Genomic DNA, 66,010 nt, shown 5'->3' on the forward strand with positions numbered 1-66,010 from the left:
AATGGGGTAGGAGACCTGGTCAGACAGGGTCTATGAGTAATAGACCGCGCACAGGAAACGAAAAAGTGACGTCGATATTGTATAAAAATAGTAAAGAGTTATATATGTAGTGGTAACTTTTAATGACGCCCAGTATACATATAAAGGTTTATCCTATAGATGACAAAAGACGAACCAATCAAACTTGAACTCAAATTATTAAAAATGTAAGACAAATGCACAACGTAAACGTCCTAAATGTAGATGAAATCCTTACATGCAATTATCGAATGTGTATGTTCTGTCTTTACTGAGCGAAAGGCTTTGTTTACCTGCTAGTTATACAATGTACATGATTTTTTCCCGATGTAAATTACGAAAATGCTTAGGTGGCAGGGGAGCGGTTTCGTAGTTTGGCCCCGGTCGATTTTCTGTATAAACAGGACTGGGTAGATATAAAGGCATATCTATCTTACTGGTTATTTATCATTATTAATTCTTTAATATATCTGGGGAATGAGGAACGGTTAATGATTCTACATGGCGGGTGTTTTAAAATTCCTAGCTCCGTACTTCCGGTTGAGGCTAAAACATAAACATCAGAACAAAAAGTCGGCCAGACGCTCGGCTGTCATCCATCCACTTTTTTACAAGTGAAAATTAGGGAAATAAAGTGGTGGTTGGGAGACACATTCCACACCACCTGGGTATGCATCTATGTTCGCACTATACATATATGCTACGAAATTGGATTTAAAAATACAAAATGGATGAATGGCAGAGTTCAAAGTGAGGCCCGGTTAGGCTAATTTTGGTCTATAAAATTTGGGTGATTTGGCCAATTTTCACTACATCTGGCATGGAAAGCGACAGGTGCATAGGACCGGAGAGTCGTCTTTATGTAGTCTATAGTATATGCAATAGTCCATAGTAGTTTCAAAGAAAAATAAGCAAAAACGAGATTTCTATGGATATTTCAACACTGGTACCCACACGTCAATGTGGAATTCGCGAATCTGCACTCCCCTGCCACCTTAAGGAAGATAGGCAAATTTTCAAACCACTCAAATATTGACTTTTTGCATGTATTTAAACCCATTACGGAATGAACTGTAACCTATAGTGGTTTTTATTCATTTCTGAGTACTAAATTCGGCCTAGCGAGTCCCAAAATGGCAGTAGGTGGCCATATAATAATGAAGCTAAGGACCCCCAGCCAGTACGATTCGTATCATAAAACGGCCAAAAGAAGAAATTAGTGCCTAGATAATGACTATTCATGCCATTTTGTTTAAAAGCAACACATGTGTCTATATCTAGCAATGCCATTAAGCTATATAATGGCTGGGGTTGCCCCAAATGATGGATGGGTGGCCTTTAAGGGGTGTCCCGATAGGATAAGTACGGTAATCTGCATTTGTATACCAAAATTATGTTAAAAGTACATGGTTTTAACATTTGAAAGGCTTTAAAATGTAAATATCGTGTGAAATTAACTTTAAAGGCAGTAAATAGTTTTTCGGGGTTACTTTGATTCAGAATGCAAATTTTGGCTGATTTTTGCGTGGAGGGGTGGGCACTTTTGTTGGCTTATTCACCGGCTATCTTGCAAGGTACGGCAATACTTTTTGTTCAGTTGATATCACTATAGGTGTCTTAGGATTCAGGACAGGCTACATTTTATTTTATTTAAACATCTTAAAAACTTAAGGTGGCAGGGGAGCGGTTTCGTAGTTTGGCCCCGGTCGATTTTCTGTATAAACAGGACAGGGTAGATATAAAGGCATATCTATCTTACTGGTTATTTATCATTATTAATTCTTTAATATATCTGGGGAATGAGGAACGGTTAATGATTCTACATGGCGGGTGTTTTAAAATTCCTAGCTCCGTACTTCCGGTTGAGGCTAAAACATAAACATCGGAACAAAAAGTCGGCCAGACGCTCGGCTGTCATCCATCCACTTTTTTTCAAGTGAAAATTAGGGAAATAAAGTGGTGGTTGGGAGACACATTCCTGACCACCTGGGTATGCATCTATGTTCGCACTATACATATATGCTACGAAATTGGATTTAAAAATACAAAATGGATGAATGGCAGAGTTCAAAGTGAGGCCCGGTTAGGCTAATTTTGGTCTATAAAATTTGGGTGATTTGGCCAATTTTCACTACAACTGGCATGGAAAGCGACAGGTGCATAGGACCGGAGAGTCGTCTTTATGTAGTCTATAGTATATGCAATAGTCCATAGTAGTTTCAAAGAAAAATAAGCAAAAACGAGATTTCTATGGATATTTCAACACTGGTACCCACACGTCAATGTGGAATTCGCGAATCTGCACTCCCCTGCCACCTTAAGGTGTGCAATGAAATATATAGCAACGAATATTCTGGCATGACGAGAGCACATCTTGCGTTGTTTGTTACATTTGGGAAAAATCTAAATGATAGAGTAGAAGAATGTTCTTACCCAAAATCATCAAAACTGGTCTTTCTCAAACTTACGATTGGACAAAGTGATTCATCACTAATCTTTTAAGTATTTAGCTATGAAAATATACGCGATTAGACATGATGGTCCCAGCAACAGCTTAAGAAAAAAAAATTCTTTGTGTCATATGATGGCATATTTCTGCCACAAGATAGCTGGGTAGCTATGGATTTTAAGAAAGAATCTTGATAAGAAAAGTCTTCTGAAAAGGTTATCTCAATAGTCGAAAGTCTCATGGTTTTGCTATAATTTACATTACCATCTCGATTTTTTAAGTAGTGCACACAGATACAATTTATTAGCTAGATAGCTATCACGATATTATCAAAAGTTTCACATAAATTATATTTCAAGTTTTTGTGAAAATGTAATATTAATTGTCGTTAATGTACTACTTTGAAAAGTTTCATTACATCTGCATTGCAGAAAATTGTCTTGTCACTAAAGTGGCATCAAACTTTTTTCTCATATAGATTCCCTGTTTCTTTTATAGGCCAAGGATAGCAAGCAATCGTGCATTCGTCCTATATTTTAAAGGCAAAGTTGTTCAAGTACTTCCTGTTCTTGAAGTTTGAAAAGAAAGATCAGGTTTCTGTCAAATTTAACATCGAATATTTATTCTTTACGTCTCATTCTTATGCTCTTTGTGATTTTACTTCTGAGTTTCATTATCGTCTTACTTCTCATTCTACATATCAAAGCTAAGCAGACATGAGCTTTGATTAATGCTATTTATAGAACGTTTTTCTGACTGGGCCAAATTCTTTACATAGTACATAGTTTGTTACAACAAGTACTTGCTCTAACAAATAATTGGTTCCCTTTAACTACTGGTCATAACATAATGTGTGATACTGGAATCTAGCTAATAACATAATGAACCCAAATCAGCTACAAATGACCAGGCTTCTATTGTCTACTACAAATCAACTATAGTTAGAGCAATTTTAGAATGAAAATAGAGTCAAGCACTATCTGTGCTTGTTTTTTACGTCAGATATACAAATTATCCTGACACATTTGTAGTTTTGTAATGAAAACAGGTATATATGAGTAACATTGACTTTCATATTTTTTTCCGACTCGCCTAATAAATTATATCTATAATTCAGAACCTAATGTTTCTATACCTTGATACACAGCTTACAGTCAGGTTAAATCTTTGCTGGTCCGCAGAGACATTCTAAGGTGTTAAGTTACCTTCATTGAAAAATTATACATTTACCTTTGTAGGAGAGTTATTCTCCTAGAAACGTATGAACATTTTTCTGTGATGACATTTAAACTTTATCAGTTAATATAATATTTATTATTTGACTATTGATTATTATTAATCTGACATATATAGACCAGCATAACAAGATATACTTTTGTTAATAATTCTGCCTGTTGTTGTAGAAGTATATTTCGTCCGAATAACACTAGTAAAAGTCTGGCTTTCGATACTTTGAAAACTGAGCCCTTCCTTTCACAGTCAACTGGTAAACTCCTAAAATTTTTCCCAAATTCAAACAAGGTGTTTTGGGCAATATCTGATCCAATATATTAGAAAAGCTCTGTCTGTGAAAATTTGACGAATGAAAACTTTCTCAAAGCTATTTGTTATCACTATCAAAGTTCTTTGATAGGGTTTCAAAGAAAGTGACGGAAACTGGGTATCATTTGAAATTCTTAAAAATATGTTAACAAGTCACATCTCACACACAGAATATGTTTTTGATACATTTTCTATATATGAGTATTCTGAGAAGAAAAACTGGGCAAACAGAACGAAACTGGATTCATTTTTTGCTTTTGGTATTCCTTTGATTTGATGTACCTGATTACGTCTTTGTTCTCTGCAGTTCAGTAAACTCATCACCCATTTCATTTGTCCGCCAACTTTTGTTTTGCTTATCTTTTCCTCGCATTTTTACAATTCGATTTTGATTCAAAGTTTAAAAAACGAGCTCTATTCAATGTTTTTCAATGTTTATGATCAAAGGTTTTCTTTGACCGTAGTCACTATCAAAAATTGTTCAAAACCTTTTTCAAAGTTTTCTTGGAAAAAGAAAAGAAATCTTTGATAGTGACTACAGGTGTAAAGGCCAGTATGGTCGGACATGCTATGGTTTGTGTTTTTGATTATCACTTACAATAGAAAAGCACTTCCTTCCGAAGTTATTTTCCCTCTTCACTATGAGTGTACAAACGTTGTGTCGCTAATTTTATTTTATTGATAATAGTATTAAATAGTTACTATCCCATTTGAATATACTAGAGATATAACTCCATTGTAAGTAAATTCCATATTTTCATTGCATATGACCAAACACAGAATTACTCTTATCATTTGTCTCATTTAACTTAAGTCCACCCACCTAGCTAAACATGGAGATCGCAGATGTACGGATTGCAGGATCGTGAGTTTGATCCCCAGGAGAGGCGTATGTTTTTTGTGACGACTGATAAAACACATTTTGTTTGAACTCATTCTTTACCAACTTCTGATTCTTGTGGGGAAGTTTGCTGTCACTTGCGGAGAACAGGTATGCACTGGCAGAAAATCTAGAAGCACTGGTTAGGTTAACTGCCCTCTGTTACATAACTTTAATACTGTTGAAAAACGACGTTAAATCCAAGGCAAAGCAAGTATGTAACGTAAATTTGAACAATGATGATGAAATAGTACTTGAATCCAGTTATTATTAAGTGATAGATACAACATTAAACAATTAAAGTAATCTAAATAAATCAAACTGATTTATGTAATTGTTTATGTACTAGTACTTACTAGCAAAATAATACTAATTTCCACAAGTTTCACGCGTTTACTTGAAATTCACAAGAAGGCGTTTTCAGTCTACATTACCTGCGATAATGATATATGAACTTGAGATATGTTATCATATACATGTTATCTAATGTACATTATGTAAATTTCAAATTTCAAATGTAAAGAAAAATTTCAGATAATGTATTTAGAATACATGTACCTATAAAGATGTGCATATTATCTCGTACGATATCATTATCGTTGTATAAACAAAACATTAACGATTATATAGTTTTGTAACCCGGACAGCTTCTAGTAGGCTCAGAATTACTTCCCTTGTTTTATATCACGCCATTTGTAGTTTGAATAAACAAGCAGAAGCAGTGATCTCTCTTTCGATAAGGTTTGTATACTTTATAAACTACCTTTCTCTACCAAAATAATAAAGTTTTGTAGCATAAATTCGTGCATTAAAATGTATAGAGCTGTTGTAAGAAACAAGTAGTGCAAATCGCCGTACATTAATAGAACGCTCATTAAAATATTTAGCAGTTATCAAACACTTATTGATGAGAATAGTGTTGGTACAGCTAACCAATAAGAAAATAGAATGAGGATTGTCACGTGATGTCAATCAATTAATACGGCAGAACTGCTTGAGAAATCAGACGGTTCCATGGCACTGGAGACGAAAAGTCGAAGCAAAAAATAAATTATAGAAATTAATTTGGACTTTGCAGTAGAAAAGTCTATCTAAACTTATTATCCGTGTTCTCCTTGAAAGCTCTGCTACCTTGGAGAGGATAAATAAGTTAACATAGGATAGTAAAATATCGGGTCGTAGCTGAGATCTATAGGTAATTAAAACATAGAATGTTGTATTGGCTCACGTTAGTTGGAGGTATAAAAACACATAGGACATACAACCAATACAATTTATTTATACTAATAGTTCGTGTTAGTTGAACATATTAACAAATTATTAACAGTGATTTAACTATAATTGTTTATTTCATCTGTAATCAATCTAAATCATTTACGAATCATTTGTCTAAAATCATAGGCCAGGAAGCCCATAGGAAAATCTAATATAAGAATAAACGTATGTCTAGCTCGTGTAAGTTCGACTATAGACAAAACATTAAGTTAATGAGTGTTTCAAGTCGTGTGAATTATATACGTTACAGTTTATATTGTATGAAATTTAATCATGATTTGAATGCATGCTTTTCAAGCTGTAAAACGGAATATTCAGAAGAAAAATACAAACCTAGAATTTTTTTGAAAGTCGCATAAATAGATTTGTTAAGAATACTTACGATTCAAACCTAAAACATGTAATTTTTATAGAGTCAATTAATTTTCTATATAAAAATGTATAATGCATTCATTTAGTATCAAGTATCAAAACGCACATCTAAATTTCAGCATACTGTAGTTAAAGGATATAAAACTGAATTGACGTTTTTGTTTGTTTAGTCAATATACTATCATATCTCTGCACAGTTGCTAGCTTCTTACCACGCCCACAATCAGAGAAGTACAATTTTTACACAAATCTAACATAAGTCGCCTGTTAAACCGGTTTAGAGTTCGAAATTTTTTAACCTCTCAACAAATGTAAATTTTTTTATTAAATGTGTGTTTTGCCTTCCGCTACGCATGCGCATATTCATAATATTTAGTCAAAGGTTTCACCGTGGCGGAGTGGTTAAGGTAGCTGACTTCAAATCCTTTGCCCTCATCGATGTAGGTTTAAGTCAAACTCGGGGCGTTGAATTCTTTATGTGAGGAAGCCATCCAGCTGGCTTACGGAAGGTCGGTGGTTCTACCCGGGTGATGAGATAATGCATGAAGGTCCACCTAGGATCTTCCTCCACCACCAAAGCTGGAAAGTCCCCATATGACCTATAATTGTGTAGGTTCGACATTTAGCCCAACAGAATAAAAGCAAAAACTTCACAAGAGTAACTTAAGCAAATGGGAGGGATATTAGAGAATCTTTCTGTACTAAAGTATCTCACAAATATACCTTTGAATCAAATGATTAGATGTAAATATTGTTTCAACATTCTCTACTAAAATAAAGGATGAGCATGAGCAGGAGCAGCGCAATGGGACACGCAGAAGAAAGAAATATTCTCGAGGCGCGCGCGACAGCACGAAATAAGATGTTTTGTTCTGTGGCGTTGAATAGTTTGTTCAGAAGCTTGACAGTTTCGTTTTGCTGTGTTAGCGGGCATTCCAAGTCAGTACAACGAAGCTTTCCCAATGTCATTATTGTGCGTTGGCACTGGGGCAGGGACGATATAACAAATTGTGCTACATAAGCCCTTGCGCACGCCAACGCGACATAACAAATTTTCACTGGATTTACAGAATGCTTTTTGTAGTTTGTGAATACGCGTATTTATTCACTTAAAATAAATTTAAACATCTATTTTGAATGACAAATTAGGGTCCTGAAACTGAGAATTGCACTTTCACTTCATTGTTTGAGAGTAGGCAAGTTCAGTAAGGATTCAAGATGACTTAATATATAAGGAAATAAAAGTATATTTTCCTAGTTTGTATATATGCTGTTACACCGTGCTAAAAAGTTTGTATTGTCTTCACAGTTCAATGTTTGTGACTTCAAATTTAATCAGTTGTACACCTAATGATAAAATATTTCAGAGAAAGATGAGCCCACTATATCTCTGAACATAATATCCGCGTGTACATTATTTTCAAGGTGTATTTCAAAGACTAAGACCATGATGGCCAAGTAAATGTTGATCACGCTACCTAAACATTACCAATTAGAAGTACAAAACTGAATTACTCGGGTGAGAAGAAATAATTAACATGATTCGATCTAAAAACCTGTATATTTATAACTGAAAGAAATTGCAACCAAAGCTTATTTTAAACTTAAAAACAAGGATTGCAAGACATATAAAAATGTCACCATTTCTTAACGAATTGACTCAAGTGTTACCTTTGTTTCAATCTATTTTACTATCTTTTTACTGTATTCCCCATACCACGACAGTCTGCTATAGTTACAGTCTAATAAGCAAGCTCTTTGCTAGATAACAAAATATTATTTGTATATTGATCTTTGAGTCTAGATAGTTTTTAAACTGATACGACTGAAACAAAATGCCGGGAAAATTTATCTAGACGTTTTTCTATTACAAACAGATTCTCTACAATGCAGGAATTATCAGGGGAAAAGTGCACTACGTGTTGAGATACTGTCTTATGTTTTCATAATCTGGAGATATTACTGTTTGTAGGAGGAATAGTAGCACTGATTGTGAGTAAAAACGTCTGGTTGTAAAATATTTTCACCGGGTAAACGGCAACTGTAAATTCCGGTATTCACGAGTGCGAGATATTTATTTACCTGTATCATGTAAAACAAAACAACATTTTCAATTTTTAACCTATAGTTCTATCATTTTTGCAGCGCAATTCATAACGTCATGTTCATCGTATTGGCTTCACAAAAACTTTATTGGAAAGTTCTTTATGTAATTTAATTTCTTCTTTCTTTAAAATTCATAGGATAGTTAAAGTAGACGGTCAGAAGTTGAATAGAAAATTTGTCACAAATTTTAGATATATCACGTATTTTAGATGTAGGACACAATAAGTTTTCTGTTTCATTCAGTTAACTTAGTAAAAATGCCGCATATGTCTAACTGGTCAGTTTCATTCAAATTTACTTTTAGATTTATCATTTTGAATTACAGCTTACAGTACAGTAAAGATAAGACAAATCTTGTGAACTTGAAAAATATCTCTAAGAGTAAAACGTGAGGAAAAATTTGTATGTTAAACCACCATTTAGAGAGTGGAGTGGAAAGAAAACGTTTTTTTTACGCTTGGTGATGAATCATTCTACGAACCACTGGGACAAACATGTCTTGTACATTGACTTAGGCTGCTTACTCACTTAGTTTTCACTGCTTCGTTTCATCAAAATCAATCTCAAGTTCATCGTAAGTATTTTGTAAGATGAACAGATTTGCTCTTGTCGTGTCATTCTATATTCTTTGAATTTCATTTATTAATTGACAAACGGAAAAATATAAACTAGGTTCAATGGAGCAAACAAATGCAAATCTTTGTCTATACATGCACATATTAGTAGTTTGGCCACAGTTTCGCTTTAAAACTACCGATTTTCTTTTGCATAGATTTAATTATTTTCGTCTTAAAATTGTTAAAAAAATAAGTTTGACATGAGTTTTTTTTTTTTAAAATATCGATTGTCTTGTACACAGTTCTGTACATCTTATTTGATAATGTTGTACACCATGTATTTAGTTGTTGTTTAAAAACATAAAAAGATCATCTGTTGATGTAATTTTCTTTCAGGACTTTGTCACCGTTATCTTTACTGGCTTCTGGTCGTGTGCATAATTGCATTGTTCATGTTTTTCACTGGCAAACCATTACATCAGTGTTGACCGTATCTAGTTACAAACTGATAGTGATACGTTTTAGGCCACCACAAAAAAAATATTGAGAAAATAAAGCAGTATGCACGTATGTATGCAGTTGGGTTTAAACTTCATTTCTACAATAAGATAGTTCTGTGTTTGGTTTGATACAAAACATGAGTAAGTTTGCAGGTGGAATTGTGAAAAACATATTAATTCACGGATGGCGTAAGTTTTCCACCTGTCTTCTTAGAGTATAGCCGTATTATAAAGCAGTATTATTAGAATGATTTTCACGAACTTCATGAGGGAGGAAAATGTTAGTCACTAGGTTGTGGTGGGTATAATGCAGCTATATCATAACATGACAGCCCTGCTTGACTAAATCACAATTCATATGCAAACTTATTCGATCAATCAGTTTACAGTACTGTTTTTTTTTGTTTTGTTTTGTTTTTAAATAAATAATATATACAAACATTGGCCTGTATTCGAATAAGATCAACTTAATACTTCAAATTCTGTGTATGTTACTTCATTCAATAAATGTTTAGCCCGCCCGCTTACCTCAGTAGGTAAGAGCGTTGGTCTACGGATCTCGGGGTCGCGAGTTCGATCCTCGGGCGGGGCGTATGTTCTCCGTGACTATTTGATAAACGACATTGTGTCTGAAATCATTAGTCCTCCACCTCTGATTCATGTGGGGAAGTTGGCAGTTACTTGCGGAGAACAGGTTTGTACTGGTACAGAATCCAGGAATACTGGTTAGGTTAACTGCCCGCCGTTACATGACTGAAATACTGTTGAAAAACGGCGTTAAACCCAAAAACAAAACAATAAATGTTTAGACATTAAACACATTGCCTTGGCTTAATATACTAATAAGCTTTGATAATGTGGCAGTTGAGTCCAGTAAGTCAAGGGGTGTTCAAAGATAATCCGTCACAGATCTATTGTTAAGCAATTATTGGATTTACCTGTATTGGAAAATAAACAGTGTCGATTGTATTGAGGTCAACTGCCACATTATCAAAGTTTATTAGTATGTCTTGCAAGTAAATACTTGTATTTCTCACCGGATGGACTATAATACAGCGCTCAATATTGATTTTTCTTCATAACTAGAAGGAGCGTGAAGAGACCGGTTCTAAACTCAATTCTTTGCAAGGTATGGTTTCAGATGTTAATTTTGTTTGTTATAGTTTGATAAAGTAAAACTAATATTTTCTTTTGTCGGACTAACTCAAATTTACAATACATTTATTTTTGAACATAATTATGTTTAAAAATATGTGCATTTTATTCGTTGAATCTTGTGTCGCACCCGCACTGTTAATTAGTCACTGGTGATATTTATACCTGAACATATATACATCTCAAGTTAATCCATACATATATATTATATATATACATACTCACGAAAGCAGGCGGTATGGGTTTTTAGAAAATACACTTTGAAATTATTGCTTGCTTAGAGATATTGGTTGCTATTATCTGTGGCAGTCTTTCTAAACCAAAGTGGTATGTCAAAGTTTGAGATTAGTCTTCTTCAAAATGATTGTTATTTTGGCTCGTTTACAATATTGTTATTATATTTCCATCCCCTCTCCTCATCCACCCCCCCCCCCCCCCCCCCCCCCCCACCACTCCCCGCTCCCCCGGAAACTGAGGGAGATTTTATTTTACCTGTCCGTCCGTTCATGGCATATCATTTCCAATCAATATCTGGAGAACCATTTGCCCTACAACCTTTAAACTTTATGTGTTGATAGGGTTTACGAAGTAAATGACTCGTATTTGTTGTTTGTTTGTTCATTCAATCAAAGGTCAAGGTCGAATGGGTTTGAACATGGAAATCCGTTCCGATCATTAACATAAAAACCGCTTCACTCAGAGTTTCGAAACTTCATAGAATGATTGGACATGTAGAGTAGACGTCTCCTGTAGATTTTGCGGTCACTCAATCAAAGATCAAAGTCACAATGGTCAGAACATGGAAAACCGTTTCTGAGGGGAAAGAACATTTAGAACGGTTTCCAACACATTACTTGAAACGTCATGAGATGATTGGACGTGCCGAGTAAATGATCCCTATTGCTTTTCAGTTACTAAGCCAACCATCAGTGTTTCTTTTACTTTCGCTTCTGTCCCATACTGACTTCTATGCTTTGGGGGAGATGTGTGCTTTTCTATAAAAGCATCTTCCGTCATTATTATTTTCACACGTGATCATTTTTAAACTCGATGTCTTACCGTATAGCCCGAATTGTAAAATGAACACATTTTAAAGTAAAATAAAATAACAGCATTCATACTTTTCAATTCTGAAAAGTATCAAAGTTTCAACTTCCATTTTCAGTATTAGTCTAAAGTTTCATTATGAAATAAAATAAGTTCAATCTGTAATAGAATTCAATATGTTCGGCATCATAAATTTTGGCATATATTTTTTAGGAAAACGGGAGCTATTTAATTGGAAGATGAACCTTTATATCCAAACATCGCGAGAATATATCTAAAACTGAGTCTTCTTCTGTCATAGCTGTCCAACAGCGATTAAATGTCGTATCCGGGTTGCTGGATTGTGAGGTACCTTGACCTTTAAAATCAACATGGGGATTTTGTCTGCCACGGTTCGTTTATATAATATATAAAATATTGTTAAAACGTTATAGTTCCAACTTTGTTCATTGTAAACACTTAAGAAAGTAAACAATATTTCTAATTCTAGAAGACATCAGGATCTTTAAGACATGGCTCAAATGATAAAATTTGACGACGAGACTGAACGTTCGATAAGGTGGTCCCTGGAATACTACGAGAAGTGGCACGAACTACCGAATCAGCAGCAACAGTCAGCACTAGAAACGTTTTGGGAACACAAGGATGTAAAAACCTTAAATGGTTTAATAAGCAAGGAAGAAGGCTACAAAAAGTTGGTAGAGACAGCAGGGAAGCAGGCAGCAAGTATAGCAATGTTAGATGGATTGAATCGTCTTGTGGCACAAGAAATAGTAAAAGTGTCCTATGGGGGAGTCACAAGCGCAGCGGGGAGAAGGGGAGCTGTATTCATAGAAGAAGAATCGGCAAGGCTTGCAGCAGCTATAGGAGCAAATGTGGCACAGACTGGGATGAAAGCTATCGCATCGCTTCCAGTTTGCATAACAGCATGTATAGGAGAAATGGTAGGAGATGCGATAGCTATGCAAATGGTAATAACAAATCACCAAGCTAATAAAGCTTTTGGTTCGGCTGGTGATGTGGCAGCTGGGGCTGTTGCGGGAGGGCCAATCGGTGTACTTGCTGGAGTTGCTGTTGATGCAGTTTCTTGGACAGTTGGTCAGGGAATAAAAGACTTTATAAATGTTACAAAAGGTCCAAGTGATAATTGGTGTTTTATCAAATTTGGTGACATCGGGAATGATGAATTATGCGTCGGAACATACGCAGGCAGCGATACGATATATATCAAAACATACTGGAAAGAATATAAGAAGAGCAACAATGAATGGGAAATGAGCGCTGGCCAGTCTCAGACGGAAGCTTTTCAGTTATGTATATGGCATAATAATCGTGTAATTCAGCACTTCAATGAAGTATTTTACCGAGATATGTTCGTCGTCGTGAAAAATGGACCCAAGTTTCGAGTGGTTCATTGTAGAGGCCAACACCACAAATCGGACTCCGGCAAAGTACTTGTATTTGAAAATTAATGTAAGGCTCCCCATACAATTTTACTTGCAAAACATCGTGTTCATTTTTATGGTGACCAACGTTTGAACGTTTTTTCTATATATATGTATATTTCATGTATTTTGAACAAATTTTGTTTATCTTTTCGATATATCAAAAAAGTTTACCTAATTTTGTTCGCTCACTCAATGCTTTACTCCGTTTTCCCTTGTAAACACGAATAATTGTATATTAGATTTCTTAATTTATACAATACTTATTTGGGAGACATGTTTGGTTATATCCAAGAGGTGCTTATCACTTAACGGTATGAAAATAAAAACATGCTCTATTTAAAAACTTTCATAATTATACGCGCAAAATAAGGTGATCATTGAGAAAGTGTATTGCATTGCCTTGCAATTTAACCGTTCATATGCGATTAATCGAAAAGTTGGCAGCTGACCTCGAATAAAGCATTGCTGTAAACTCCTAATCAGGTATTCATCATATAATTTGGACAATGTACTTAAATGTTTTGACTGAATCAACGAGACGTCCCACAAACGACAACTCTTGCATTTTTTCAAGACGGATGCATGCCATTCTAGGAGTTCCCCACGGAACTGATTACAACGATATTTTCTAAAATGTATCAAAGATCGCCAGCAAGTTTGATTGACTGATCCATTCGCATGCATATGGAAGAAAATTGTTGTGTTACATAAGAAAATGTGACAATAAGCGTACGAAGCTGAAGGAAATTCAGCGTGTATCCCTTTGCTGCATTGTCCATGGATCAGGCTTTTGTCTCGTTAAGAGGCAAAACAGAGTTTCGAATTATCAACAAAGAAACTAAAGAGAACTGAAGCGAACAACTAATTTCATATAGAAAAGATATTTAACATTAAAAAATGGCAAAGATTGTCTCCTCAAGGTTTGGCACAACACGCTCTGTTTCACCGACACAAAGGATGTGGCAAAACAGTTAGGAAATTCGATTTCATGATTTCATAGGATTTTGTTTAAAAGTCCTGAAATCAGCTTTCTTTAATAGTATAGGTTTATAGAGTTTTAAAGCGTACTATAGACACCGTAAAAGGACTACAAATTGAGTTCAGAGGCAAGTCGAAGAAACATAAAAAAAATAACTTTGGCGCCTTGTTCTAATACTATGATTTCTGCGTCTAGGATCTTCAGCAGAACATTTGTTACCATAAAATTTACTTAACTAAAAATTTATTTATGTTTAAAATATAACTTGGACACCTCTCGTATTCGTGTGTTAAGATATATCAGTTTTCTGTAATGCCTAAAACATTATTTGATAGCGATATTTTGCATGTATTCCGAATATATATTGGAGAACTATATCTGATTTTGTTTATTCTATCAAAAAAGAGTATCCTTCATTCTTTTCGCCATCGTTTGTGGTTATTAGTAAATTTCGAAGGTGACAGTTATTATCTATTGAATATTGTCAAATTATTATTATGACACCCTGGTGAAAATTAAAAGCCACCAGAATGATACTTTTATAGACTTGTCAACACAACATTGTGACAAAAATATGTCGAGTTTTTAACCTTCATTTGTCTTTATATCTGTGAAATCTGTCGAGTGTTTGCCCGTCCAACACAACAAACACGGCAAATACAAAATTCGTCGTTACAAAATCACGACACATTTAGGGGCAAGAATAACATTTTCGTACCAGCAAGCAAGAAAACTCGACCAACGAATATGCCGAGTGGGTTGAAATTAGATTCGGGGAATAAAGGATTACACTTTTCCGCCCGCCCGTCCGTCCGACATTCCGTCCGTTCGTCCATCCGTCCGCAGTATCGTATCCGGTCCGTAGCTCAGGCCATTCATCAAGGGATTTTAATATTACTTGCCACAAATTTCCCCCATTATGAGATAACGTGTCTTGCGCAAATCCCTATCTCAAGGTCGAGGTAACACTTGGAGTTTGAATGTCAACAGGGCTTTTTTCTGTCTGGCCTATAGCTCTACAATCCATGAAGGGATTTATTATTACTGGGCACAAATATACCCCATAATAAGACAATGTGTCAGATACAACTTTCACACCCCTAACTTAAAGGTCAAAGTCACACTTGGCGATCAAAAATTAGCATAGCATGAATAGGCTGTGTTTCGAGTATGGTCCAGAACTTTGTAATTCATCAAGGATCGGTATAAATGTTTTCCATACTCAGACGACGTATCAAGCACAACTTTAAGAACCCTAGCTCAAAGGTCAAGGCCACATATAGAGATCGAATGTCCTTTTCGGTCAATAACATTGTTATTCATTAAGGAATTTCAATATGAATTAGTACAAATATTCTTCTGGATAAGTTGATATGTCATGTGCCAAACCCAGACCCATAGCTCAAATTGTCGTTTCGGCATGGCAAAGCCACAACAGCACAATTATACAACAACTCAGCGAAAAGCTTATTTGTCGATATGAGTTGTTGCGCTGTCGTTTCTTCTCCCCGCCAACACTACAATTCAACACGACAAAAATAAGCTACCGTATGTAATAGTATGGATATTCCTGTATCGTAAGTAACTTGCAATTTATCTTTATCAAAAGGTGTTCAAACATGCCTAACTGGGAATGTGAGGAGAACTTTAACATATGCTTGGGTTTCAAAGTTAAGTGATTTTTAAGAACTAGAGTATTAAATATTCTATTATCCCGAGATTTGCATAAATTTAAGTCAGGCTCTGTTCTGGTTGTATTTTTAAGTTCCTTTTCTGTTTTCTATTTCTAAAAAGTCAAGCCCTCTAATTTAAACATTCTTCCAGGTATGAGTTAAACTAGTGTAAACAATGGTGGCTGATTTGTCCCATTTCGTTATGGCACCGTCGAACGTCGCCCCACCAAATGTCGCCCACTGAATGTCGTTACGGTGCCCTGACAGACGTTATCCTGCCGAACGTTGCCCCAACAAACGTCGCCCCCGAATGTCGCCCCGTCGAATGTTGCATCGCAAACGTCGCCTTGTCATACGTTGTCCTGCAGAAATCGCCCAACCCGACTTTAAGATCGAGGTTTTGCATGGCACTAGCCGTGTATATGAGGAAATATTTTCATGCCCCTACATTTTGCCCTTTATTCCGCATGGAAGTAGGATGCAAATGATTTCTTTACAAGCGTTTACGTAATTGCTCGGATAAGAACTGACATTACCCTTACCCGGTCCATTCAGCCAAGTGTGACATTGACCTTTCAAATAGGGATTTGGTGTTTGCTAGCGACAATACATTTTTTCAATGTACGACAAAGTTAAACTGTAGACAAAAATTAGACAGACGGACGGTCAGGCGGACACACGCTGTTAAGGTACGCATGCACGCACGCATTTACACATATTGCCGTCTATGAGTCCTTATTTCATGCAAATATTCTCGTAATTTTGAGGTACATTGTCTCTTTGATTAACTCACTGACGGATAAAAGGTCAGGAGATAGGGTGAGGCGATGGGATGGGGTGGTGGGTACAGTGAGCAATTTCCTCTGGTTACTCGTCATTAGGTAGAAACAAATATATCATAACTATTAAAATTTCACTGCCTATTATCTCCATTTTAATTGCTAGTATTACGATTATGTCATTTCGAAATGCGTCGTTCGGCATGGCGATATTCGGCGGAGCGACATTTGGCGGGGCGATATTTGATGGGGCGACGATCGGCGGGGTGCCATAACGACGTTTGTCGTTGTGTCGCTACGGCAGAAGGAAATAACAAAATGGTATGAATCAGTCATCATAGTATAGTCAGTTCCTCCCAGTTGAACAGGGTATCTAATTACGGTGAAAACCTGCGTTCATCAAGGTGCGACAGGTGTTTGTTGAATATTTTAAATATGCTTATAGATCTGTAAGCACCATGCAGACATATTCCGAGAATGATACCTGACTATCTACATGCTTCCTTGTTTTAAATATTCCAGATTGGTTTCGGGGTTATGAAATGTTCGTTATAGATATGTATGATTAAAAAGAAATAAATTTAGGAAAGAACACTATCACGCGCAAACCTTTGTCGGGAACTGAATGTCACTGGCTACTCACTTGTATATCTGTTTGTCAGCAATAACTTGAATAAGGACAAGACATTTATAAGGCATGAAAACCACGTGCACATAAGGCAAACATTGAGATGATTCGTCTATTTTTGAGATCAGTGTGTCTTTTCAATTGTTGAAACAGATCACTTGACAACACCCTAAGAGGTCGCAGAGTTACTTATTGGAACATAATTTTTTTCCACATTTCTGAAGAAAAAAACATGATGTGTAGCATACCAAAATGCAGGTGGTACTATTTTAATAACATTTCATGCATCGTGATACTTTTAAGATAACAAAATATGTAAAAGTCTATCGTTATCTTCAAACAGTTTCAACTCTCTCATCAGTGTAGGGATAATATATGTTTTTTGTGTATTAACGTCTGCAGAAACCCGCGGGACACAAACATATCCCAAGAGCTTCTGCAGACGTTAATACACAAAACAAATGTGTATTGTCGCTATTATTACGTAAAAAACATTACACGACGACTTTATGTATTGTTGTCATATGTGATGACTTGACGATTCCGGTACATTTTTTATTTACCATTCCTGTTGTTCTTGGAAACGGTAAACCTGTTTTAAATATCCGTATCCGGGGCCAGAAATAAACAACACTATCAAAAGCACATCCTGAAGGTTTTTAAGCGATTTTTTTATCTCTCGTTATTACAAACATAAAATTACCAATAATTGTTCATATTATTTCACAATTTGGTGGACTCGATCACAATTTCAAGAATAATAACTTTACATTCGAGTTATATTGAGTACGGACACAGTTGGAGTACGGATGAGTACGAACGTAGTGTCAAGCTTCCAAGTTGTTTATATAAATTCTTCGAGAAATTAGATAAAAACATACCGACTGATACTTACCAAAATCAATAATATGATTCCTAAAAACAAAGAATCGCACAGGTAAACACGCGATTCTTTAACATTCACGGTTGTCTACAAAATCTGAATTGAAGCCGAGTTCTAATAGGGGAGTAAACAAGGTAAGAAACGTGTACGGGCAGCACATTTGGCGTTAGTTACTGACAGAGTAAAACATTCTATGGTTTAGATTGCATCTTTAATGCTTCAAGAAGAGGTTTTTATGAAAGAAACAAGACGCAGATACCATATGTCAATCTGCGCAGAAATACATATACGTCCCTAGAAAGCATTTCAAAAATAAAAATCGGGTATTAACAGCACGTGAATTGCCTTGTTTGCACACGATTTTTCTCCCGTTAATACATGGGCGGATCCAGTGAAAAAAGGTAGTTTTTATGCAAGAATACTTTAAATTTGCCAAAATTTTGTTTGCAGTATGGGAGGCCCATAAATAATACACATGATATATACATTTATAACAATATAATTTTGACATTAAACTTATATATAAGAATATATTTATAAGGTTTACAATTTTGGGTGAACGGATTAACATTTCAATAGCATACAAGTACTATACATAGATGATATCTGTTTGTTTTGCGTGGATATGAAATATATATCAAACTATAAAAATTCATCACTTCGATATGTAATATTTCAAATCTACACAAAAGAAACAATTTTTCTTTTTATTTTATGCCAAATTTCGTTGAAATATGCATTTTGCAACAAATTTTAATCTAAGCGCGGGAAATAGACGCGCATAAACGAACATGACGTCAGACATGTTGTGACGTTAGAAAGACGCGCACAACATAAAAGATAACAGGTAAGGGTAGATTTCTCGGAAGCTTATAGCACCAAAAACACAACCCCAGAGCCACGCATTTGCATAGTAGGCCCACAACAAAAAGAAGCTGTAATGGAAAAATATTTAAGACGGGTTGCTTCAAATATCCAACAAGTACATATTAATTTATGCTAAATATTGATGGTGGCCGGGGAAGAAAATGGTAAGGGGCGAAATGGGGTCGGGAGCGTGTGGGGGGAATAACCCGAAGGGAAAAGTTGAACAAGGACGAATATTCAATGAATGCCATGTTCTTTAAAAACAGTCGCACTACAACGTAAACCACAATAGCGCAGACACTCATGTACCAAAGATAAACACACAACTACAATCAACTGAATAACATAGAAAAACGAACAAGCAACACATAAGAAAACAGTAGGGCACCGTTATAGACTCACAAGCATACAAACGCACCCACACAAGTAGGAAAAAGCAATCAAGTACCGTCTTTCCAAGTTATTAACATAATGCCTTACTGCTGTTAAAGCCCACGTGAAAAGATATTGTGACAAAGTATACGAAAACACTGGTAAAAACTTATTTGGGTCGGTAAAAAAGTCTGGCGAAATCCTGGATAAATTTAGAATAAAAAATTACAGGGTGTCTTCAGTCAGTACTTACGATTTTTCCACTCTTTATACGATTTTACCTCATAACTTAATAAAGGAAAAACTTACTGCCCTTATTGAAAAAACTTTTGCTAGGGAAAATGCTACTTTCCTCGCTTGCAATTTCGATAAAGCATTTTTAACTGGTTGGATTGTAAAGAATTTTACTATGTGGACCTGTGACGAAGTTTGTAAAGCCCTATCCTTTTTATTGAACAATATTTACGTCAGGTTTGGGAATGCAATTTTCAGACAAGTAATTGGTATTCCCATGAGAAGAAATTGTGCACCCCTTGTTGCAGATCTGTTTTTATATTGTTATGAAAGAGATTTTATGTTGAGCCTTTCTCAAGATACACAGGCAGACATTATAACTGCATTTAATAATACATCACGCTATCTGGATGATATACTTAATATGGATAATCCGTTATTTGATCAGTTAGCGGAAAATATATATCCCAGGGAGATACAGTTAAAAAAACTAACAACTCGGATAATACTACTTCATTTCTAGATTTACATCTCTCTATCTATGAAAATTTCATACATACCAAAATTTATGACAAGAGGGATGATTTTAATTTCAGTATTGTAAATTTCCCACATTTGGATGGAGATGTACCCCAGGCTACATCTTATGGGGTATATATTTCTCAGTTAATTCGGTTTGCAAGAGCGTGTAGTCATGTTGAAGATTTCAATGAACGTAACTTATTTATATCAAATAAGCTTCTTCAGCAGGGCTACCGTTATTATAAATTACGTAAATACTTTTCTAAATTTTACTATCGTAATTCAGATTTGGTTTTAAAATACAATAGCAATTTAAAATCACTTCTGCGGGAAAGTATATCAAAACCCACTTTTTATGGGGATGTGGTTTACAAACTTCGTAAGATTTTGGTCCATGGTAATTTTCCATTTGTATTTAGTAAAGTAATTAAACGTTTTATGAAAAGAGGTTATGACCCAACAGTTTTGAGACACACCGCATGTTTGGTGTTCAACCCTTTTACAGTTGGACGCTACGCTTTCCTCTTTCATTGTGTCTGACGCATCAGGTGGAGGACTCTATGATAAGTAGTTCTTAATCCCACCAGGACTGGGCTATTTTGATTTCCGTCTTCTGGCCTGTTTCGTCGGGCCCTTAAGGGTGTTTTCCTTGTTGCTCTGTCTTCTGCAAAGGCATTGAGTACATGCGTTTTAGGTCCTTAAGGATTGCATTTTTATATTATATTTACAAGAGCATCTTTGTGTTTTACATAACATACCTTCTGTTGCCTTTACGTATGTTAGGGTTTCACCTGGCGGGGATTACTTTTATTTACACTGTCTTGTGACTTTGGAACATGGTGGGGGTAAGAGTGAGGTTAGGTGCATCATAAACCGGTTTAAACTCCCCAGTGGTGGTTTTGCCACTGACCGTTTTAAGGCGGTGCCCCACTGTGTTCCTATATTTGTTTGTTTTGTCCTTTTGTGTTTCATTTTTTTGTGTTGTGTGCGAGGGTTGTTCGTGTGTGTCTTTGGGGAGGCTGCGTGTTTTGAACGTGGCTTTCCCTGTTGGATATTCTTCCTTGTTTTTTAGGATTCGGCTGCCAAAACAAAGGGGAGCCACGAAAAATTACTAAAAGTAAAGGGGGAGGGGATGCAAAAAGTAGCGTAAATTCAAGGGAAAGGAGAGGGCAATAGGGGGAGTGAGGCGGAGGAAAAACGCTTTCAACAAACAGGAAAACATACGCAACAGACAATACAAGACAGACAAAACAACCAGTTGAAAACAGGGGCACCGCCTTGGAACGGTCAGTAACCTATATAAAGTTCCATTTCATTTTATTTCTCGCTGCATAACGTTATAAAATTCTCATTAAGAAAAATGGGTTGAATCGAGAAATTTAAAATAAAGAACAAAGTGCGACTACAATTTTCGTCCTGTTTCAAGCAAATATTTAAAAATTTATAGATCTACATACTGTACAAGTAGATCGGCAAAGAGCGATATGCAGTGAGTGATATGGATTATGTCTCACTGATAAAACACAGTATTTCATCAGTTAGCATAAAGATTATTATAATATTCAACTTATACTTGGTATTGTTGCACCTATGTGCCACAAACCAAGTACGCACCTTGAAAAGTGCTGGAAGAACTCTTCACGACAAAAAAGGTGTATGTCTACGCTTACCAGCAAAACGTAGATGAGTAAGAGATAAGTCGTGTGGCACATAGGTTTAGCAAAACCATTCTCAGTATGAAAAGCATGTAGGAAAAATGTCCATCTTAAGCAACGTTTTAATTACATGTGACTTACATTTAAAGTACATATTGCACGTAATTTATTGGCGTCTTCACGACTGACTCGTGTGTATTTAACTAAAATACACACACTTTTGTAATTCAGCGCTATGTAAAATGGACACTTTATAACTACATGTACAATATTGAAATTCAGTAGAAATTATATCAATGCTTTGATAACAGAAATAAACGACTACTGATAAAAGAACACAAAAGTAGTTCGGGACTGTTAAACATCAGTTTGTAAGACATAGTTTCACATATACCGGTATAACATTTTATTGGACCATTCATGAGCTGGTATCGGCATCGCAATTCCAAAGCTTAATAAATAAATTTGCATTAAATTTTAATTTCATTTTTTCTGTATCGCTATTCCATAGTTTAATAAATAAATTTGCATAACATTTCAATTTCATTTTTTCTACTACTATTTAATAATTGTGTACATTTAGACATACTGGGTCTATTTCTATAATAACTTTTAAAATACAACCGTCGTAACCTGTCGTATGCTGATACTTAAAACAAAATGGAATTCATCTTCAATGTCGTTTGTAGTACAAATTTCACCAAACTTTTGATTACAATTGTAATATATCACCAAGCACCTGTGGTTTTATGTATCATATATGCTTATATATTGTCGTATTCTTTGATAACGTTGGAGTCTTAGCTTAAATGTAGACGCATAATAAATGTATATTAAACCTTCGATGGTGTTGTTCCTTAAATGGTGTTAGTTTTATAGAATGGGACATTATAACTGGCTACTAGGATAAATAAAAAGGATATATTAACGGTATGTTAACAAACATAATTTTGATTAAATTCTGATATTATTTTTGGAATACATTCTGTTGTACGAAACGGCAAAAGCCTTGAACTGTAAAGGTTAACCTTCAACGTTAGCATTGAGATGGATGATTTGAATTGTTTTGTGTAGGAAAAGGACATACATGTTCAAAGAGAGCTTTACTCGTGCATTGTGCTGGTTTGGAAGTCCTGGGCACGTTTTTCACGATGGAAGATACTGGTGAAGAAAAAGATTATGATACTGTTAAAACGACATTTTCAGATTACTTTGGATCTCAAGAAAATGTTCCATTTGAGAGATGTGAATTTTGACATCTGTATCATAAAGATGACGAATCAGTAGACCAGTTTGTGATTATACAACGACACAGAGAACTTTGGTGACTCTCGAAATGAAAAAAATAGGGACCAAGAAAAAGAGAAATGTTAAACAACAGGTTTGAGAAATAAATTATTAGAAAACAAAGCAAAAGATCTCACTATGGAAACTTTGCTAGAAAACGCAAGAGCATACGAAAAGGTAGATGTTCAAGCCGGATCTACAGTAACCACATCAAATCCACAGACAGGAGCTATAAAGAAAATGTCATCCAATAAAGCAAAAGCCAAATGAGTCAAAAGCAAAAGCACAAAAAAAATATATTGTATGTTTCAAGTATGGATACAAAGGACACATAGCAAAAGATCAAAATTGCCCTGCTGAAATAGTTAACATGTACGAAAATCTTCGTGTTCGGAGTATAAAAAGTACTCCTCACGCATTTTGAAGCAATCTTGAAACAATAGACATTTGTATTTGATAAACTGGTAAATATCACACTGATGATAAACAGACCCTACCATGATTCTGACATCGGAAATTAATTACTGTGTTGTTATATTTTGTAACTGTTACCTTTATTGTTTTCCGTAATTTTTATCATAATATTGCTGATAACATTAGAGGGAAATTAGATTGTGGGAATGTGGAATATTGCGAAGTCGACAGTTTTCTGGAATTTAGGCCAAATTATTTCTAATGTTTGGTTTTCGGGACAATAAAAGTTTAAAAGTTTTGTTTTGTATCTAAGGTTATTGAAAGTTGTTTTAGGGTTAATTAACATTCTAAAATGGAAGGGATTGTAGCGTACCACCAAGTACTTGTGGTTTTATGTATCATATTTCTTGTATATTGCGGTATTCTTTGATAACGTGGAAGTCAAAGCTTTGATGCTGTACAATGTAGACGCATAATAAATTTAATTTAAACCTTCTGTGAAGTTATTCCTCAAATGGTGTTAGTCTTATAGACTGAGACTTTATAACGGTCTAATCTCTCACGTGAAATTCTACCTGCTTGTATTCTAAGACTTTGTGCTGAGATTTGTATTTTTGTTAATGTTTTTTTCTAAGATTTCTGGAGACTATATTTTCTAAATAAGATTTCAGTCCAAAAATAACTTTAATGGATGTATACAATTATTCAAATTTATACTGGCTCCCCATTCTTGTATATAATCGTCTAATAATTTATGTTTAAAAATGTTCAAAAACTAAATTTGGTTTATATTTGTAGGACATCACCACATATCTATATTTTCCAGGTAAGTTTTGTATTTGTTTAAACCTGTCATTGCATCCCAAACGGGCATCTGTCAAACCAGAATAGACTATAGACTGGATGATAATATTATTTGCGATTACCCACTGTATTAAAAATGAAGAATGGACTCATTTATTAAAAAACTGTGATACTCTTGTATAGAGCATCGTTCAAAGGAATAGGTTTCCATCATACATAAAGGAATCGAACCACATCAAACACTTCACCAAGTTGTGAATTTCTGTTCTTAGAAAACGAAGAAACTTTATAATGAGAACTAAATCCTTAGGCCCCACCGTCACCAAGCCATGAACTTCCCTTGTTTTTCTGCAATCGAATCGGACTACTTCATTCTTCCATTCAATGCATTAAAAGTTCCGCAGTTTGAACATTATCAATAATTATTCACAAACAATTAACCCTCTCCACCAAGACAGCCAGTCCAAGTCAGTTATATTTACCGGATAAAATCACCCATATAATTTTACTTACATCAAAGTAATATAACTCCCTTTAACGCTCCCTTAAGAGCCTTGGATGACCTCATTATAATAAATGCTAAGCTGCCATACGACTAAATTTATAGCCTGACTGTTCTTTTCATAAAGATGTTATTGTAAAGACATATGAAATATTTATTGCTTATCCTAGAAATTTTTCACAAAGGTTTTTTATCTGGACTTTTAATCCGACAGAGGAAAGCATGATGAATTTCAAAACATGTCAAGCAAAAGTTGATTGACCCCTAGAGTATCCTTAATAGGTTCAGTTTCGTCAGGATTGCATTATATTACATTTTTTATATCTTTGAAGAAACTGTTAATTTCGTTATGTTCGTAATTTGCTACTAAAACATGAATTACTATATACAGTAAAATCCGCCTATGGCGAACACCTACGGACAAGCCAAATGTATCTCAATATATTTCATACTTTTCTATTCTTTCTTTTTCTATTTCGCCAATACAAAGTCTGTTTATTCTTAAAGTATGTTACGTTTGTTTACTCTTAAGGCAAAAGCACGTGCTATGAGTAAATTTTCAGGTACAGTTATTCAAAATAGAGCAGTAACAGCGATAAAGCAGTATTACTGCTACTTCTGCTGGAAGGTATAGCAGCAATCAATAACAGCAGTTTTACTGCTTTTATTGTTGTAAAGTTAAAGCAGTAAGAACAGTATTACTGCTGTTACTGTTGGCGTTGGCAACAGCAGTTTTACTGCTGCTACAGTTGAAAATTAAAGCAGGTAACAACAGTAGTTGGACGTTGTGGAGGTAGATCATAATGAAAGCAACTAGCAATAAATGCATTATTTGCCGTCGAAAAAAGATTTCAAATCTGTTTCAAGTAGTTTTCTATTTTTTACGTCTGAGAAAACGGGTTTAAACCGCTGTTACTGCTATAACTCCACACTTTAACCAGGGCTTGATAATGGATAGCACGAAAACGATTTTTATTCGTATGTTTGGTCAAAAGAGACTACATATAGATTACCGAGGGATTTTCAGAATACCGATCGCATAGTGTGTTAAATGTAATTTCACGTGTCCGAAAATGGGCTCGAATCCGTGTTACCGCTGTAATTCACAGCGTCCAGGAGGACTTGGGAATGAATTAATTCTTTTGGATATACTGCTGGTATGTATGTCAAAATAATAGTATTTTTTACATTGCCAACAGATTTTCAGGATGCCGATGGCATACATACAAAGAAAACCTCCTCCCGAAATTGGGACATGTTTTGCTTCTTAGATACTATTGCATTCTGCGCCAAAACGCTGGACGTACTCCAAGATTTGGTCACCTTAGGTAATTGTTTGATTCTTTATGATATACAAAATGAAATAAGGTTAGCATTTTATGCTTTATATGCCTACGAAAAACGGTTTAATATGCTTAAACATTTCCAGGCGTCTGAAAATTGGAACATGTTTTGGTGCTCAGTTACTGCTGTATTCTGCGCCAAAATAATTCATACGAGCCAATATTTGATATCTTTAGATCATCGTTTGGGTCTTTATAAGATACGAAATGAAATTAGGTTCAGCATATTTTGCATTGACCAGTTCACTGTCCGGTTGCCGTAATTTTGTATGACCTTTCTTTACTTTCCAAACAAAAATCACTAAACACAATGCATGCCTGCAGTTAAATTTAGAATGAGGGTAACGTTAGGTTTAGCATGATAAGTTATTTATAACTGAAACGTTAATATGGCGCTATAACAGTTCGGTTTTTCAAGCTGGAATTTTAGATACTTTTTGAATCTTAAAAGTCTGACAATGAAAATGTTGTTATATCAAGGTTGCATTTCTCGTGACACTGATCAAAACCAGTTAAGACACTGAACAATATTTCTATCCTATTATTCTTTTATAATGTTAGTCGCTGACTTCAAATCGCTTGCCCCTCATCGATGTGGGTTCAATCCTCTCTCGGGGCGTTGAATTCTTCATGTGAGGAAGCCATCCAGTTGGCTTACAGAAGATTAGTGGTTCTACCCAGGTGCCCGCTCGTGACGAAATAACACACGGGGAGGCACCTGAAGTCTTCCCCACCACCAAAGCTACAAAGTCACCATACTCTGTCGATGTAACGTTAAACCCGACAAAAAGAAAAATTTATAATGTTGATATAGAGCATCATAGAATATCATCTGACATTATATGCCTTCCTTTATTCATTTTTTTTTTTGGTTGATTTTTTTCTTAAATAGGTATTGCAAAAATGCTGTATAACACATGCAGCACTTAATCCGTGCGTACAGTACTAAATTCCGTATGTCATTATGCGGTTGTGCGTCAAAGAAAACATTAGAACAGAATTTACAGTATTTTTAAAACTGAATGTAATATTTTTGAAGACATTAATAAGACCAACTTGACGTATGTGTAATAGTATGGTAATTTTGCCAAAATACCTGATGCAAAACAAAATCTGGAAAGTAGATCCCTCGGAAGCACAGAGAACAAGGCAAATAGTGAAAATTGCAGACTCGGTTTGATTGAGTCTGTCCATGGGCAGTATTGGAAAAAGCAACACTGCCAACGCCCCATAGCACCGGCTTAAGCAGTATTCAATCTAACAAATTAAAAAAAAATATTATAAAATTTCTCTTGCGGTATATATTGCAGAACTTGACAGAAATAGATCCGATTAGGTAATGTGAGTTAGGTACAGAGATGAATAATAAAAATAATTCTACCACAAAGTGTGTAAAATAACAAGAAATAAGTATTTCTAAAGACTTTGTCCAGCAGTATAGACACACATACTGAACAAACACGATAATTCACCTTGACCTAACTCCAACCTTTCCGCACGTAGATTTACTGGAATGAAAAGCCTTAAGAAGAAGTGGCACCCGCCAAAACCAAGAGCAAGTGCCTACATATTTTTCTATTTTAAAACGTTTTTCACAGAAACAGCAAATATAGGCACGTAGCTCGTAAGTATTTATAATAAATATTACTGGATTAAAGTAGGCTATTTGAAACAGATTTTAGGTTGTCTGAATAGGAAAAAGTACAGACATGTTTGACAGTCTTTATCAATACCGTCTTCAAACAATTCGACCAGATTCCAGTGTGAATGTATCTATACGTTTGGTCCGTGAATTTGGGCGAAGCGTTTGAGAAAGGTATTAAGAATGTCTGGCAGACACTTTGTGGCGAGGAAAACACTCATTTTCTTGTAATAAGGATATTATAAGCAAAAACATGGTATACTTGAAACGAGCATGGTACCGAAAAGTCACGTTGGTTGGCAAAAGTTACCTGGTCATGTGCCGGTCGATTATGGGTTTGAAACGTCCCAGTCTTGATAAAATTATTTCATTTGCAAGATTGCTTAAAGACGCTCGCTACAGTTTCGTATTTTTTTTCTCAATAATAGATTTTGATGAAATTTTTTGTATTAAAAGATCTTGTTAAGATGTATTGAAAAATGAAATAAAAATACAAGGTCACCAGCTTTGTTTCAATTTAATTTGCCCCTAGATATGGTGCTATTTTAAACATTTTTCAAAATTTCTGTAATCCTAAAATATCTTTCAGTAAAGTACAAAAATCATCATAAATTTGATTATCTAAGCATTTTTATAACGGAAAACAATATATCTATTTGAAACATGCTCAGAGAAATCAAAAGAACATGATTTTGTAAGGAAAGGAATACTTGTTCAGCAGACCAAAGGGCTATTTTTGCATATTTTTGTTTAGTTTTAAAATTGGTTCTTCTGCTATTTTATCGGTTTCACATAATAGAATTTAATCGAACTCTGCACATACCTTTGGTTATGTCTACCTAATCTAAAACAAAAAGAAAATTGATAGTTCACCATATTAGATTTCGCTTAAATCAAATTACAACGAGGTGGGGTGTGGCGGGCATTTATACAACGCAGGTTGGTACAAAATACTCTTTCAATGTTTGAGCAAATGACTTAGAAATATATACATATAAAATTATCAAACGGCAGATTTCTTAATAAGCGGGTTTTAAGGTGTTTCTGAAGCATTTTGATGGCATAGAACGATGAAAGTTTCCGCCCATTTTTTAACAAAACCTGTAGTTTACGAATGTACGGTAAGGGTACGGTACGGAATTAGAAACAGCTGTGACTCAATGCAGAGTTTGAACGCTAGTAATAAATAACAGACTCCAGTATATGTCGGATTGAAGCAATTTGAACTAAAAGTACTTTAAATGTATATATTTTGTAACCATGGTGATACTTATCCTAACCTTTAGTCAGTAGATTAAACATATTGTACATTAAATGCATGCGAACATACAATAATTTGCCGTACGCGACATTAGATAATCACTTCCGGGCATGCGCAGAAGACCGCACCAAGTCTGCAGTGAGCTACATCGAAACCAAATTGGCACGGTGTTGGGGTAAATATCGACCCGTCTGGAAAAGCTGTAGCGAGTGCCTTTAATTTCATAAGAATTTTGTGAAATGAATATAGGGTACTTAATGCTAAAATGTCAAGTAGCTACCGCCTATTATCAAATGAAAAATTCTAAACGTCAATTTTTATTTAATTAAAGATTTATATCTGCCTAATGAATTTGATTTTTTAATTATTTGAACAGATATATTTTTCTACCAGTCTGATTTGAAATAATAATTTGTTCTACCGGCCTTGGCCACGTTTTACCCTAAAATATTCAGAAAAAAAGTTTATAATGGAGACAAAGTTATGTAGCAAAGATCAATGACCGTTTTAGCGATGCGTTTGTCCAAGGACTTAACAACATGAATTATTCATTTACTAATGATTTACATTTAACCGTTTGAATCAATATTCGACATTAAACACCTGGCAAATAGCATTCTGCAGTACGTATTGACATTTGGCATTTGGCAATTAGCATGGCGCATCAGATTTTCATAGGGGCATTCTGTTAATATGTGTTTTCTCGTCAATAGAAACCGAAGAAATTCATATATAGTTTTGACTTTTATACCTGTGAGGTTGCATGACCATGAAATGTAGGATTTCTGTTATAGACAAAAGAGTATTGTTAAGGGAAATTCTAACATTGGCGTGACTTTGTTAGGGTCTTTATTTTTTTTATTTATATTTAGGAAGAATTAGTCCTATCGGCATTTGAATCTGATGCAATAAAATGAAGGCGAATTATTAAGAATGCGGTTTAACTTAGTATGTCCGCAGTGTAAATAAAAAGAAGTTACATTTTACGCTCGAGTTTAAGAAGGAGACCTTCGTATCGTTCTTTTTTAAAAGAACCAATTAAGTCGCCCTCCGGGCAATGCAAATTTTCTTCTTTCCTCACGGATACCGTAACCAGACATTTTTCCACGAGAAAATCTTTAGGACTTCCACATACATTGGCTAATTCATTTCTGAAATCAAAATAAAGAGTATCCATGTACGTTTTGGGATTTAAACATTTTTAAAGTGAATAAAAATGCAGAAAAAAACATACCCTTTTCTAAATCAGCTTCATTTTACAATGTATCTAATACCTTGCGTTCATTAACTCATTTTCTCTGAAATATTATGTGTGCAGTTCAATGTCATTCAATGCGTTTTTGTCCAAGCATGCATTTGATTTTGTCCTCAAGACTATCAAATAATGCTCTGTTCGGCCAGTATATCAGTCTGCATAATAGACGTTTTACATGTTATACTACTTAACCTTTTCTGGAACTGCCATAGTCATTTTTGCATCATATTCTTCACCTGTCCTTTTGACAGAAGTATCGTTTTTTCTATGTAAATATTACATTGAGTAGGAGATGGTCAGAGCAGACAAGTCTATTGTCAGAATTATGATTCGGTCTGTCTGTAAGTCTTTAATAAAGGAAGGACAACTATTCAACAATAGCCATGTTTCAAGAACGCAACGTAACGAAAATAGTAGTGTCTTTATAGTATTGTTATAACGCTATATAGGACGAGCCCATACGCATTACTAAGTATTTAATTTTGCTAGAATATCAGATACTTTAATTCCATTTTGCCTTATATTTTATGTTTCAACTATTTCATATATAAATTGTTATCCAAATGGTGCATTTTCATAATTACACTCTCAAAAAGTATTAAATGTCTGAGCTAATAAAGTGGATAAATTGACAAATAATCTACTTAACTAATGTTCTCTTTATTTGCAAGAAGCTTGGATACAAAATACAGATAACTTTGTATGAAGTTATACAGACATTTCTATACCAGGTCTGGAAATTTTAAATCAAATATAGCAGTATAGTCGTTTTAAAGAAGACTGACGCTGCTTTTATCATGGCTCGTTACTGATGTCTTATCAAAAGGTGCGGTCGTAACATACATGTTTTCAGATAATAATCCACTCAATTCTGTTGTTATTTTAATTCTTATTCAACAAAGTCTGAAAAATTAGAATTGGCATACACAGAAAAGACCCAAACAATTTGTTTCAAACAAAATATTAAACGTAAAAAAAAAAGAAAGTAACACTATTTCTAGACTTTCAACAGACATTGCAACACCAGATTTATGTGCAGATATTTGAAATGTCAACGCAATTGCATGGACTTCACCAAATTATTCCAAATACAAAACCAGATGTACATATTTAAAAAAAATGAACACTTGGTTTTGCACGGTGCCGTTATTTCGAATATGATTTTAATTGATTCATTCATGCCTCACACTCATTATCTTCCCGAACGCTTACTTGTGTCTCACACTGGCAGCAGCATCTTGTGAATATTTTAAAAAACATAAATTGGATCAGTATGATAAAAAGCCCACACGTGCAGTCCTGGTTTCTACAGCAACTGATCGTGCATGGCCTACAATTGAACGGAACCTTACAATGTCTACCAGTGGTGGACTCTGTACTGAAGTCCATACACATGAAGTATGACAGCGTGGTTGGAATCGAGCCCTTGAGTGTTTCCTTTTGTTGTTCATACGAGTTCTGTAATGCACAATATAAAGATTATTTCATTTTACTGTATAGACATGGAAGCTTACATCACCATATTGCTAAAGACGAAGTTAAACATGGATGACTTATCAGATTAGAATAATTCATTAGAAGTTCGATGCTGTAAAACAAAAATATCAAACGTAATAATTTACATGGTAATGTTATTTTATCAAACATTTTAATATTCTGGTGAAGACTTTTATTGTTATAAAAAAGTCACCTGTGTCCTGAAGGACAATCTCAATTTGATTACTTCTAAATAAAATCTGCTTTTTACACTACACAGAAAAAATACTATTAAGGTCATCTTCTGTACTAAATTATTTTTTGAAACTGAATCATTAGTTTGTTAAAACATCAAAATACCTAATGATGAAATAACAGATTTTTTACTAAAGGCCGTCTGCCATAGTTACAAAGTACGGGAATATTTTAGTAGCGAACACACAAGGACCACAATAATATAATAATAACAATTTTGACAGTAAGTTCAGCTTCTTTCATTAAAAACAATGCTCACTGTTTGAGGTCGACAGCTTGCTGTGCCCTGTGCAGCCAAAGTGTGCCATTTTCGGACAAAAGTGAAATATGAGCGTATTACCGACAGTTCATGATGTAAAAATCTTTACTAATTGGTACAAAAACTATACGAGTGATATAGATATATTGTAAAATTACCTTCACGACTTCGTATGCACTGTTGAACAAGGCAATCAATAGATTAAAGGCTAAAACTGTGAAAATTGTAACATAACTATAGATGATGATCCTAGAAAATAACCACACTCTGTTAATGTCTCCAACGTAAGCTTTTTGTAAGACTGCAAACGATGCAAATATTTCGTCACCATTTATCATAGCAAACAAACTTTCTGTAGTGGTTGAGAGACTTTGGAACTGTAAGTATAAGTTTTTTTCAACGTACATAGACACACAAAACTTTACTATTGTTACCATGTGCTATTCAATATCACACAGATAAGATCAAAGTCTAAATTACGTATTACAATTAAAAGAAATATAAATATGTTTTTTCGAAACCACACAGAAGTTACATTAAAAAGCATTTTAATGGTTGCATCGTAACTTATACATCACATTTTAGCTCGACTATAAGATGTATATATGGAAAGTTATACTGCCCGACCCGACGTCGGCATCAACACCTTGGTTAAACGTTCTTGTTCTCTTTATCTCTCTGTTATAACTTGATGGATTTGCCAAAAACTTAAAATAGTTATTCCTCATCATCACCCACATCATATGGAATAAAGGTCTCTCGCAACAATATTGCATGAATTATCCCATCCTTTTACTTAGAATTTTTAGTAATTTTTCATGCATTTTCACTATATTTCTGCTATTACAGAAGAGATTTGATTCAAACTAAAAATAATTGTCCAACATCATCACCAACATCATCAACCACAACGGCGATAACTTTTGCGCCATATTAATTATCCAAGTTTTACTTTAAATTTCAGGATAAAGATTCGATATTCTTGCACTCTGTACCTGTTATTACCAAACGGATTTGATACAAGCTTGAATTATTTGTGCCACATTATCATCCACATTACATGAGGCAAGGGACATAACTCATGTACCAATATTTCATAAATTTTGCCCCTTTATTACTTAGAATTTCATGTATATTTAGATGCACTTTCACTGTAACATTGCTATTGCTTAATGAATTTCATTCACATAATGTCAATAACTCTAATGCAAATGTTTCATAAATTATTTCCCCTAACTTATAGAATTTCAGTTTCATTTTGATGATTTTTCACCATATCTCTGTTTTTGATAAATGGATATGATTAAACTGAAAATCGTTGTTCCACATTATCACCAGCATCACGTCTAAGACACAACATCCATAACGTTGACGCCGCTATGTAATGAGTAATTTTCTATTTTATATTAGAATTTTATATTCAAACTACTACTAAACAATATTGATTCAAACTTTAAATAGTAGTTCCACATTATTAGCCACCTGATCTGACACATTGTGAGGTACCACTACAGAAACTTTCCACGAATTATGTCCCTTTTATACTTATTTAATGTTTTGATACAATTTATCTCTGCTAGTACTAAATACATTTGGCTTAGACTTGAACTATTGTCCAATATTTTCATCCACAGTTGGGTCATTAAATACTCCAGTTTCCTTAGGTGTGCCCAATTTCATTATCCAGAATCGAAATAGTCGAACCCGCTGTCTCCTCTTGGAAAGATATTAGTCAAATGCATTTTTCGGTAAGCATATTGTGCATTGTAATGTACGAAGCTTTAACTTGATCGTTTCAAGTTTTAAATGGATTGAGAGAATTTTTTATCTGAAAAAGTGAATGAACGTTGTTTGATGCTATTTCACAAAATCATTTAAAAATGTAAATAAACCTTTCAGAAGGTACAGTACCTTAACATGGTACGGTCCAAGAACTATATATGCACATAACATGAAGCCCACAAGGATAATGGTAACACAGATAAGGAAGCAAAAAACATCGCAGGCTGATCTTTTAACGGTTTTAAACAACAACTGAAAAATATATGGAGTAAAACATTAAAATATAAGACAAAAATCTATGCAAATAAAAATCGATAAGTTAGGAAAAAATCTCACGTCAAACTAATAACTTAATTGTTTTATAAGACGAAAAATCTATGCAAGGGAAAATCGGTAATTTAAAAGCAAAAGAGATGCAAAACTCATAATTTAACCTTATATTTATTGCAAAGCAAAACCATAAGTTTGCGATTATGTATAAACATAGATTTGCGTTTGTTTGTTCCATGGAATCTACGTTCGCATTTTTTGTTTGGATAAAATTCAAAGAATATAAAATGACAAGAGCAAACCTCTTCATCTTACAAAACACTTACTGTGAACTTAAGATGGAATTTGATGAAACGAAGCAGTGAAAACCAAGTGAGTAAGCAGCCGGATACACAAAATCTTTGTCCCACTGGTTCAAAGGTTGATTCTCCAGGTCGTTATCATCACCAGGCTTAAAGAAAAGATTAACATACATAAAGTTTTCCCTGCATCATGTTCTAAGACGTTTTTCAAGTTAACTAGATGAGAACATTCATGTTCATCTTTTCTGTATATTATACTTCAAATGACTTAAAAAGGCATATACATCTTAAAGGTAAAAATCAGACCAATTAGATATTTCTACTATATTTAGGAAACAGGAAGGTAATTGTGTCTATCAAAACCATCATTTAAAATACGTGATATATCCAAAATTTGAGAAAAAAATTTCTATTCAACTTCTGACCGTCTATTAAAACTGTTTTATGAATTAAGTCTGTGATAAAAATGAGATAAATACAAAAGGAAATTGATATATTCAATTTTATTGTATACCTATACAAATTCTGTCAAAATAACAGATTGCATTTCACAAGGAAATACGAACAGGCTGAAAAAAGTCCCGTATTGGACCTTCCGTATTGAATGTTGCCCGACTACTTTCATTAATATGCATTAGCTGACACGGTTATATAAATAACACACACAAAAACTTCACTTATTTCATTTTAACATCATCAAACATTTAAGAATTCGTTCGATTACAAATAAACAAACAAATGAGGGAGGTACATAATAGAGATGGTACCTACCCAAGAAAATCTAAGGGGAATAACTCTGAATTGACCAATAAACTGAAACCAACATAAAACATTGGTCAAAAATGAAAGACAAATCAATTAGGTCCTTTTCCCAACCACTGATTTGGCGGACAATATATGACCTACAATTGTTTAATTCTCTCTGTATTCAATATAAAACATGCATACTTTCACTGACAGTTGTTTTACAAGATGTAGTGAGGCCCTAATAGTAAGTTTAGTAGTGCATGAAAATAAAGTAAAATGATGCATAAATTCTTTTAAATAAATTAAACGTTATTAAGTTTCAATTTTTTAGCCAAAGTTATTTATTGTTCTCAATGATGATTCATTGATTTACACAAAATTTATATACTAAAATGTAAAATGTACATATTCAACAATGAGAAATTACAAAAAAATGTTATACTGGTATCACGTCTGTGTAACAACGTAGCTATACTGCTTATATTCATCACTTCAGTTAATCATTTTGAAAATGTTTCTTATGTTTAGTCATTTTGAAGCATTTCTCTTACTGTTCGGGTGTACTTTGTTGCAAATAATGTAACACAAAAAGTAATTATCATGAAATGAAATTACAATGTTCTAACGTAGTACATGTAGTTATAATTACAACATTTTAAGGAAGCTGATAGGTAATGACTCTCTTCTCTGTATTTTAAGCAATTCAACATGCTTTGGATGGAACTAAAACGATCATTGCTTCAATGAAAAACGAATAAATGCTGAAAAAACATATGGAGATTACTTTATTTGATGATTTTCGTCACAACTCAACTACTTAAACAAATTAAAGTTGTTTTATTTATTGTTGTAAACAAAGTAAGCGGGGTAACTTCAGATATCAACATAACTTTACAATTGTAACTGTTCATACAACTCATAAAAGATTTTTGTTAGGGCCTCTCATTTACAATTATATCAACAATTATCACCTAAATTGAGTGCATTCATGAGTGAACAATTTTGATGGTAACATAGTGTAGGGGTTTATTTACATTATAAAATCTTTAATTACTTCTTTCTGGTAAATATTTGCTATTGTTTTGGTAAGCTTATAATAAAGAGCATGTCATTCTCTTTCACTCACATTTTTTCATGCGTTTTATACTAGTCTTGGTTTTGACTTTATTAAAAGACAACAGGAAGTTCAATATTGGCTCTTTCAAAATGCTGAAAGTAGACTCAACTTATATTATACTCTACTGAATTTATTTAGCTGTGGAGACTTTTGATACAGACTAAAATTGGGGAAATCCTAAAATCATTGAAAAACGATCAATGAAAAAATTATCTTTTTTACTTCAGATATTTTGAGAAAGTCATTTTTAAATATAAAATATTTCTATTTTACAGAGAGGAAGAAAACCATAAATATATTTAATTAATTGGTGCACTTAGCTATTATTTTACTCTGAAAAATATCTATAAAGACGAATTCGATTTTTCGGTACCATTTCTATATAAAATAAAAGGGTCATACAAACAGTAGCTAGATCTGGGATTTCGTATTTGGCTGGAGTGATTTTGCAAGGACGGATCACACTCGGCGCATGCGCGCCTCGTGAGATCCAATCTGGCAAAATCCACTCGAGCCGAATACAGCATCCTAGATCGAGCTACTTTTATAATAACCGTACAATATTCAATATTGCAACTCTGGCTGTATCAATCATGATATAATTCACACATAAGTAATGTATTATATGTTATATATATAATTCATCCGTTAAAGAAAACTCCATACTTCCGGTGTATTGAAAACCTTACTATTACCTTTTCTAGGATCCGAAAGACTCCATATAATGTGAAACCATCACTTATGATAGATGGAATATGCCACCACTGCACATTACCAGTATATTCATCCCAAGGCAGATTTTTCATTCCTTCAGTCTCACCGTAGATTCTTTGGTAATGTTCTTTCATATAGAAGAATGTGATCTGTTTAAGCATAAAATATACAAAAAGGATCATGGTATCTAAACATTCGTAGTGACTCTTTTCTAAGCATATTGAAAATTAAATGATATTCCTATTTCTTACAATATACAAAATAAACTATGAAATCAAAGCAGATTCGTGCTGTGAAAGTTAAAAAAAAATGTTTGTATCACATATGTGTTTATTCCATGAGATAAAGAAAAGAATATTTTAATAGACACCTTTTCAACGCAAAAAATAAACCCCTTTGCCTTTGTAAATGAATAATAGCAAATGATTTGACAATTGAGACAGGTAAATTATCTACATTCATGAGCAATGAATAATGGTCACACATTTTCTTTTTTTGTTATTTTAAGAGACCATGGTTCTGCGATAATAAAAACTGTTTTAACAAAGACGTACATGTAATTATTTGTGTATTTGTGATCAAACTGAAACTGATATTTTCATGATTTACTGTTTCTAACAAAATAGTAATTGAAATAGCACAGACATACTCTTAAATGCTAAAGATCATGAAAACTTTTATCGACATAAACTTTACTTATATCTACCATCAAATACGCAAACATACAAGAACAGCCGACGTATTTTAGAAAGAGAAGTAATTAATCTAACACCCCAACAAAAATGATGTGAAATCAAAGCGATGGGCGTGTCATTGTGCATTGCGCTACACAATTGATAGGATTATGTTAAAATATTGAAAATGTCGTTTGTTGTACACGTCACCGGAAAATTGATAGGTTGCACTTGTGAATACCGGCATGTACTGTTTCACTTGAGGCTCCAGGTCTCGAAATACATTTTTATTCACTCAGTGAAAGATATTTTACAATCGAATCTATATATTATTCCTTATAAACCAACGGCTTTTACTTACAATCAGTACGATTATTCCTCCTACAAACATAACACAATCACCACAAATGGTAACGTAAGCCAGTATCTTGACACATAGTGCATCTTTCCCGTGATAATCCCTGCATTGTGGAGAATCTGCATGTAATGGGAAAAAGACGTCTAGATTAACTTTCTCGGCACTTCTTTTTTCAGTCGTATCAGCTTGTTTCTTTAAAGGCACTGGCCTCCAGATTTGGCTACAAATATGTTTTCTTTCAAATAGAAGTTTGGTCATGTTATGAACATTAGAATACGAGTTTTTGTTTCGGAAATATTTCAAAAATTACAAACCAAGAAATAAAAGATGACCGCGTCGGGAATCGAACCCCAGACCGCCGCGCCAAAAAAAATATTTTCTTGTCGTCGTAACGAATAACAATATAGCAGAAATAATGAATTACCACTTCAAAATATAGATATTTATAATCGAGACAGTTTACCTGGAGTAAAATATTATGAACGCTTTTCAATTTTCATCGTAAAAGTAGTAAAAACAGCAGCAATTTCTATTGTTGTCGAACGATCTGGAGGTCAGTCCCTTTAAAACTATAAAAACAAATATAAACATTTTTTGTTGCCAAGCATACAGTTTATTTAACTGTAACTCTGGCAGGCTGACATGGTTCTGTAAATGCTGTAAAATGGTGCTAAACAGATTCAAACAAATCGAGGGAAAACTTCAGTTAATTTGTTAAAACATAGTGATACTTTTGTTTGTTTGTTTGTTGTTGTTGTTTTTTTTTTTTCATAAAAATAGGAATATACGTCATGCAATCATTGCTTTTAAATATAAAATACGCTTTCCTTGAGTTTCCTTTCAGTTCTGCATATTGGTGGTTTTAGATTAAACAATGTGAAGTACTTTCCTACCTGTAAGAGAGTAATTCATTTCTGTACATCTAACTGGTAAAATGCCGGTAGTGAGATAAACCTTTACTTGGCCATTGTGATCTTCGTCGTTGAAAGACACCTGGAAAAAATGTACACATAGATGTTATGTTTAAAGATTATAGTTGGCCCATCACTAAATTATTTTGTCATTAGATGTTATCATTAAAAGTAGAAAATCCTCATCAAAACTATCCATGTATGTTTTCGCAGTTGCTACATGAAGTAATAGTGACGTGTAAAAATAAATTGTCTGTTTGTGTTGGTACATGTATTAGACATTTACTTTTTCATGTATGCTAGTTTGAACCTAACACTTAATAGTGCTTATACGCATAAAAATGTTCATTTTGTGTTTACTTAGATACAGAGCAGTAATTATTCATTTTCTGATGTCAAACATAAACTTTTGTTTGGAAAACTTGAACATTCTTGAGATCTTTTGGTGAGAGATTTCATTTAGTGACGAAATAGTGTTCTAAATTTTCTTTACAAACTCACAGCGGTTGTATTTCCTACTTTTCGCACTGACAATACTTGTATTAGAGGCGTTATATTGATTACGTTTAATTTCATAAACACTGAACATTGAACTGTGAAGAAAAATAAATATTTTGCACAGTGCCACAACATATGTATAAATTAGAAATATACCTACATTTCCATATATGTGAAGGCACCTTGAATCGTTACCAAACCTGCTTACTCTCAAAGAATGAAGTGAAAATGCAATCCGCAGTTCCAGTACCCTAAAGTGTCATTCAGAATTGTTGTTTAAATTAATTAAGAGTGTGGTAAATTTATCAAAATAATTTCCCAATTTACTGAATATTTCTATCCTTTAAAAGCGTTACTATATCTTATCTCATAAATAATGGCGTGGTGCAATAATATGAATTCTTCGGCGTGATATTTGAAGAAACTTGTATGATACTATTGCTGAAATACGTCCTATTTGCATCCAAAGAAATTGTTTTAAACAAACCTGTCTAGAACAGACGACATATTTTTGTCATTGAGATCCACTGTAACATTATAGCTATATATTGTACTGCCGTCTTCTTTCCGATGTTTTGACAATCCATGGTCTGGTTTAAAACTCCGCTGAACTAATGAGATAATTGTGGACAAAGGGTGAAATTGTATTCTGATGTTTCCTCTCAGAAATACATATAGAGATTTAACGGAAGGACTGACTTGATATTTTAAAGACTAGGACCGACAATGACAAGATGTAATATCTTTCTGTAATTTATTCAACCTTCTGAATTTCAGTTTTGATAGTTTAGTTTATTCAAATCTATTTTAGGTCGATTGTGATGAAAGTTTCTGGCTTTTTTTAACACTTTCGGTTCCGCTTCCTGGAAACCCTTGTACTGGTGATATGTGAGATAGGGTGGTCGTGACCCCAGTAGGGCTCGAATCCATGACCGCTGGGTTGAGCGGCCGACATTTTAACCACTGGACCACCGCTCCCCTTTATTATGATTTTGATAATTGATTCGCAACGCAGTCACCTGTACAATGTTTATCTTTATCATCATGCAAAATCCTCATTAAGCAAACTCTGAAATTATCTAAGGGCTACGTGTGACCTTGTGGTATACATTACCATGAAAGTATATTTCTGCTATAGTCTCGAAATGGTGTTTTTTTTTTCAGCGGACGATTCTTTTTTTTTAAATTCATCACTACATTTTCAAATGGCTATAACTTAACGAATATGTGTCTGTAAGCATAGGAAATTATCTTACTATTGGTGTGAATGTTTTTAAGTGTTTGGTTTTCTGGATCATCTATCAAATCAAAGTAAACAACATGTATAGTTATGTTGTCGCCAGGCAGTAAACAACATGTATAGTTATGTCGTCGCCAGGCAGTAAACAACATGTATAGTTATGTCGTCGCCAGGCAGTAAACAACATGTATAGTTATGTCGTCGCCAGGCAGTTTTCTGAGGTATCCCGTGGCCTCAGATTCTGCATTGTAGACCTGAAAACATATTGATAACCAAAACATAAAAGGTTGGGGATACAAATATATAAAGGTTAACAATACAAGGAATTCACTTTTTTTAAAGAAAACTATTTTTAACATATCCATAACTTTTATTCAATTCTATATCTAGGGTATTTTCAAAATTATAGCTCATAATTGAATGACCTGAAGAAGGCAAGTCATTCACAGGACTTAATTTTGTTTTCTTGCAATGGTATTTTGAGAACTGTATACTTTTTGTCCCAAAAGTTTGTGACATTTCTTAACAGCTTCCGTGCTATTAAGTTCTAAATAATTTACAAATACTTCCCTTTGCAACAGCGTAGTTTATTCTTTTTCGAAGATCGTCCTTGTTATACACAGCAAACTTTCCTATGGAAGGGGGATAAGGCAATGTCTCATAACCTGCAAGTAAATTAAAACATCATTACTTTTACTTTACATATGTTTATAGTTTACTGTTATATACCTTATTCAATTAAAATTGTATTTGTCAAAGTGTATCTCATACACTGTCGCAGTATAAAGCATATTTTCATTTAGGTATGGATGAGGTAGAATCAATAAGCGCATTTGTAACACTTATCAGTCGTCATATTCATATCTCTTTCAGCTTTTTTTTTTTTTTTTTTTTTTTTTTTTTTTTAATCAAAAGAGGCTGAGATATTCAAAATGTCTGCAGCGGCTCTTAAGGTATTGGACCCCTAAAAGTAATGTTTAAAAAATGGCATTTGCTTGGTATATTCTTAAAGTTGACCATATTTGGCACCTAGTTGCAAATTTTAAACAACTTTTACCGTTTTGCTATTTTGACTTATTTCATCCATGTATGTGCTCTTTTTTGTAAGGAAAATACAATTTTACGTAAGATTATGTAATATCCGAGGGACTGTTTGCTATTTCATCCTTTGGAATGGGTAAATAATCAAGAAAATAACATTTATCTACAGTATTGTGATTCTTTTGGGCAAAGTTTGGGTCACTACGCGTGCAGAATTTTCATCGTACCTCGGTCGTTCTTCCACTAATTAAGACGATATTTTCCAGGACAAGTCTTTGTTTACATACAGGTCGAACTACGAAACCCGATTTTTGATATAGTGTTTCAAACTAAAAACATTATAAAGAAAAATAAACCACTGACCGTAAATTTATTGATATTCCCTTCGCAAATCGTTCACCGGAAGTGCCGCAATTCAATTGAAGCGGAGCACCAGTGGTGCTGGAATTGCGCGATTAGCAGCCGTGATAACGGTCTCTGTCTATGGACAAAATAAATAATTTTGTAAAGTATTTTTGCTGAATTATGGCGCTTTTAACTTGTAAATTGGTTCAGTTTTCGTACAAGCCCACGTTTTATCTAGTATTTGACATGTGGCTTCGAAAATTGTCATGATATCTATCAGTAGTCAAGGGTATTAACTATAACAAGGATATTGGGCTGAACTTTGGCCCTTTTTGGACTTGGAAATCAGTTAATTTTTAGTTTTTTGTATCAGTCAATATTTTGTCTCAACTATTTGACATATGGCTTTGCAATATTAACCAGTTGTTTACCATCATAGTCTCCATATGTAGGAAAAGAACGACTACAACTACAACAAGGCTTGTGGCTTTGTAATTGCCCTTTTTGACATAGCAATTAGTTCAGTTCATATTTTGTTTAGATGTTTGATATAAGGTTTTGAAACTTTAAATACTTGCTTTCCGTCATGGTTTCGGTAGGCAAGAGTAACAAATTTTCTACTCACAACTATTAGCATTCGTAACATAACTAGGAGCCCATACATCATTATTTCGAATAGTCGGGCTTCCTGTCAACATACAGCTCTTGATTTTGGTTAACGTCTCAAAGTTGGTGCATCACTCGTTAGCGTGGTAGCGCATTATATTTTGAAGATAAGAATTTTTATTAACATAAAATTAGCTTACTGGCGTCCCAATTTTTCAACAAAGTGTGATGTAGGGCAATGTAGCCATCCTCGGTAATACTGCTCGCGCGTTCACGACAATGTCCTATTTGAAACGTCTGCAATGGAAAAAAAGAAATGTCAGAAAAACTGACATTAAAAATGGGGTTTACATTTCTTGAAAACACAATAAAAGCTAAATAAATTATCTTAGAAGTAGTGTCCCATTTGATTTTACTTTCATAGATTCCAACAACAGCTATGGGAATCTATGAATTTAATATTTAACGATTTTACAATGAAGGCATTTGTAGCGTGGTTGTAATACTGAAACTGGTTAATTTGATTAAAAGCCTCTTTCTATACAATGTAGAGATGGTACCTAAGGCCACATATTCAACGACAACAACAACAACAACAACAAATGAAGTGCAAAACTGAAGCGCATATCGTTTATCCCTCGCTAGCAATACTTTAACATAGCACCCTTCAGTAATTACGGGAACTTTTGACAGCGAAACCGGCTTCGTAATTTTGATGGATAGCTAAAGAAAGGTGAATGTCATTTCTTTTTAACTAACACAGCCATTTTATTTATACTAATGACCGTCTACATTATATTAACAGAAGTTTCTGTAACGGCAAATTCGGCGAGGTAAATGCGATTTCGCAAACTTCGGTCAATATGCAAATAAGGTACATTTGTAAACACAATGTACGTGTCATAAAAAGTGAAATAACTTCTTTCGGCACAGTTTTTGGTACGGTTTTGGTGTGACCATCAGATAGAATATACGAATTTTGTAAAATGCTGAGGGATTCGATGTCGTAAATTCTTATAGTCTATTTATTTTTTTCTCACGAATAATGTTTTCCTTCCTATGATAATACCATACCTGTATATTTTCGACGGTAATGAATAATAAAAAAAATGGCTTTGAATTATTTCTTTCGAAAATGAAAGATAATGCTCAACTTTTTTCGTTTGAATGATTAATCATAGATCTTGAAGTAAACTATATAATCCGAATCTATGCGTACTTTGGTCACGTAACAAATTGTTCTAGAAGAGTTATCTGTCACTGCCTACACCATTATATAATTGAGGTTCTCCGATGTTAAGTGTTCAACAGTAAATAATATCAGATGCAATTTGAATTTTTAGGTACCATCTCTATACAATGACATAATTCTATAGCGTTGTATATGTAAAAACTCACATAACATTAAAAAGTAACATCTGGTGTTGTCACATATAAAACAATTATCTAAAATGTTAAAACAATGCCATGAATTCTCTAATATACAGTGTCTATATATTTTTAATGTAGACCTATCAAGGTTTTCACTTTTTCGTAAGTGTAACGGCACTTGGACAAATTGTACAGAAACTTCTGTCATTAAATGTTTTGCACTTGTTTTATGGAACAACGTAACGAAATTCAAAATTTTCTGACGATCTCATACATTGTCTTCTAGGAGTAAGTAATAAACTCTGTAAGCAATTCGGTTAGATACATAGATATTCTGCCAATGTGACAGCTATATATGAAAGAAAGTATCTTAAACTCAATTGCTTTCACTGGCAACCAACGTAAGTCATGCAATGCCTCTCTGAAACTTTTTTATTTCCTATTGTTGAGGACAAGGTTTGCACACATTTTTGAATATGTTGCATCTTACCCATCTCACTGTTAACTACACCATACTGTAAGGCATTGCAGTAATCCAGATGTCAAATAACTAGAAACAAAACTAAAATTTCAATCGTTGCTTCGGTTAAATTTTTTGGAAATTCTTAATTTCGATTTACATGGTCTTTAAAGTTCAAGGTTTCATCAAGACATGCACAAAAATATCTAATTGTCATTTCACGTTTGATCATTTCACGTTTGATACCATCACCAGCAATATCATTAATCGAATTTGTAAAACATTTGTTTAAATGAGGTCTGCTACCAAACATAATAAATTATGTCTTTGAAGTGTTCATTTTCAGTTCGTTTCTATTATTCCAGTCACTGATTGTTACTTCCATTGTTTGAGGTCTCTGATTGCGTGTGATTCTACGGAAGCAGACGTGGGACGAAAGCGGAATTATATTTCTAAGGCGGAATTATATTTTTAAGGAAGCTGAATGGACTCTGTAATCTCAGTGGGTCAGAATTCATAACACTAAGTAGACGAAGAGGGCGTATTCTAACGGTTGCCACTGAAGACTGTTTGTGTGAGTTTTTGTTAAACCTTAGAGTGCTATTATGCATTTGTTCTTATGAAAAATACTAGAGCATTGTACCTCTTACACGTTAATTATTCACAGGTGGTTATGTGCATTGAATGTAGCTTTTGTCTTTTTAACAACGAAACAGCAAGGTGTTAGACAACAAAATGGGTACTTACAAGACGCGTTAGGTAGATTAATTTGACGATGTACACAGCGGCCCAAAGTAAATGAAATACGCTTATCCATAAAGCTCCGCCCTTCCATTTTATTGGTGAAAATAAGAAGAGTCGCAAAGCAAAGGCCAACCAAAGAGTACCTATAGTATAAATATTCATTCTAATTATTATTCTAGCATAAAACTGCTGTTCTTGCCACTTTTCGGGGGTGTTTCAACAAGAGAGTAAAACGTGTGTTTACATGTTTGCAGAGAGATTCTCGCGCTCACGTGTTCTTTTTATATATGCAAGTTCCATGGCAAAGCGTTAACGCATTACGGCCCCAAAACGAATAAATCAAAAAGAAATTACGACAACGCAGAAATTCCCGCGCGCATCATGGAAATATAATTGAGTTAAGTGATAATCTGTTCGTTTATTTTTGTTTTCCGCGTGCTTATTCCGTAGTATATCATCTACAGGGCTCATGCACCAACCAATATCTCCGGATTCTTCAAACACGTAAAAAGATGCATTTTCCCTAAATGTTAACGAAAAAGTAAAATATTTTATACAATTTTATATTTCTTGCATTAAGAGTTAACTCCGAAACAAAAACAAAACATTGTTCAAAATCACGACATATTATTCATTCTCCTTTTTGAATAAGATACCTTTGTTTTTGTTTTGCATAACTTCTAGTATCATTGTTACCTCTCCTGTTAGATTGCTTATCTGTGTTTTCATGCATACGAACAATGGCTTCTACATTTTGTTCCGTTTTGTCATCGTCTTCATTACGCGGCATTTCCTCTGCAAAATTGACCCAAACATAATCTTGGACAACGCAGTTTGCTGTAATCTTATTACGAGGTTTATAGAATGGAATTGCATTCATCAATATTGTTATGATATATATTTATGGTAAACTCATAGTACATAGTTATATTCATTTAATAATAACGGAAAGATTGACACCATGTGTTGATGAATTTTTAAGATACTAATCATTGTTGATCAGTCTAATTTTATCATTTGCATGACAAAAGTCTTTTTATCATATAATCTTGAACAAATGCTTTACATTTTGGTAAACGTAACACAACTATAAAGATCACAGAGCTATGTTGTGTTAATGTATTTTTCTTTAAAGGAATATAACTGTTAATGGATCAAAACGTACGTTGCACATTTCGTTGTATCGTCGTTGTGCCCGCGCCAACGCACAATAAAGAAATTTTGGCAGTTTTGCTATGTTGACTTGAAATACGCCTTTAGAACAAAATGAAGTTCCCAAGCTCCGTAACGAACTATTGAACGCAACAACTAAACTTTTTTGTTTCGTGCTGACGCTCGAGCCACAAGAATTATTGGTTCTTTTGCGTGTCTCACTGCGCAGCGCATGTGCATATTTGTATTATAAAAACAATAGCTTTTACCAATAATTTGACCAAATAATTTGCTTCAGTATACATTATTAATTACATGCGAGATTTTTCGTACAGAAAGATCCGCGAATATGCCGCCAGAGAACAGAAGGTGGCACACAAAATAACAAAATTTTAGCTTGCCGTTCTACCACGCGAACCAACGCGAGACACAAAACATTTTATTTCGTATTACCACGTACGCAAACACAAACGCGCAAACAAAAACTGCTTGTTGATAGCGCACATATTGCGTTGTGTTTAATGTTGAGAAGTATCCTAAATAGCCACTATAATTAATGGCTTCTTATGCCAATCCGGTTAATTTAAGTTATGTTTTTCTCTTTATTTTTATATTTGTTACTTTAATTTGAATATTAATTGTGTACTTTCTTTTTGTATGACATTTTCAGAATGCACTGGAACCTGAAATATAAAAGCAAATACGTTTACTCTAATTTGTACAATATCAAGGACAAAAACCAACAGGAAAAGTTCCATTCAAGGAAGGCAGCCGCCCATAAGTCTTTCGGATACGGTACGACAGTAATTTGGTATTTTCTTTCTGTTTGATGTATTTACTTGTAAATCAAAATGATGTCTCGTCATTAAAAATCTTATGTTTTAGTTTTAATGAAATCTGTTTGAACGACTTGTTCAAACATCGACATGGATGATATTTGTTTGTTTCAATGCAAGATCAAAATATATAGCACATAGTCTACTGTACATGTTCTATTTTTACAGGTAGCGTAGCAACGAGCGACAATGTAAAGTCTTTTGTTTACGAGAGCTTATAAATATCTAAAATAAACAAGAATAGCTTTTATTTAATCTTTTTACGATTGTTCTAACTGAATTGTGCCCATTTTGTATTTCAGGGCCAGTGAAAATATATTTATATCTTTCATCTTAGTTATGAATAAAAGATATCTATCTTTATATTACATCTAAAAACATATTCATTTATTCCAGTCTTATTTTTTTAACAAAATTATACATATTTGTAATTCCCTGTCAGTGAAAAATAAAGGTAGTTATTTTCAATGCTATGGGGATGAATATACCATCACAACGTTATAATGTTGACGTCACGTTGACGTGATACTTATCGCTATGTATACATCCAATTACTTTTTAGTTTTATGCCAAATAAAAGGGAAGGAAGGAGTAGGGGGTAGGGAAAAGGGAGTTTGAAGAGAAAAGTGGAACAAGGATGAATATTCAAAAGGGAATGCTACGTTCCTTAAACACAGTTACCCTACAACGTAAACCACGGCAGCCACTCGCGTACAAAAGACAAACACACTCACACATAACTAACTTACAAAAATAAAAAAAACAGGCAAGTATGATATAACAACACTGTATTGCACCGCCCAAGACACACGGAGGCACAAGCACATACATGAAAAAAACAACAAATGGGCACTGCCTAAGAGATTTGGCAGCCAAAGGTGAGCACGATTACTTACTCATTGTAAAAGAAGAGGGGAAGCAAAAGCAAGGAAGTGCAAATGCAAGGGGGAAGGATGGGAGGGGGCGATAGGGGCAGTTAGAAAGAGGAAATAAACGCTCACAACAAACAAGACAACATACGCAACACAAATACAAGACGAACAGAAAACAAGTTAAAAATAGGGGCACCGCACTGGAACGGTCAGTATCTTATATATAGGTAGGAAACCGGGTGGGGGGGGTGGGGGTGTAAACGGGTTTAGAGCATGCCGACTTCGCACTTAAAATCGTGTGTTAACACTATTTATATAGGTCGGTCGTACAGTTCAAATAAAATATATATTATTACAATCCTGAAAATACTTTATCTGTTTTTAATTTTCCTATTACAGTAACTTTTGACATTTCCGGCCTCCCATACTTGTAACTTTGTCTACTTAAAGGAAAATAGTTTTCTTTCAGTTTAATATGTATCTGCACTTGATCCATGACATCCAGTCACAGCACTGGTCGAATTTTTAAAAATGACTTTGTTTACTTAGGGTTTTCTTCATATTTGCCCTTAGCGTTGATTATATGTTATACAATGTATTTGTTATTTAGTCATTATTATATCTTCTCATAGTTTTATTTTTAGAATGACGCAATTATGCTGTCATTATGAAGTCAATTTGATGATGCATTTGATGATATATCATGATTATGACGACATTATTAAAGTCTGCAAATAGATTTTTGAAATCGTCCTTAAAGAAACCCATACCCTATAAAATCAGCAGAAAATAATAACTAGTCGGAATCAAGCCATAAGGGAAAATAGAATAACTCAAATTCGAAAATAAGAGGGCGTCCCACTGGCACCAGAACAGAAAGAAAATGCCCCTGTACCTGTTATACCCTACTCCAAGGTATTCTAACCATGGTCATGAACGGGAAAATATACTAACCCATTTCAATCGCGCATTTCATACCTAAAAAACACAGTTTAGTAAATGTGTACTATGGATATTAAACAGGCGATAATTTGTCTTCCATTGTGTACCGGTCACATTTCTTCAATACTTCTTATCTTAGAAAAACAACGTGTAGTTTATAGTTTTTAAACGTTACACAAAAAAAACTTGCTTGAACTTCCCTGGTGAAGTTCCGGTCTAGATTACAAAACATTCTGATTGGCTGATGTGAAAATGTATGTCAGTCGTCATTCTACTACACGTGTACGCTAAAATGTGTATATGCAGCGCAAATGTGAAAAATGAATTAAATAAAAAGAACAGATGTTTACCAATGTATGATTTTAAATTCAAAATCATATAAAAGAGGAATTTCATTCATCATTTCGAGATTTATTGCATAACTGTGAATATTTTGCATTCTGTTTTTGTTTGTTTACATTTCGCCTAACATGTGCACACTGCTGTGACCTCTAGACCGGATGTTCATTAGGGGAGTTCACGCAAGTTTTTTCTGTAACGTTGACGAAAGCATAAAATATGTGGAGCATCTCTGCAATATGGAATATTGAGACAATGTGACTGGTGCACGATGGAAGATAAATTATCGCTTGTTCATTACACTAGGTACGCATTCACCGGTCTTCGCGTTTTAAGTGAGAAATATACGACTGAAATGGGTTAGTATATTTTCCCGTTCATGACCATGGTTCTTATAGAATACCCAGGGGTAGGGTATAACATGTACAGAGGCTTTTTTCTGGTCTAGTGCCAGTGGGGCGTCCAAGGGCAGTATTTTTGGAAACATAAGATCAGGAGAATAGGTCTTGTCAGAATTTTATATGTCACGACAGAGACGGAGTGAGACCATGTCAGAATGGGCATTAAGATCGGAAGAAAATTTACAAATAGTGATAGCAAAGGGTCATCTGGGCGGTGATACGTCGTTCGAAATAATTTTTTCGTGCTTTTTACACCCGACGTATAACCGCCCTTCGTGCATAAATTGTGTTAAAGGCACTGGCCTCCACATTTGGCTAAAAATAACTTTTCGTCAAACTGAAGTTCGGTCATATCATCAACACTAGAATATGAGTATTTTTTTCTAAAATACCAAATCAAGAAAAAAAAGATGACCGCGTTGGAAATCGAACCCCGGACCGCCGCGGCAAACCGTCGCCCTAACCAATAGCACTCGAGACAGTTTACCTGGAGTAAACGCGTTACAAACGCTTTTCAGTTTTCATTGTAAAAAGTAGTAAAAACCGCAAATTCTTATGTGTTTCCGTAACACACAGTGTGTCAGTAATTAAGTTTTAAAGCCTTCTTAAGAAACATAGCATTTACTATAGTATGTATGTTGGTAGTCGCATTTGAACAGAAAACGCATACCATAACCACAGCACCACCACTACTCTATAGCGCCATTACTTAAAAAAAAACGCTAGCATATTTTTAAGGGAAATTTTATCACTGCTTATGTTTGCATGTGAAAGTATCATAGATATTTAGGCAATTTGCATGCGCGATAATGTTCTTATAGTGTGTCTATGCATGAAATTACAGCTCGAATAGGGACAGATATCAAAATGAAATGTACAATTGTGCGAATCAAGAGAAAAGCTCTTGACACCACTATTTTCATAATATATTTTATGAAATTACAGTAATCCTGTAGTGACACGGCACTACATTTTCCGATATTTTAAATAAATTTTGTCAATAAAAGTATAAAACAGATTGTAACTATTTACAGTTTGAAAGTGGAAATAGTTGCACCACTGAAATGTCGATAGCTCTTTTCCTTATCACCACAATGTCATCTTGGTGGTGTCGCTAGGGTTTAGTAGCCGTGTTTTCGGGACCGAATTATTTTACTTCATGAGGGTATCATTGTAGAATTCTAAAATAGAACTGCTTACATTATCAACTCCTATCTCCTGTCTGTCTACACTGGCCATCTTATCTGAAACAATGTGTCATAGTGCATGGTGAGCGTTGAATGTAGTTTCTCAAGTAATCATTTATGCAGTGTATACAGTAATTTTAATCATTATAGGTTTCATACCAACAAGTCATTCGTTATAAGCTTTGGAATGGCCGTTTGATTTTACAACCCATTTTTAAAGAAAACAATAGAAGCTCTTAATGAGAAAGTTACCTAAAATACTGAAAATTGCTATGGAAATTTCCAAACAGAAATAATGAAAGACGTTATTTTAACCAGATTTTTGTGTGTTATGTATATGTTATGAAAAGGGCACTAGAGCTCACATATGGTAAAGCACAGTACATGTTAGATTAAGTACAAGTCATAACTAAGCTTTCTTGTCTAAGTAAACAATGATTTCTTAAGTGCTAAACTATAAATTATTATGTATGTTCATTTCAAATCCAAATGGAAACTACTACATAGGAATTCAAGTGTCAGTTTTAACTAGAAATATGTGTAAAAAGAATAATTATTGACCACATATTATACATTAATGAACAATTTAATATATTATAACTTATTATTGCGACTTTAACAATATCTACAAGTGTATATGCATGAGAATAATACATACTTTTACAGCAAAGGTTTAGTTTCCGTTTCAGTTATTATATAGTTTCCCGTTTCCTGTTTTATTTCCTGATTTAAAAATTAAAATAGCAGTTTCATTCTTGTTTAACTGAATTGGCAATGACCACAAATATAATGCACTATTTTATACAGATTCAGAACGTGCTTATACATTTTGCATTTAATTTGTGATATCTGTTCTCTATTAAACTTCCTGGGCTTATAATGTTACTTAAATTCATAATATTTTATATGTAAGGGAATGTCCATCAATATTCTTTGTCCCGATTTCTAATTTCTGTGTCCCATTTTCTAATTTGTTTGTACGAAAAATCACATTTATAATATAAATAATACTGGGAATAGCCACTATTAATAATTATATGTCACAATTTCTTAATCATATGTTCCGTTTCTAATTCATTCTACTTCTAAAATGCACTCTTGTTGCGTAAATTATAACATTTGGACATTAAAACTCTTACTTGTAAAATGTATTTTATTTATTGTGAAATAACTCGTTATATGTTTGTTGTAACTTCCAATATTTCGTGTACAGATTTCCAATTCCTTATTACGGAACAGATATGACTTACTGATTAAGTAAAATTTTAACTCTTAACACTAAAATTCTTATAATTTTTCATATTTCTGTGGCATGTTTTGATATTATCATTGATAAAGTGTTTTGTTCAAAATTCCATGTTTCTGTCCACAGTGAATATGATGCAGTTTTTTTTTAAAAAAGAGGGCGTTAACTTTCTGAAATTAGAAGATGAGGTTTATTATAATATTCAGTTTAAACTTAGCATTTAGTGGGACAAGACGACAATAAGATATAAATGGGCTATACCAGAAAATATCTGTACATCCCAATGGAAGGTATTTAAAACCCTAAAACAATCCCTTAGATAAGCGTAAGTAAGGACCCCCACCCTCCCCCTCATTTGACACAGTGTACCCAATGACAACCTATGTAAGGCATATTTTCAAGAAAAAAAAACGCCCCCAGGACAACCTATCATAAAAGACCCTCTGAACGAGCACCCTCTTTATAAAGTATGGAAGGCATTTATTTAGAAAACACTCGAACAAGCCATGTCAAAAGACCCGCATGAACAGTCACCCCATGAACAACCTATGGAAGGCATTTTCTCAAGCGAACCTCATCCCTGAATAAGGCATTTCTCCTGGAAAATACCTCCCTGGAAAAGCCGTCTGACAAGAACCCTACTCCTGGACAAACACCCCGTGGACATCCTATTGGAGGCAATATTCCTGTAAACCGCCAACCCCATCTCCCCGGATAAGCCATCTCAAAAGACCCCCCAAGCAGAAAACCTATAAAATGTATTTTTCTTAAAAGACATCCCCCTCTAACAATCCTGGACAAGCCGTCTCCAAAGATCCCACTACTCTTGGCACGTTCCCCTGCTCCCCCATTCCCTGGACAACCTTTGGAAGGCATTTTTCCTGAAAAACATCTCCCCACCCAACCCAAACCCCTCAGCCCCTCCCTCCGCACGACAAACCATCTAAAGAAAAAACCCTGGACAAGCCGTCGCGAAAGACCTCCATAGACGGGCAATCTTGGACAGCCTTTGGAAGGTATTTTCCTGAAAAAAACACCCCCTGGACAAGCCGTCTCAAGAAAACCCTCTGGACACGCCGTCGAAAGGACCTCATTGGACAGACACCCCCTTAACGACTAATGGAACGCATTTTTTCCTGAAAAACATCCCACTGGACAAGCTGTCTCTAATGTATCCATGGAAGGCAATTTACATGAAACACCCAAACCACCCCCACCCACGACATGCTGTCTTAAAAGACCCCCAAATACAGGTACCCTTGGATAACCTCTGGAATATAATTGCCCCAAAGGATCCCTTTGGGCAAACTGTTTTCAGAACACCCGCAACCCCCTTGGACAACTGTAAGGGAATACACTCTTGGACAAAATTGTGCTTTCCATAGAGGCGTTCAGATATTAACTAAAATGGCCCAAAGTAGTCTAAACTGAAGCACCCTCTATCGCTAAAAGGGACTTTACGTCAGTGGTAATTCTTATCTCGCAGCGGTAGATATGTTACGATTACAGCCTCAGGAAGTTAAGCTAAATGGGTAAATCCTATCCAGAGTAGAGTTTACAGCGGCAATTATTATAAAGATATTATAACCTGGTTATATTTGTAAAAAGCTCACATTTTTGTTTGATTGTTACATGTATTTTTGTACATATTTACAGTTGGCGACAATGTACATTTGATCGTTTTTAATGGTTTGGTTTTAATGGTTTGGTGGGATTATCTTGTAGCCGTTACTTCTTTTTGTATCGGATGTACGCAAATATTACGTTAATGATTGTGATATTCAGAACATGGCGGGATGCATTGCAGTATCCATGGTAGCCATGATTGTGCATTTTATAAAATTGGCGGGATAATATTATATTTTTCCGTCGTAGACATTATTTCCTTGTGTATTGGAATTACACAAATATGCACGTTAATGATTGTATATCAAAATTTGGTGGGACGCATTGAGTTGTCCTTTGTAGCCATAATTGTGTATTTTATACGATTCGCCGGATAAAATTATATCTGTCCGTGGTAGTCATTACTTTTTTCTGTACTAATATTGGAATTACACAAATATGTAGGTTGATAATTGTGCCATCAGAATTTGGTAGAATACATCGGGTTATCCACGGTAACAATGATTGTGTTTTTTTTATAAAATTGGCGGGATAAAGTTATATTTATCCGTGGTAGCCATTACTTCCTTGTGTGTTGTAATTACACAAATATGTAGGTTTATGATTGTACTATTAGAATTTGGTGGGAGGCTTTAAGTTATCCTTGGTAGCCATGATTGTGCATTTTTTAAATTGGCAGGATAATATATTTATACTTGGTAGTCATTACGTCCTTACGGTATTAGATCACTAATAGAGAACCACCTTTTTGAAGAGTATTCAATTCCTACCATAAATCTACTTTTATTGCAATCTTAGGGGAGTGGGCGTAGATTAAAGCCCTACTGGCACCAAATATTTTTCCTTATTTTCCTTTTTTCTAGTAAGATTTTACTTCTTTCAAGACGTATTTTTTATTTCTTGTACAGAAATGGAAAAAGATGAATCTTATAAGCGATTTCTTGGTGTTCAAAGTGAATTTAATACTTAAACAGAAGGGGTAGAGTCACACATCTTTAAAAATATTGTTACACGCGGTGAAAGTTCTCTATTTTGCTTTCACACTTAGATTATATACTGTGAAAGAAATTTAGGTAGGTTTTACGTCTGCCCTTAGGCTATTTTTAAATGGAGTAAGCAAAATTCAAAACAGAAACACAGCATTCGACCTTATTTTTTCAATGTTGAAGTATGAATTGTGTCATTAAATCACTTTGAAATTTGTCTCTGCTTGAGCTTGAGGAGATACGATAAGTTATACAAAATTTATAAAAAAACGACACGGTAAAAGTTGTTTAAAAATTGCAAAATAGTGCAAAACACGGTTACCTTTCAGAATATACAAAGCAAAGGCCATTTTGTAAACATTACTTTTAGTGATCTAATACCTTAAATATTAGAATCAGACAAATATATAAGTTGATTTTTATACTACATTTGCATCAGATTTTTGGTAGGTTCAATGATTTATCCTTGGTAGACATGCTTGTGCAATTTATAAAATTGGCAGGATATAACTATATTTATATGTGGTAGCCGTGATTGTGTATTTTATAAAATTAGCTGGCAAGATAATATCTTATTTATCCGTGGTGCATTTAATAAAATTGATGGGATAAAATCATAATTATCCTTGGTAGCCATGATTGTGTTCTGTTTAAAATTGGCAGGATGAAATTATATTTATCCTTGGCATCTATGATTGTGCATTTTATAAAATTGGCGGGATTATGATATTATATTTATCTGCGGTAGCTATTATTTCTTTGTATGCTGGAATTACATTAATATGTATTAAGCTGATGTTTCAACTATCAGAATTTAATGGGATTCATTGAGTAATCCTTGATAGGTTTGATTGTGCATTTTATAAAATTGGCGAGATATTATATCATCATTGTGGGCCATTATAATAACCTATTTTTTTTTCAACAATAAGAAAATGATTGCTGCAATCACTGCGATAATTCTGAATGGATCATTTGTAAATATTGTCAGTTGGTAACCATATTTATTTGAATAAGAAAAAAAAATACAGATTTGTATCAAGATGGATTTAGAATAATAGTTTTATAATTAAATGATATTCAACGTTCTTTTAAAAGAAACAATGATAAAAAATCAACATAAAGATCTCACAGCGACCAATTCAGAAAGTGCACGAGCAATGATTTGGGTAGTAAAGGCAATAGCATTACAAAGAAAAGAAAAACAACATGCAACATAAATGGAACCGTTGTTCCAAAATACAAATCTGGGATAGGCTTATGCAATCAAGTAATGCCTACAAATCAAAACACGGTTACACCATTACGGCAAGAACAAACAGCTGAGAGTGCTACTTGCAATTCTGACTCAGTCGAACAATAACAACAGAAACACAGAAACAATACAAGTAGTCTATGTAGTTAATGAAGAATCATGTTATAAACAATTCAGACTCACAGTTAACTGTGACAAACAACGCAGGACACTCTAACGATTCAAGTACTGTTGTGAAGCATAGAACGATCTTCTGAGCAGTGCGGTGGATTTTCCCATGCCGTCGTTAAATCCTGGAAGTTAAGCTGGAACTCTTACAGCATTATTACTATTGTGGCTAATCGTATCCATGTTATGCTGCGAAGACAATATTGCCAGGAAGAAGAGTTACAATGCATGCCAACACTGTCCCCAATGCCACCCATACTGCCAATCGAGCTGTTACTCATTTAAGCAGGACAACATATCAAGTTATACATTGTGCATTAACTGATCAGACAAAATGCCCTTTTTGGTTGCGGGTTTATCCCGCTACCAAAGTTTAAGTGTATTTCTGGCAGTCATACATCTTTAATTCATTCCAAATCACATCCAAAGGATGTTCATGTGCTACACAAAATAGTCCCATTCATGAACAATGCGGATGAATTATCAATGAACAAGCAGTTCTTATTCAACCTGTATCCACTCACACTGACCATTTAGATTATATATTAAGATCTATCAATGATAAGGTATTCCAGTCCATGGTTACATCCCAAGCTGGGTCAGGCAGAGTTCATCTTAGATATGAGGCACATTAAATTTGTATTTGTTTCTCATTCATGTATATTCATAGACTGGCATTTAGAAAATAAATCTACCAAAAACCCGCAACCATCAGACATTTCAAGGCTTTGATTTGATTATTGGAGAGCTTTTTACGTTACTTTAATTCGTAAGGTTTGATAGTAATCTTTCCTTTTTATGCACCTACTTTGATATATATTTTGGCTTAAATATATGATTCCTGGTATAAAGTCGGTGCTATTTTGTCACATGAGTCAGCTTAACGTATGTCCATAAAATATCAAGATTTTTTTCTCAAAATGTTTTACATAAGCAGTATTTTTAAAAGGTGCCCGCAATATTTCAGTGGTACAGGCAGACACCATAACGTACAAAGCTCTACGCAATAAATAAACAAATAAATAAATAAATGATAATTAAAATATGCTATTAATCATATGATGTCAATTTACTGTGTGTAATTGGGTGGGTCGATGCCATAATGTTGCATCTTAGGCGGTCTTTATTGACCTACTTTTGCTTTCAACTAATTTGTGTTAGACAGACATCATTTAACTGTGAAAATTTGAATGACAGCTTATTTTATTGTCTGATATTAATGCACGTAATTTTAAGAAATTAAAAATAGCTATTGTAATTTGTTGAGAATATGTTAAACGTTTGAATTATGCCCTGTCCAACCGGCTCAGTTTAAATAGTACTTTCTTCGAAGAAAACGTTGTTGACCCGTTGGAAAATTTTAACAATTCAATCTACCCTCATGTGTCGTACTTACTGAACATCCCTTTTAGACGGATGCTATTTATCACGGTGGGGAGATTGTTTGGAACCTCTGCGTGATCAGTGCATGTTTCCTATGACGTACCGTTTGAGTCAAAAGTCTGAAATCGTTCGAGTGGTACCATAATACACGGTTAGCGTGTAAATTTGCACGCTTACCGTGTATTTCAATCGGTAGATCTATAAAAGTAAACGCTCACCGTGTATTTTTACGCGTTTACCGGGTAAAATATACGCTTAGCGTACAAATTTATACGCTTAGAGCGTATCGCTCGCTCGAGTTACAATTCTAAATAAATCAGCCAATCAAAATACATGTTACAAAGGAAGCTATGTATAAAGTTCATGATTGAATTATTACTTTTAAGGAAACCTACATAATATTTTCATTATAGTACGAATTGTTTTGCCACTGTAAAGATGATTTCAGTCAAGTAATTTATTCTACAGTATATATGCTTTGATTAAAGACATGTATCTTTTTTATCATATCTTACCTGAAAAGCCTGCTTTATTCTTATATTCGTCAGAAAAGAACAAGCATTTCCAGTCTAATTCCACACATCATACACATATAAAACTTGTACCTTACATTTTAAAATGTCATCTGTTATCATATATCTATTTTTCTACAACTTCAAATAGTATTTATTTTTCTCAGACTTGAATGAAATGTACATAATAAGGCGGGAGGCGGGGGCGGCTCCATGTCACTGAAGTTGCTGTTTTCTACCGGAAACCATTATGCAAAATGACATGATAAAACATATGTCACCTAGGTTATGAAGATCCTTTCGAGGTTCCCTAATTAGAGCCGATCATAAAATTTACTAAAGCATATAAGATGGCTCTGATATGATACAATTCAATGCCTTCGGTCATCAATGCCACTATATAAGAACGCACACGGATTAATATATCACGCGGCGGAGCTGTCTTGTGAAACGAAAACAAAAATTTCACAAGATACCTAGTATTCTAAAATCTGTAAGAATATATTTGGAAATTTAATGGACATTTATTTTTAAAACGATGAAAGTGTAGTTACAAAAAATGTAATTTCGTTAAATATGAATCAAGGACTTTAACTACTTACTGATGGAAAATACCTACTAATAATCTATATCTTTTTTATTTCTTATATTTACATGCTGGATCATTTTCATATCGAAAATGTATCGTGCGCAGAAGTCATCATACGTAATTTACACGCCCCCTCTCTCTATTAAATCTGACCGCTGCCACTTTGATATTTTCAAATAAAAACTTTCAAGTTCGAAGAATCAATAGAAATAAGTAAAAACAATAGTAAGATGATGATGATTTTTTTTTAATACGGAATGCATTGATCCCCATTTGAGTATTATTGGATACAAAATCAAATGCTGAACTTAATTAAACATTTCATTTTCAACTTCCACTTTTAATTATATTACAAGTATCATGCAAGCTAATTGCTCATGCCAGCTAATTGCGACAGGTTGTAAGTTCTGCGAGATCACGTTAGGAAATAAGACAAAAACTTTGATAATTGATCTTTAAACATTCTCCTATATAACTATTCTCCATTTAGATAATACAAATAATATTCTCCATTTCGTTGTAATTATGAATTATTATCCATTTTAGTAATAAGTTTGTTAGTTACAGGTACGCATCATATATATTACCGGGGCTTCGCGCGGCCGGTCGTCGGCTACCCAGAAATAAATATTATCAATTTCGTCAATGAAATTATTCTCCATTTCGTTGTAGTTATAAATTATTATCCATTTCAGTAATAAGTCTGTAAGTTACAGGTACGCATCATATATATTACCGGGACTTCGCACAGCCGGTCATTGGCTACCCAGAAATAAATATTATCCATTTCGTCAATGAAATTATTCTCCATTTCGTTGTAGTTATAAATTATTATCCATTTTAGTAATAAGTTTTTAAGTTACATGTATGCATCATATACATTACCGGGACTCCGCACAGCCGGTTATTGGTTACCCAGAAATATTATCAATTTCGTCAATGAAATTATTTTCCATTTCGTTGTAGTTATAAATTATTATTCATTTCAGTAATAAGTTTATTAGTTACAGGTACGCATCATATACATTACCGGTACTTCGCACAGCCGGTCGTTGGCTACTCAGAAATAAATATTATCCATTTCGTCAATGAAATTATTCTTCATTTGGCTGTAGTTATAAATTATTATCCATTTTAGTAATAGGTTTGACAGGTACAGGTACGAATCATATACATTACCGGGGCTTCGTGCGGCTGATAAATATTATCCATTTCGATAATAAAATTATTCTCCATTTCGTTTTAGTCATAAATTATTATCCATTTCAGTAATAATTTTGTTGGTTACGGGTATGCATTATATACATTTCTGGGGCTTCGCGCGACCGGTCGTTGGCTACCCAGGATAGCCGGACAACTGTAAAATATCACTATATCAGATCATAAAACATGTCATCAGGATATGCCAAATGAATCAAACTGTTGCAATAGTTTCAGTGCTAGGGCTTAAAGATATCTTACTAGGAATTGGACAGTCAGTAGACTAGTATAATAAGTATTTCTTGGAGGAAGATCCGCAAGTAACATAAAAAAACTGTTTACCAACACTTCTAGAGCTGGACATATAGACGAAAAAAGCTAGCTAAATTACCTCCTTAAACAGTGTTAAAAATTATAGGAATTAGCTAGGGGTTCGGTTACTGGACCTAAATTAAATATGACTGCGAAAATCCAAGCTGATAATATACACTCGTTTGTCTGCAGTAATAAATATTTTATGATCATGCGATGTCATTCCAAATTACAAGCAGGTTACTCTGAAAAAATTGAGAGTGCTACCATTTGTTTATATGGATACAGAAGATGACAATACTAGTCTACTGGCCCGCAGTGAATGCAGTAATTTTTGCAGTTCTAAACTAAATTTTCTTTGGTCTATTCGCCCGAGTTTTAAATTTAGAAACGGGTCAAGGAAAATACACGGTGAGCGTGTAAATTTACCTGCTTAGCGTGTAATTTATACGATAAGCGTGTAAAAAGCACGGTTAACTTATAAATTTACACGGTGAGCGTGTAAATCTACACGGTAAGCGTGTAAATTTAAACGCTCACCGTGTATTGTGGTACCGCTCGAGCGATTTCAGACATTTGACCCAAATGGTACGTCATAGTTTCCTTTGATAAGTGACCTAATTATGGCGAGTGATTGGGCAGTTACAGCGTGATTGTGTCAGTAACCATTTTGAATCTGAAGTGTACGGACAAAACACAGAATTGAAATATTAATAATGATAATTCGATACGGTTAAAACTAGTGCTAGATAGTCACTGATCTTTGTACAAAAAAAGCAGGGTTCCAACAAAGTATCATGTAATGACCTGACTCGGGAGATCTGGTTTTTCACAATTGCCAGAATTATGGTTCTCTGCAGAACACGTTTCTCGTGTAAATAATATCACTGAATCTGATTCCCAAACGAAGTCTTGTGACAGGGGGTGTTTTTTAAGCAAACAAATATTTGTTGACATTACTAATTTGTATGGTACACCTGATGTTGATTTATTTTCTGCAGGATAAATCATCAAGTTATCTGTTACTATGCATGGAGACTAGATCCAGGTGAAATAGCAAACGATGCTTTCAGCAAGCTTGGCCCCATGATTATGCTTAACTTCCCTCCATGGTTGGTTCTCAATGTTACTGCAAATGTTTACAGATTGTTCTAGAATTCTTTCCGTATCATAGATCTGCTTATTCAACCGGAAATGGGCCTTGTCCATCCACTTTTACGCAGACTACGCTTTGCATTTTTCGGATATCAGGGAAAGACTTGTCCAGAGGGAGTATTTGACAACGTTGCCAGCATCAAACTGTCGTCATGGAAAAATAACACAAAAGTCCAATATGGGAGTAATATTAAAAATGGTTCAGTTTTTGCAACGTACAAAATATTAATTCATTATCACCACATGTAAAAAGATATTTTAGAGTTTTTCAGCTTTCCTTTATAAGAAAGTTCTTAGCTGTGCGCTTTAACCCTTAGCCTGCCGGCGGCTGTTAATTCTGCCTTTGCGACCAGTGCAGATTGAGCATGCTCTGCACTGTTCGCCATTCAGTCAATACCCCTTTAACAGCTCTGTCCAATTTGAAAGACGGAAAAGTTTAGAAATTAGGCAGGGTAAGCAGGTTAAGGGTTAAACGCCGCCAGGTCACCTGGTAACTCTTTAATGAATACATGTCATGTTACACTAACTAGTTAGGAAACAACCATTTGATGAAGAGATTTATGAGGATATGTTTTACCTAGGCCTCATCTACTAAGATATCAGTTTACATGGGACGTTAAAATTGTTTTGTGTTACTTAAAACAGATACATTCATGCTTAGATTTGAAACTTTTGACATTCAAATTAATAGGGTTGTTAGGTTTGTTGACTGCACAAAGATTTCAACCCTTTCACCTTCTAAGAACGTGAAATATAGAATTTACCACAGATCGTGAAAAAAATAATAATTGAATTATTGAAGCAATCTAGGCCTGACAACCGTTTGAATGAGTTATATTTTCAAACATTTTCTGATAAATCTTTGTGTGTGCTTACAATATATATTATATAACATTGTTACATAAAAATCATATTGAGTTTACGCAACATTGAGACTTCACTGTTTATTACCTTAAGTAAACCTCATAAAGCAGTGTCAAAGAAAACAATTGCTTCATAGATTGGTCAAGTAAGTACTGGTAAACCCAGGCATCGACAATAGGTTAAAGTGTCATAGCATCAGAGCTGCTTCTCCATCGCATGTTTCTAAGAAGCATACTGTAATGACAACTGCTGGTTGGTCAAAGGAGTCAACTTTCCGGAAGTTTGATAATATAATGGCATTAATCAAGTAGTTTCATATTGGACCTGTTATTTGTGCAATGATTGTCGTATTGGCCCGAGGCACAACTGGCACTCGTGTTCGCCAATTTATTTTCATCCACTTTCCATCATGTGAATCACTATTTATCATTGCACAATAGTCCACACTATCAAAATATCTGTTAAAGATAAGTCTCATCCATTTAATTAATCTGAGTTAAGCATATTTTCTCATTATTTTCCTTGAAAATTGCCAGACATTCTGACAGGAAACACTTGGTTTTACACTATACCGACTGAGCGAAAGAATCGTTGTAATCAGTAAAGACGTAGCCTACATTGACATCGTACGTCCGCTCAGTCATACTTGCTAAATACATAAACATGTTAGATGCTTTTTTTGTCAAAAATGTGAAAAAATAATCTATAGCTCTGATGTTAAACAAAATGGCGTCATTTAAAAATCTAACTAAAGTGATATCTCAGTATTGGCCCTCTCTTTTGAACCAATCAAAATGCTTGAATTCCGTATTGGCCCTGTTTTTCTCGTATTGGCATTGCTTTTCTCATATTGGCTCAGTTATATTTTGTATTAGCTCTGTCTGTTTCATATCATGTTCGCAATCGGTCTAATACAGTGTGTAATATTGTAAAGTTTCATAATAATAAGCCAGTCACAACTGAAGCTTTTGTAACAAAATGACTGCTCACAAACTGAGTTATTGAGGTTCTAAGAAGTTTACCTGAGGTGAATGGTATAACATAATGACTTTCTTATAAATTCTGTAGTATTATTTCTTTTTCATTGTCAGTACTACCATTGATGTTTTATATCATTAATTGATACTTAGTTTTGTTGGACAATTATGTTTACGTTTTTAGTTCCAGCATAAAGTTAGTCAAAGCTTTTGTTGATTTTTATTTAAATGGTGCAATACAAACCATTTATATTTCGCTAGATGTCATCTAAACATCTCATTTAGCGGATCAGCACTGCAGAGTGTGAAGTGGAATTGTACAATTATACGAAGTTTACTGAAGTATGGTTTCAATTCCATTCACACTGCGGTGCTGAGATGTCATTTGCCCGCACGGTCCCAATAGCGTTATATATAACAATGTAATAAAATGTGTATCAACATTGTATAGATATATTCGGTATTATAACAGTGACATCCAACTGCATGAGTTACAGTCTGTGTAGATATTACCTTAGTCATCTCAGTTAACGTGTCAACACTGCAGTGTGATTTCATGATACTCCAGTAAACGTCGTATTACTTACCAAAATTGGTGGTTCGATAGAATCAGACATACTATGAGTGAAAACAATTTCATGCCGGAAGAGCGGGAACAAGAGACTTGAACTTCAAAACAGTAGCTCTATAATTAGCAAATATGAGTGAATATGTCAATTTAGGAAGCACATATTTTGTACAATATAAAGTGGGACATTTTAGTGTTAAATTACCTAAAGAATGATCTTAAATAGCATTTTAGTCTGATTCATTGAAACGAAGATGGTATATTAAAAATGAGGTTTAATTTTAATTACAGCGCTTTGAAATGTCCGCTATGTAAATATAAAAAGAAGTTATATTTTTGCTCGAATTTAAGAAGGAGGCCTTCGTATCATTTTTGAAGGTACTGACTGATTGCGGGCTTTCTTCTTTCCTTGCGGATGCCGTTACAAGAAAACAAATGAGTCCTTCATATTAAGCACAAAAAAATCGTCAGGACTTTTACATACATTAGCTTATTCATGTCTGCCAAATACACTTTTTGAATGAAATCAAAATAAAAAGTATTCAAGTACGGTTTGAGATTTAAACATCTTTAAAGTGACTTAAATGCAGAACAAAGAACAAATCTTTTGTAAAATCAACCTAATTTTACAATGTGTTTAGTCACTTTTGTTCATGAAATCATTTTGTGCAGTTTTCTTTAACCTTTAGCCTGCTGGCGGCAAGTAATTCTGCCAGCAAGATTAGGCTGATCATGGTCTGCATTGTTCGTTATTCAGTCAGTAAATTTTCAATCAACAACCCTATGAGTATTATGGTACTGCCCCAACTGAATGATGGGTAAGTCCAGTTTAGATATTTAGCAGGCTAAAGGTTAAAAGAAATTACAAATATTCAACAGGAATAGCGATGTTTCAAGAACGCAGTTTGTCCGTAACGAAGCTCTACAATAGTGTCAGTATGGATATGCATTTAAAGTCCTCTTCTGTGTTATAACGCTATATAGGAAGAGACCCTTAGCACTAAGTATTTAATTTTGTTAGAATATCATACAATCTGGTTCCATTTTGCCTTATATTTTATGTTTCAAATATTTCATATATAAGTTGTTATCCGAATGGTGCATTTCCATAATTATACTTTCAAAAAGTATTAAATGTCTGGGATAATAAAGGGGACAATCCGAAAAACAAAGCAAACAACCACATAATCTGCTTCACTAATGTTCTGTTTATTTGCAAGAAGCTGGTGAAACATATGCAGATAATTTTTATAGATCTACAGAAATTTGTATTCCTGTTTTAGAATTTGAAATTAAGTATACAGTCGAGACTGTTTTAAGAGACCGACTTTGGGAAGCAGCGAAAAAGGTCACATATGACAGGGAGTCTCTTAAAACAGTCTCACTTAACAGGATGACGCTGGTTTCATATATTTTTCCAATTAAAGTACATGAATATCGGATACTTATATATTGGCCTCTATGGAAAATGATTAAATACTATTTCTTTAATTGCATATTGATAAAATAAAAAAAAAATTAAAAAAAATTGCATCATTCGTATGATGTTGATAAAACAAATTTAAGCTCATGATCTGGCAAGAAAATAAAAGGGAGCAGTAAAGTATAAATGTTCCATTTGAACTATTTACACACTGAGGTTTATGATATTTATTTTTGTGTACTAATTGTTCATTGACATTTATTCGATTATTGACTGCATCTTTAATCTGTGTTTACTTCGTCGTTTCCTGTTAAATACACCATATTTTTGTTTCACCAGGAGTAAAGTTAATTTATTCACCGACTCCGAATTCTTCAGCGACTATCTACTTTCCAGAT

The 66,010-nt window shown here is 34.2% G+C and overlaps 1 protein-coding gene across 3 annotated transcripts; it reads right to left on the bottom strand.

Moving 5' to 3' along the window:
- Positions 1–32,677: 32,677 nt before the first annotated feature.
- Positions 32,678–52,114, bottom strand: LOC123549598 (uncharacterized). Of its 3 annotated transcripts, XM_053545172.1 has the most exons (14): positions 52,007–52,114; positions 51,362–51,405; positions 46,316–46,414; positions 45,623–45,762; positions 43,245–43,341; positions 41,069–41,717; positions 40,300–40,423; positions 39,973–40,063; positions 39,297–39,396; positions 38,407–38,522; positions 37,353–37,520; positions 34,818–34,942; positions 34,351–34,473; positions 32,678–32,816 (listed from the first exon to the last, which is right to left on the bottom strand). In XM_053545172.1, the coding sequence occupies exons 6-13, from the start codon at positions 41,202–41,204 to the stop codon at positions 34,374–34,376; spliced, it is 960 nt and encodes a 319-aa protein (XP_053401147.1). In that variant the 5' UTR covers positions 41,205–41,717; positions 43,245–43,341; positions 45,623–45,762; positions 46,316–46,414; positions 51,362–51,405; positions 52,007–52,114; the 3' UTR covers positions 32,678–32,816; positions 34,351–34,373. The 3 variants fall into 3 exon arrangements, with proteins under 3 accessions (XP_053401147.1, XP_053401149.1, XP_053401148.1); XM_053545174.1 differs by lacking the exons at positions 45,623–45,762; positions 46,316–46,414; XM_053545173.1 differs by lacking the exons at positions 51,362–51,405; positions 52,007–52,114 and having other exon boundaries at positions 46,316–47,674.
- Between the last annotated feature and the right edge of the window lie 13,896 nt (positions 52,115–66,010).

Source organism: Mercenaria mercenaria, chromosome 6, assembly GCF_021730395.1.
Source record: "Mercenaria mercenaria strain notata chromosome 6, MADL_Memer_1, whole genome shotgun sequence".
In the NCBI taxonomy this organism is placed as follows: Eukaryota; Metazoa; Mollusca; class Bivalvia; order Venerida; family Veneridae; genus Mercenaria; species Mercenaria mercenaria.

Coding starts and splice junctions, on each gene's coding strand:
- LOC123549598 (XM_053545174.1), bottom strand. CDS start 41,204: ATGTTGTTTACTGCCTGGCGACGACATAACTATACATGTTGTTTACTG. Junction 39,397..39,972: donor GCCTTCACATATATGGAAAT/GTAGGTATATTT, acceptor CATTTTTTCCAG/GTGTCTTTCAACGACGAAGA. Junction 34,943..37,352: donor TCTTTCGGATCCTAGAAAAG/GTAATAGTAAGG, acceptor CTTTTCTTTAAG/CCTGGTGATGATAACGACCT.